Source organism: Lolium perenne, chromosome 7, assembly GCF_019359855.2.
Source record: "Lolium perenne isolate Kyuss_39 chromosome 7, Kyuss_2.0, whole genome shotgun sequence".
In the NCBI taxonomy this organism is placed as follows: Eukaryota; Viridiplantae; Streptophyta; class Magnoliopsida; order Poales; family Poaceae; genus Lolium; species Lolium perenne.
The window spans coordinates 21,537,044-21,609,132 of record NC_067250.2 but is presented as its reverse complement, the minus strand read 5'-3'; the positions used below and the strand labels follow the sequence as shown (position 1 = coordinate 21,609,132).

The 72,089-nt window shown below is 44.3% G+C and overlaps 4 protein-coding genes across 4 annotated transcripts; all 4 read left to right on the top strand.

Annotated features, from left to right (window-relative positions):
* Positions 1-22,109: 22,109 nt before the first annotated feature.
* LOC127313635 (non-specific lipid-transfer protein 1-like) lies at positions 22,110-22,791 on the top strand. Its single transcript, XM_051344117.2, has 2 exons — positions 22,110-22,563; positions 22,677-22,791. Exons 1-2 carry the CDS (start codon positions 22,190-22,192, stop codon positions 22,684-22,686), a joined length of 384 nt encoding a protein of 127 aa, XP_051200077.1. The 5' UTR covers positions 22,110-22,189; the 3' UTR covers positions 22,687-22,791.
* Positions 22,792-24,387: 1,596 nt separating this feature from the next.
* Positions 24,388-25,052, top strand: LOC127313636 (non-specific lipid-transfer protein A-like). Its single transcript, XM_051344118.2, has 2 exons — positions 24,388-24,812; positions 24,923-25,052. The coding sequence occupies exons 1-2, from the start codon at positions 24,445-24,447 to the stop codon at positions 24,930-24,932; spliced, it is 378 nt and encodes a 125-aa protein (XP_051200078.1). The 5' UTR covers positions 24,388-24,444; the 3' UTR covers positions 24,933-25,052.
* Positions 25,053-45,171: 20,119 nt separating this feature from the next.
* Positions 45,172-52,996, top strand: LOC127318133 (long chain acyl-CoA synthetase 4). Its single transcript, XM_051348756.2, has 18 exons — positions 45,172-45,358; positions 45,481-45,634; positions 46,822-46,878; positions 47,035-47,083; positions 47,212-47,288; positions 48,751-48,790; positions 48,880-48,974; positions 49,500-49,667; positions 49,756-49,866; positions 49,946-50,033; positions 50,484-50,550; positions 50,765-50,840; positions 50,933-51,050; positions 51,172-51,417; positions 51,529-51,668; positions 52,250-52,432; positions 52,529-52,648; positions 52,777-52,996. The coding sequence occupies exons 1-18, from the start codon at positions 45,231-45,233 to the stop codon at positions 52,810-52,812; spliced, it is 1,953 nt and encodes a 650-aa protein (XP_051204716.1). The 5' UTR covers positions 45,172-45,230; the 3' UTR covers positions 52,813-52,996.
* A 115-nt stretch (positions 52,997-53,111) lies between these two features.
* On the top strand, positions 53,112-58,787 carry LOC127318134 (uncharacterized). The gene is made up of 3 exons (XM_051348757.2): positions 53,112-54,800; positions 57,711-57,836; positions 57,954-58,787. The coding sequence occupies exons 1-3, from the start codon at positions 54,472-54,474 to the stop codon at positions 58,603-58,605; spliced, it is 1,107 nt and encodes a 368-aa protein (XP_051204717.1). The 5' UTR covers positions 53,112-54,471; the 3' UTR covers positions 58,606-58,787.
* Positions 58,788-72,089: the final 13,302 nt, after the last annotated feature.

The following is a 72,089-nucleotide window of genomic DNA, read 5'->3' as shown; positions in this document are numbered from 1 at the left end:
TCAAATGAAAACAATGAGTTGTTAAAATTGTGGCCTTACTCCATGTACGATGGATAAGTTATTATAAATCTTAATGGTGAAACACACATACATAACACTGACGCTAAAATGCCATAAAGCAAATGATTTGAATTCCACTTGTTTGTGGAACCGCCATTTAGGTCATGTTAGAAAGGAACGCATGAAGAAACTCCATGCAAATGGATTTTTGGAGTCATTTGATTTTTGAATCGTTTGGCACTTGCAAATCTTTTCTAAAAGAGAATGACTGAAATACCGTTCATAGGCCAAGAGTTGAACGGGCAACTAACTTAGTGGAAACATTCATGATGATGTCACTGGGCATAGTTGTGTGCGGGAGATTCTTCTACTTCATGAAAACTTCCAACAAATAATTGAGTATATATATGTGGATATATTTATTCGATAAGGAAGAAGTTTGAAACATTTGAATAGATTCAAATAAATTTCAGCATGAAGTAGAAATCATCGTAGTAGAAAAGTCAAATATCTATGATTGGATCATGGTGGAAATATTTGAATTACGAGTTTTAGCGAACATCTAAGAGAGATATGAAATTGTTCTACAACTCACGTTTCTTGGAGTATCATAGTGATGATGAAGTATCCGAGAGACGTATCCAAACCTTGTTGGATTAATGATGAGATAAAATTATATGACGCCATTATATTTTTGTGGATTATGCTTTAGAGACTACCGCTTTTACACTGAATAGAGCATCATCATAATCCGTTGAAATGACACCATACGAGTTATGGCATGGGTATAGAACCTAATAGTCCTTTCTTAAAATTTTGGTATGCGTAGCATAAGTAAATGAGTTTACAACCAAAATCGGATGAATGTCTTTGTTGGTTATCCCAGAGAATTAATTGGGAATTCTTTCCACTATGGAGTCAAAGACAAAACTGTTTCTCGATGTTTCTTACTTATTTCCAAGAAATTGTTTTCAGCGAAGTATTTGAGTGGGAGGACAGTGGAACTCGATAAGGTTGATGAACCTGAGCATAATGATCAGAGTAGCACAGCGTCGGAAATGGTTCCGGAAGCAGCTACGACGCTCATAGTTCACATGTCTACAAAGTGTTATAGCCATGAAGATCGAAGTACCTATTGAACCTTGTAGGTATGGTTTACTTTGTGATCAAATAAATGATTTGTGGACAAAGGATTGATTTTGAACAATGATAAACCAACTACATACAAAGAAGTATGATGGGCCCTGGCTCCGTTAAAATGGCTAAGAGCCATAAAATCCAAGATAGTATCTAAAATCAAGCTAGGAGCTTTGTAAATACTTTTTGAAAGTAAATGGATCTATAAAATTAATAGACTTGGATATAATATCCTTGAAGAAGCTCGACTTGTCAAAAGATTGTTTATGACAAAGTTCAAAGAGTTGACTGTGAAGATTAGATCTTCGGCAGCAATGCTTATAGTCTATGCGGATTGTTCTAGTAATCGCTACATATTTCTTTTATGAGATATGCTAGTAGGATGGCAAAATACATTACTTAACAGAAGTGTGTATTAAAGGTGTATACAAGATACAACTGAGAGTTTTGCTAGTCCGTAGAATACTAAAAAGGTATACAAACTTCACTGGATGAAGTGAGTATCACGGAGTTGGAATCTTCACCGGATGAAATAATCAAAGAGTTATGATTTCATCAGAAAACGATGAAGAAACTTGCATTTGCAAGAAATTAAGTGGGAGCGCTGAGACATGTTTATAATACTTTATGTAGATGATATATCGTTGATTATAAATAATGTAATCATGTACTTGATGTGATTAAAAGGTTTCATTGAGAATTAACTTCAATGAAAGGATATGGACTGAAACATATTTAGCGTCAAAATCTATGAAGATAGATTGAAACGCATAATAAGTTTAAGTCAAAGTACATAGAATGAATATTGAAATAGTTCAATATAAAAACGTTAAGAAGGTGTTCTTTTCATCTAGAGGTTTAAACAAAACTTGAGTGTATTTGACACTCAATGAGTAAAAACACATGAGTGATTTTAGATCACGGATAATATGTACGCAATCAGATGTCCTATGCTCTAAGATGTTATGAGCATATATCAGAATGATTCATAAGATGATCATTGGACAACAGTAAGAATATCCCTGAGTGCTTTAGAAGAACCAAGGATATTAGTTTTTTATGGGGAAATGACAAACAAATCGCTGTAAGGTGTTGCACCGATATTAGTTTGGTCACATATAAAAACGAATTTCAAATCTCAATTAGGCTAAGTGTTCATTAGAAGGTAGCACAATGCTAGATTTAGATGAGTTCTAAATATTGTGACGGATTCTACAAACAAAGGCAGAGTATGTCATTGTTTTGACAATGACTGAGGATGTTAAGTCGAGAAGTTCTTTGAGAACTTGGTGTAGTTCCGATAGTGTCAGAACTTTGAAGCTATATTGTGTGTAACAATATTAGTGACATATTTCAGACCGCGGAATTAAGGTTCCACCAGAAGACTGAACATATATGATTAATGCAGACTCATTTGGAAAATGAGTAATGCGTTGAGACACAAATGAATTGCAAAATACATACGTTTCTGAGCATGTCAGATCCGTTGACTGAAACCTCTCCCGTGAGCAAAACATGATTAGCAACAGAAGGCCAAGGTGCTATATCTTTACAAATGTAAACTAGATTATTGACTCTAGTGCAAGTGGGAGACTGTTGGAGATATGCCCGAGAGGCAATAATAAAATAGTTATTGTTATATCTTAGTGTTCATGATATATGTTTACATCACATGCTATAATTGTATTAACTGAAACATTGATACATGTGTGTTATGTAAACAACAAGAAGTCCCTAGTAAGCCTCTTGTATAACTAGCTTGTTGATTAATAGATGATCATGGTTTCGTGATCATGAACATTGGATGTTATTGATAACAAGGTTATGTCATTGTGTGAATGATATAATGGACACACACCCATATGAGCGTAGCATAAGATCAAGTCATTAAGTTCAATTTGCTATAAAGCTTTCGATACATAGTTACCTAGTCCTTCGACCATGAGATCATATAAATCACTTACACCGGAAGGATGCTTTTATTACATCAAACGCCACTGCGTAAATGGGTGGTTATAAAGATGGGATTAGGTATTCGGAAAGTGTGAGTTGAGGCATATGGATCAACAGTGGGATTTGTCCATCCCGATGACGGATAGATATACTCTGGGCCCTCTCGGTGGAATGTCATCTGATTAGCTTGCAAGCATGTGACTGGTTCACAAGAGATGACATACCACTGTACGAGTAAAGAGTACTTGTCGGTAACGAGGTTGAACAAGGTATGAAGATACCGATGATCGAACCTCGGACAAGTAAGGTATCGCGTGACAAAGGGAATCGGTATCGTATGTAAATGGTTCAATCGATCACTAAGTTATCGTTGAATATGTGGGAGCCATTATGGATCTCCAGATCCCGCTATTGGTTATTGATCGGAGAAGAGTCTCGATCATGTCTGCATAGTTCACGAACCGTAGGGTGACACACTTAAGGTTTGATGTCCTTTAAGTAGATATGGAATATGGAATAGAGTTCGAATGTTTGTTCGGAGTCTCGGATGGGATCCAGGACATCATGAGGAGGTCCGGAATGGTCCGGAGAATAAGATTCATATATAGGAAGTCATTTTCCAAGTTTGAAAATGATCCGGTGTATTTATGGAAGGTTCTAGAAGGTTCTAGAATATTCCGGAAGAAATCACCATGGAAGGTGGAGTCCCCCTGGCCGGCCAGCCAAAGGGAGGAGGAGTCCCAGGTGGACTCCACCATAAGTGGCCACACCACAAGGAAAGGGGAGGAGTCCCACCTTGACTAGGTTTGACCATATGGCAAGTTTTGGAGTTGGACTCTTATTCGAATCTTTGGGCAAACCTTGGGGGTTCCACCTATATAAAGAGAGGGAGAGGGGAGGGGGCAGCCACCTCTATGGCCGCACCACCTAGGGCACCCAAGGCCGGCGCCCCAGCTGCCCCCTCTCTCCAAACCCTAGCCGCCCCCCTCCTCATACTACTCCCGTAGCGCTTAGGCGAAGCCCTGCCGGAGATCTCCACCACCACCGCCACCACGCCGTCGTGCTGTCGGGATTCCGAGGAGGATCTACTACTTCCGCTGCCCGCTGGAACGGGGAGAAGGACGTCTTCATCAACATCGAACGTGTGACCGAGTACGGAGGTGCTGCCCGATTGTGGCACCGTCAAGATCTTCTACACGCTTTTGCAAGCGGCAAGTGATCGACTACATCAACAACGAGATCTAATCTCGTAGGCTTTGGAAATCTTCGAGGGTTAGTCTCATCTTCATCTCGTTGCTACCATCTACTAGATTGGATCTTGGCTTGTTATTCGTTCTTGCGGTAGGAAATTTTTTGTTTTCTATGCTACGAATCCCATCAGGTCTACCACCTAATGACGAGATAGAACTCCGCTTGGAGATGTCGCGTGATGACAGGCCATTCAACACGCTGAAGGGCTGCCGTCCATTCCCCCCTAGGCCTACAACCTGATCCTACGACGGGAACTCTTTTGCTTAAGCTTGAACGATATGTCCATGAACTTCCGTAATGTAATAATTGCTATATATTCTGGCCCGATCGACTTGTCGCTTTTATTTAGTTTGTATGGATGTGCATGTGAACCTGTGTCTATAGTTTCATTTACTTTGCTATATATTTCAAGATTATGGCGTGTGTACCTTAATTATTATTTGCATTTACTCGACCCTTACTTGCCTCGTATTTGGAGTTCGCCGATGATTAGAATGTTCGGTTACTCGTACACTCGGGGGTGGAGCCAGTGAGCCTTGGTGTGATGGCCACAAATATCAATCTATTGTGCATCCTACCTAGCCTCACTGACTCCATCCCTGGATGTTAATATTTGTTTCGACCAACAAAGTATGAGGTACTTGCTATTTACTTCGTACTACTTGTCTTTTATTTGAGTTGGTACTTCTTAATTACATTGGCCGATGATTAGAATGTTCGGTCACTGCACTCTGGGGTGGGGTGAGTGAACCTAGTGTGATGGCACAAATATCAATCTGGTGTGCATCCTACTTGGCTTCGCTTACCCCATCCCTGAATGTTAATATCTGTTTCGACCGACAAAGTATGAGGCACATGCTATTTAGTTCATACTACTTGTCTCTTTTTTGAGTTGGCACTTGTTAATTGCATTGGTACTGACGTTTTATTTGTCTTGTGCATGGAGATGCCGACGACATATGTCGTGTACAAGGGGAGGGTTCCTGGAGTCTACGACGATTGGGAGGACTGTCGGAGACAGGTGCACCGCTTTAGCGGCAACAACTACAAGGGATACCCCACTAGGGTGGAGGCGGAAGGAAGATACGCGCGTTATCTAGCGGGAGAGATGAGGGACATGAGGAGGAACCGGATGAAGACCATGGCCTTCGTGATGATGCTCATCGTGACCATGGTCATGTTCTATGTGATTGTAGTTTAGGTTAGTAGCTACATTGTGAGGTGTATGACGACACTTGTGACGACTATGTACCGAGACTTGTAACTTTGTGAAACTTCGTCGTTCGGTGTTGCATATATATGCACATGTGTTGTATGAATCAACATTTCGAAACGAGACTTGCATATTTGTGTATTGATACCGAAATGAGACTTGGCTCTCTATGTGCTTCTCATATTGCATGTACTGATGTATAAATATGAACTGCTTTGTAAATATATACTGCTGTATAAATATGCAAATATGCATTGTAATACGCTGGAAAAAAGCTATAAACATTGTATTTTCGAATAGTACTGCCGGCGCACCTCCATGCCCTACTGCCGGCGCACATGGCACGCGCCAGTGCTGGCAGCCCTACTGCCGGCGCAGCGGCACGTGCGCCAGTGGAACTAGGCCTTTGCCAGTGAAGCAGGGTGGGTGCGCCGGCAGTAGCTGACCTACCGCCAGCGCACACGACGGTGCGCCGGCAGTAGCCAGTTATCACCAGCCCGTTCGCACCGGCGGGCTCTTGTGCGCCGGCAGTAGCCAGTTTAGGTGCGCCGGCAATAGGCCATTTCCGAGTAGTGAGGGCACAAATTAGAGCACTTGTTAAATGCCTCAATAGCTTGGTACCGGTTGGGGCACTTGTCAAACTGCCTCAAAAGGTAGCCACCTATAGAAGCACTTCTCTAAACTGCCCCAAAATGTAACCATCTATAGGGGCACTTCTCCAAACTGCTCCAATAGTTGTAGACTTATTGTGGCACTTCTCCAAACTGCCCCAATAGTTAGGACATTAGAGGCATTTTGGCCAAAGTGCCTCTAAAGAGGGGTATTTAGGGGCACTTTAAAAAGTGCCCCAGGGCAAAATGCTCCTAAATCCCTACCGTGTAGTAGTGTGCGCAACGGGCCACCGGCCTCGGCCTCGATGGTATCTGCGCGGGAGAACACGAACGACGCCGTCGTGGCCATGTCGTCCCTCCGCCGCGAGGAACCCGCCCAGCACATGCCCACCACCGCTCGCAGGCCTTGCTGCAGCCTCGCCGCGCGTTTCCTGGCCGACTCGGTCAACGCCCCAGACCATACCGGATATTCGCCCGCGGACGAGCTAGGTTCAGGGACCGATGCAAGTGGCTAACGGCGTTTGCCACGTTGGCACTGACACTGGGACCGCATGGCTTAACTTGCTGTCGCCTGAAGTTTTGCGTGATTTGTTGCTGGCTGCCCCAGAAATGGTACTGACATGAAAAAATTAGCAAAAGCGGTACTGACCTGTCGACTTCGCCTCAAATGTGGTAGATCCTTGTAATTTACTCGTATTGAGATCAATTATCTAGTGGGGTTGAAGTTGAAGTCTACTGCACTTTTTAGGATGATTACATATTGTAACTTGTAAGGATGGCTGACTATGCAACTGTTGTAGCCTGAATCTTCATATACTTGCAGTAACCTTGAGCAACCTTTATTCTAAAACTACCTTGACAAATCCTATGAATAAATGCTTCTTTGTAGAATGGTAGGTGTTCAAGGGCATATGGTATCATGCCATGTTTACAACGTTTTAAAGAAAGCAAAAAAAAAAAAAAAAAAAAACAAGGTGACCATGCTTTACTTTGAGTGATCGGACCAACACGCAGCCCAGTTTCGCATGTCTCTGTTTACCCCTATCCCTGATACAGTGATCCTTGCAACCTGAGCACGTACTTCATGTTTGTTAAACTGTGTCAAATTCGAATAAAGCGCTCTGTTACACTATGACGCAGCTTGTCTGGTTATCTCATTTAGCTTAGTTATATTTATGATACCCCCTCCGTCTAAAAATAGGTTTCAACTTTATCTAGATACGGATGTATCTTTAACTAAAATGCATCTAGATACATCCGTATCTAGACAAAAGGGAAACCCCTACTTTTGGAAGGAGGGAATACTAATAGTTCGAAAGTTTCAGACAAGATGTTATCAGTCCAATATTTTCACTGTTTTCATAACCGTAAGAATGTGAAATGGGGAGAATCTAGTTGAATGGTTAGGAGGAAAGTGGCATCCTAGCCAATTAGGGATCAAACCATTGGTTTGACAGCTTTGGTGTCTTGGTCAGTCGACTTAGTCTCTCGAAGGTGTTTATAGGAATAAGGTTTGTGTATGTATATTCATTAGAGGAGTGTATGTATGTATCTGTGAGCATATACGTGTGTATTGTGTTTCTATAAAAACATATGAAATGGGCCCTATGCGGGCTAACTCGAGCTGAGAGGATGAAGAAGCGAAAGGTTAGTGACAAAGGCCACTTCAAGGTCGCCAACAAGATGAAAAGATTCAACATGGTCCATTGTTGGACAATGGTCAAAGATTATCCCATGTGGCACGAGCTATATGCTTCCTACGACGCAAACGCAAATCCTGGGAACTTCGATGTCATCGATGTCGATGGTGCCAACCCAAGTGAGGCAAGTGCATGAAAGGGGCCGAGGGAACAGACAAGCTCTAAGGCGGAGGCCAAGCACAATGCCTCCTTGCAAGCGGTCATGTATATAGACGATCAAGACACTCCTAACCGACAAGGAGGTGTCAAGTGAGAGGAGGGGCAAGAGGAAGCGCCGGGAAAAAGAGGAGCCCATGAAGAACTACGTCGACATACAACACAAGAAGCTCGCCCTTAAAGAGATCAACGTCCACAACATGCGCAAAGAATTGGAGCTCGCCCTACTCACCGAGGAGGCCAAGCTCATGGCGATCCCCGTGACCGATGACATGGATCCTACTCAACATATATGCATGTTTGGAGAAGAAGAATATGATCTTTGATCGAGATGTGTGATTCACTCGATCACACATTAATTTGTGTTTAAATTCTTTTGGATTATGAGAAGAAGAACATGCAAGGCCTGTTTTAAGCAAATCCATGCAGCATGGTAGGGCAGCGGTTCAGCGGCCTCGGGTGCCATGCATGCGACGCTCGAAGGGCAACCGATGGGCCGTTTCCACCTCCTGTTGCTGGGCGCACTCTGATAGCCGGTAATCCATCGTCCACCTCTCCAAACACTTGCTTGCATGCATCGCTGCCATAGGTTGATCATTGCCGAATGGGACAACGACAGGCGTTGGTGGCGCAGTGCAACTTGATTTTTTTTTTTTGAGAACACAGTACAACGCAGACGCTCACAAACACGCACGTACAAACACCCCTATGAACGCACGCACGCACACCCTACCCCTATGAGCACCTCCGAGGGACTGAGCCGGCATATCTTGAGGTTGACGAAGTCACCACTGGCGCCTCGCTGTTGACGGGCACGTCACCTACCACTGAAAGCATAGCGCCGGTTAAATCCTGGAATAAATCCAGGTAAATGTAAACACCCATGCCAAATCTAGAACTTAAACCTAGATGGGCTGGTTCCACCACAAGAGACCTAACCACAAGAGTCAAGCTCTGTTTGCAGTGCAACTTGATTGGCTTCTAGGGGGTTAGACGGGCACCAGAGACGCGCGCAGGCACACGTGCGCCGGCGGGATTTAATCAAGAACCAACAAGCTCGTTCACCTTGAAGAACAACCTTCGCTGGCCGCGGACATTGGGCGACAACCATGTCTATGCATTCATGTGATGCCGACTCGATCAATTATTCAAGGACACGATATTCATTGCCGTGACATATGAAATTCATCGAAATTCTAGAGTGCGATGGATTTTTTCTGGACACGCACAGACATGACGGCGAATCAAGATTCAATCCCTGTGAAAATATGTCAGTTGCCCACACCCGCTTCCAGCAACCGTGATACTGGAGCTAATAATGTGCGTTGGTATCGCCACGGTAGAACCATACTACGTGGAGCTGATAACGTGCGATCGCCGCCATTACTGCAACCTGGTACTCCGCGTAGCTACTCTTTCAACCACCAATAGCTACCTTCACCTTCCTGATGACCTTTGGATCTCCATGGTAGTCTCCTCGTCGTTGCTCCAGCTGCGGCAAAAAAAACACAAACTGATTTATGAGTTCTCTCGTTAAACATAATTAGTTTCTATATCGATAGATAATAAGATGATGTCACAATTTTAGTATTCTACTACTTTGGAAAACTTCTTCTCAATTAAAAAACAATTCGCACTAGTGGAAAACAGGGCTTTCGTGCAAGACTTTTGTCGCGGCCGCGTCTGGAGCCGCGACAAATGGCTTGGTCACGTCGCCCTGAAACCTTTTGGATCGCTCCGGGCTTTTTGTCGCGGCCTTTTATCGCGGGCCGTACCACGACCCGCGACAAAAGAGGTACCAGCAGGCGGCACAAAAGGTCCAGGCTTATATATACACACAGCCAGCCACCCCCCCCCACCTCCCTACATTTTTTTCCTTGGTGGTGAAAGGTGGAGGTTTATGCTAGCTCTTTTTTTTTCATGTGCACAAGAGGTGTTTGATGAAATGTTTGTGAGGATGCCACTTGATTTTATTTGATAAGATTTCTCCTCTTTTTGATCCTAAAAGGTTAGCAACTATTTTCTCGTATACATAGTCCGTACAATACTAATTTTAGCATGGTGATTGCATCTGATACATAATTGTACTTATGATGCAGATGAGTCATCCATGGATGTACGGTAACCGATGTGATCCCGCTTTCAGAGAGGGTGTGAAATCTTTCCTGCTTGTGGCCGAGGCCAACAAGTCGAAGCAAGGTTTTATGTGCTGTCCATGTTTGAAATGTAAGAATGAGAAGGATTACTCTTGCTCAAGAGACATTAAGAGCCACCTGCTTCGGTTCAGATTCATGTCCAGCTATAATGTTTGGACCAAGTACGGAGAAGAAGGGGTTATGATGGAAGACGGCGATGAAGAAGAAGATAATGATGACCAGTACCGATCTATGTTCTCTGAATACGATGATACCGCAATGGAAGACAATGAAGAAGAAGGAGGTGAAGAACGGGCACCAGATGATCGTGTTGATGATGATCTTCGTCGGGCCATTTCTGATGCAAGGAGAGGCCGTGGCACAAATAAGGAGAGGTTGCAGTTCGATAAGATGTTAGAGGACCACCACAAATTGTTGTACCCAGGTTGTGAAGATGGGCAGAGAAAGCTGGGTAGCGTATTGGAATTGCTGAAATGGAAGGCAGAGGCCGGTGTGACTGACTCGGGATTTGAAAAATTGCTGATAATATTAAAGAAGCTGCTTCCAAGAAAGAATGAATTGCCCGCCAGTACGTATGAAGCAAATAAGCTTCTTTGCCCTCTAGGATTAGATGTACAGAAGATACATGCATGCATTAATGACTGTATCCTCTACCGCGGTGAGAAGTACGAGAATTTGAATAAATGCCCGATATGTGGTGCATTGCGGTATAAGATCAGAAGAGATGACCCTGTTGATGTTGAGGGCGAGCCACCCAGGAAGAGGGTTCCTGCGAAGGTGATGTGGTATGCTCCCATAATACCACGGTTGAAACGTTTGTTCAGAAACAAAGAACATGCCAAGTTGTTGCGATGGCACATGGAAGAACGTAAGAAAGACGCGATGTTGAGGCACCCCGCTGATGGTCGACAGTGGAGAAACATCGGGAGAGAGTTCCCGGATTTTGCAGGTGAGGCAAGGAACTTATGGTTTGGTCTAAGTACAGATGGCATGAATCCTTTTGGGGAGCAGAGCTGCAGCCACAGCACCTGGCCCGTAACTCTATGTATTTACAACCTTCCTCCTTGGTTGTGCATGAAGCGGAAGTTCATTATGATGTCAGTGCTTATCCAAGGCCCAAAGCAGCCCGACAACGACATTGATGTGTACCTAAGGCCATTAGTTGATGAACTTTTGGAGTTGTGGGCCGAACCAGGTGTACGTGTGTGGGATGAGCACACCGAGCAAGAATTTGACCTACGAGCGTTGCTATTCGTAACCATCAATGATTGACCTGCTCTTAGTAACATTTCAGGACAGACGAACAAGGGATACAATGCATGCACACACTGTTTAGATGAGACTGAAAGTAAATATTTGGGAAAAAGTAGGAAAAATGTGTACCCGTACAATCGCCGTTTTCTTCCGCGCAGGCATGCCTTAAGGAAAAAAGGCAAGCATTTCAATGGCGAGGCAGAACACCGTCCGAAGCCTGTCCCCCGTAGTGGTGCTGATGTATTTGACATGGTCAAGGATTTAAATGTTATCTTTGGAAAGGGTCCAGGCAGTCGACCTGTTCCGAAAGACGCTGACGGACACGCGCCCATGTGGAAGAAGAAATCTATTTCTTGGGAGCTAGAATATTGGGAAGTCCTGGAAGTCCGCTCTGCAATCGACGTGATGCACCTGACCAAGAATCTTTGTGTGAATATTCTAGGTTTCTTAGGCGTGTATGAGAAGATAAAAGATACAACAGAAGCACGGGAGGACCAGGAACGTCATAAAGGACGAGACGGCAATCATCCAGGGGAGTTTGAAGGGCCTGCCAGCTACGCTCTTACCAAACAAGAAAAGGAAATCTTTTTTGAAGCCCTATTCAGTATCAAGGTTCCGTCTGGTTTCTCGTCGAATATAAAGGGAATAGTAAATATGAAGGATAAAAAATTCCAGAACCTAAAGTCCCATGACTGTCACGTGCTTATGACACAATTGCTTCCGGTTGCATTGAGGGGACTTCTACCAGAAAATGTTCGACTAGCCATTGTGAAGATATGTGCATTCCTCAACGCAATTTCTCAGAAGGTAATGGATCCAGAAACTTTGTCAGGGCTACAGGTTGATGTGGTCGAATGTCTTATCAGCTTCGAGTTGTTGTTCCCACCATCCTTATTCAATATTATGACGCACCTCCTCGTTCACCTAGTTGAAGAGATTAGAATTCTCGGTCCTGTATTTCTACACAATATGTTCCCCTTCGAGAGGTTCATGGGAGTCTTAAAGAAATATGTTCATAACCGCGCTAGGCCAGAAGGAAGTATCTCAAAGGGCTACGGAACAGAGGAGGTCATTGAATTTTGTGTTGACTTTCTTCCTGACCTTAAGCCGATTGGTGTTCCTGAATCTCGGTATGAGGAGAGGCTGACTGGAAAAGGCACACTAGGAAGGAAAGCAACGGTGTGCAGGGACAAGATTTCTTTCAATCAAACACACTACACAGTTTTATACAATTCCAGGTTGGTGGCTCCGTACATCGAGATACAAAAGAATGTTGTACGAGAAATAAACCCGGGCCAGCCCGAGTCCTTGATTACACGTCAACACATGAATACCTTCGGCAATTGGTTGCAAAGACATCTCATGAGTGACACCATTTTCATAGAGCAGCTGTACTTGTTGGCCAGGTTACCATCTTCAAACATATGTACATTCCAAGGGTACGAGATAAATGAGAATACATTTTACACGATCACCCAAGATAAAAAGAGCACAAACCAAAACAGTGGTGTCCGCTTCGATGCAAAAGACGAGAATGGGCAGACCACCACATATTATGGGTACATAGAGGAGATATGGGAACTAGACTATGGACCTACTTTTAAGGTCCCTTTGTTTCGGTGCAAATGGGTGAAGCTCAGTGATGTACAGGTAGACGATAAGTACGGTATGACAACAGTGGATCTCAACAATCTTGCGTACATGGACGAGCCATTCGTCCTAGCCAACGAGGTGGCTCAAGTTTTCTACGTGAAGGACATGTCTAGCAAACCGAGAAAAAGAAATCAACAAAAGAATACATCAACCGAGGAGCCAAAGCGCCACATAGTTGTTTCGGGGAAAAGAAACATCGTGGGAGTGGATGACAAGACAGACATGTCAGAAGATTATAATAAGTTTAAAGAAATTCCGCCCTTCACGGTGAAAATTGATCCAAGCATCTTGCTAAATGATGAAGATTCTCCATGGCTACGGCGCAGAAGAAAACCCAAGACAATCTCTACATTTATGTAATAATGTATTCTTAATAGTTCCCAAGACAATCTCTACATTTATGTAATAATGAGAACCCTCCTCTTGTACCCTGAGCTACTGGTTTTTGTGTAATCATGTAACTGTATGTAAGATATTAGAGTAGATGGAGTCTTTGTGTAATCGTGCGCTACATGCTTTATCTCATCGAGCAGTGCGTCCACCCACGCGTCCTTATCCTGCCGACAGCTTTAGTCCCGGTTGCACCCACCAGCCGGGACTAAAGCTTACCCAGACGTTCTTATCCCACCGACAGTTTTGTTAGATGACACAAAAACCACCTTTAGTCCCGGTTGCACCCACCAGCCGGGACTAAAGCTTACCCAGACGTCATTATCCCACCGACAGTTTTGTTAGATGACACAAAAACCACATTTAGTCCCGGTTGCACCCACCAGCCAGGACTAAAGGTTAGATGACCAGCTCTGGATTCCTCTTCTTCCCGCCATTTCTTCCCGCCTCTGTCTTCCCGCCTCCTGTCTTCCCGCCCACATTTTTCCCCGCCATTTCTCACTATATATTAGTAGCCCGGCTTGGCCAGCATTATCACATTTCTACAATCTCTCATCACTCTCTCATGGCTTCCACCGTACCCACTCTAACCTACCAGCAGGTGGAGGAGCTTTACGCCTCGAACTACCCTTGCCCACCTGGCTACCGCGTCCCCGACGGCTGGAGCCTAAGCGCCGGAGGCGTGCCGGTCCCTCCCGTCCCTCAGGGTACTGCGCGCCGGGCGGCCATCACGAACCACTACTACCTCGACCTCACGCCGGAGCAGCAGATGAATCCCCGTTGGCATCCCGACAACCAGCAGACTTGGGACGCCTTCTTCATCAATCGGCGTGAGAGGGCTCTCGCCAGGTATGAGGAGGACGGTCTGCCACCTGGGAACTTCCACGAGGCCGGCCGTCGGTGGTAGGTAGAAAAGAAACAGAAAAGGGGCCTGATCCGCGGCCTTTTCATCCAACGGATCCAGGCCGTTGGATTCAAACGGCCGGAGCTGTTGGATGCACAGGCCACGGATCAGCCCCAACCCCTTTTGTCGTGGGTGGTAGGGTACCTTTTGTCGCGGGTCGTGCCACCACCCGCGACAAAAGGGGCTGGCCTATAAAAGCCGCCGCGCGCCGCGGGTTGAGCCACGACCCGCAACGACCCGGAGGCAAACCCTAGCAGACGCCGCCAGGCTGCCGGATTTTGCCGCCGCCGACGCCCTCAGCCGCGCGCGCGCTCCTCCGCCTCGGGCCATCGCCGCCGCCTTCTCTGCGCGCCTCGGGCCGCCGCTGCGCGGATCCTCTGCCTCGGGCTCCGGCGCCGTTGCCGCCACCCGCCTCTCCTCTGCTGCGGGCTCGCGCCGCCGCGCCTCGGGCTGCCGCCTCGGCCGCCGTGCACAGCTGCAGGTAGAGCCCGCAGGCACCGGCGCCGGCTTGGGCCGCCGCCCCTGCTAGCTCCTTGCTTTTTTTTAGTTTTTTTTGTATAGTTAATTAGTATATTAATTTAGTTATTAGTTAATTAGTTAGTAGTTAACTAGTTAATTGGTTAGTAGTTAGTTAATTAGTTTTAGTTTTAGGTTTAGTTTTAGTTTTAGTTTTAGGTTTAATTTTAGTTTTAGGTTTAATTTTGTTTTAAGATATGTAGTTTCCGATTGAATTTTCGATTCCGGTAAGATAGATACCCGACGCCGACACCCTCTCCCTCTCGCAAACACCCGATGCCGACACCCTCTCCCTCTCGCAAACAACCGACGCCGATACCCTCTCCCTCTCGCAAACAACCGATGCCGATACCCTCTCCCTCTCGCAAACACCCGACGCCGACACCCTCTCCCTCTCGCAAACAACCGACGCCGACGCCCTCTCCCTCTCGCAAACACCCGACGCCGACGCCCTCTCCCTCTCGCGAACACCCGACGCCGACGCCCTCTCCCTCTCGCAAACACCCGACGCCGACGCCCTCTCCCTCTCGCAAACACCCGACGCCGATGCCCTCTCCCTCTCGCAAACACCCAACGCCGACGCCCTCTCCCTCTCGCGAACACCCTCTTCCTCACGTGAGCACGCATTGCCGAGATCATCTACCTCACGCTGCGCGAACTAGGCCCCGCGGCATCGCTGTGAACCCCTCGGAGACGATTTAGTTTTGGTTAGTGTTTGCTTAGGGTTATGGTTTGGTTAGGGTTAGGGTTTGGTTAGTGTTTGGTTAGGGTTAGAACATGTACTTATCGATTTAATATTTTGCAGAAATAATGGATCCCTTATTCCATCGAGACTTCGAACAGGAAGACATAGTCGAGGACATAATCCGCGAAGCCGATCTAGAAGGCGACCGAGAAGCCGACGGCTCCGGTGATGGACAAGACGAATTCTTCGTTGATGGAGAAGACCACGGCTCCGGTGATGGAGAAGCCGACGGCTCCGGTGATGGCGAGGTATATGATCACTAGATCTATTAATGGAATTCTATATGTACATGTATATAAATTAATTAATTTTTATTCTCTTAGGCCTCCCAAAATAAGTTGGACAAACGAGGCCCGGCAAAGAAGTTGGGCAAAGATGACCACTGGACAATTACATGTATATCACCTAAAGGCCAACCGCTGGAACCCGCACAAGCCGCAACGACATTTAAAAATCAGTGCGGAGTTATGGTTAGGGATCGCATCCCGATCACTATTAGAGAATGGAACAAGAGCAAGAAGGTGCCCGAAATTGAGGTTGCCGATAGGTACAAAGACAAGCTTTTTGACGACCTCATGGCACATTTCACCTTGCCAGAATTGGGATCGCAGACTGAGATGGACAAGCAGAGGCAGCTAGTGAAGAAGTGGGCTCTTTAGAAGATGGGGGAACTTTTCCAGGCGTGGAAGAACCGGTTATGGGCAAATTATAAGGAGGACAACAAGCCTCCAAAATTCGAAGGCTATCTATCGAAGCAGGAGCATAACTGGGATGCATTTGTGAAGTACAAGAGCTCAGAGGATGTTGTTGCATTGTCAAAAGAGAAACAAGAAGAATGCAAGCGAAAAGACATATCACCATCATACGGGGCGAGGGGGCTACCAAGTAGCCATGCCTAAGTGTGATGAACAAGAGGCTGAGATGCAACGGAATGGGATCATTCCAGAACCCATCCGAGAAAACTGGGATTTGAGGGCTCGAAATTGGTTCCTTGCGCATGGCTGTGAGTATGACATGCGGACAGGGAACCTTGTTCAAAGTGACAGCAAGGTTAAGATACCCAGGGAAAAATGGCTTCAAGTGACGGCAGATATTAATTCGGGAAAATTGAAGTTTGTTCCCAATAGAGAGAAAGACTTGCTGACGCTTGTCCTCGGTAATCCTGAAAAGGGAGGACGAACAAGAGGCTTCGGCCCTAGTTATCCGTGGTCGCTTGGGTTTCCGGACGATGCGGAGACTTATAGAAGCTGAGCGAGAGCAAAACAACGCCAGCTGGAGGTGCAGAATGACCGGATGATCGAGTTCCAACGCCGACTTGACCAGCAGCAGCGGGAGATTCAGCAGCAGCAGCGGGAGATTGACGAACTTAAAGGACGGCGCGAGCCAGATAATACCGCCGGCATATCTCAGCGGCGAAGCAGCAGTGTGGCTGACTCGGAGGCCCCACCTGAATGTACACGGATGATAGATTGCGGTCCTGGCTACCCCATGGATGGAATCAAGGAGCAAACACCCTGTGATCTCCATGAGGTGTTCAGGAACATATCTCTTAAGGTGGCGGTCGGCTATGTTTTACCTGCATTAGGACCTGAAGGTGAGCCGGCACTATGGCGTTGCAATGAGATTCCAGTTGGCTATGCTCGTGTCGGGGTGGATTCAATTGTACCGACGTTTGAGTCATTGCAGCTTGAAATCCAGGGAGGTGAAGGTCAGGTTACACTCGAAGACGTACTGGGTGACCTCATTCTTTGGGAGAAGAAAAACATCAGGCTTCCAGGCTGGGTACCCCCTACTAGTCATCGCAGGTCAGCATCACCTCCTCCAAGTGATCGCAGGTCACCATCACCTCCTCCGAGTGGTCACATGCCACCATCACCCCATGAGTATGACCACCACATCCCTAGTTCATCTTCATCTCCTGCGCCGCCGCCTGCGCCCACTAAGACTCGGCATGCACCCAAGCGGAAGAGTTTCAAGAGTCCTGTCCGCCGACTGTCGCCCCTCCCAAGAGTACCAAAGGTTCCCCCCCCCCCCCCCGTCCTTACGATCTTACTGAAGAGGAAACTGATGCTATTGTAAACAAACACAATCATGAGCATTTTCATAAGGAGAAACCCAAGCCCCTAGCACCATATACAGAGAAGCAATTAGCATATGCTCTTGATTTTCTGAACACACCATCGCAATATGACTTACACGAGAAGAAGGGTGACTATACACGCACACTTGCGAAGGTAATTGAGCAGAGCAAAGAGAAGGATAGTGCTAGCACGAGCAAATCATCAACTAGAAGTGTAGCCGGGAAGCAATCGAGTGCACCCCTCAAGGCCAAGCAAGCGACGACAACAAGCACGAAAAGAAAGAAAGTTCCCCAGCTCGGAGAACAGACCAAACAATCGATCCCACCCCTCAAAGTGTTAGATGTTCCCTCGGTGTACCAGGGACATGGTGGTATCGATATGGAAGAAACCCTGAAGCTAGCGGCTCAAATGGGCTGTACTGTGGAGGAATTGCTGGGTTCCCAAGATGGTGCACTACCCATTGCTGATATAGCCCCTAAATTTGTCTACGGGGCCGACTTGGTCAGCAGAGAGCAGCTGCGTCAACTGCCAACGCATATGCGGAATTTGCATCAGTGGTACCTTGATGTGTGCAAGGAGAACACGACATTCATCGTGGCGAATATCCCAGATGCATATTACTTCCGAAGGGAGGTTCTCCATATTGAGATTTCCGAACTCTGGCAGTTATTCAATTTAGACTCCCTCGACAAATCTCTCATGAGCTGCTATTGCTTGTAAGTTGTTAACTACATATAAGTTCCTGTTCATTCAGTTGTTCCTGTTCATTGCATATACTCACTATATCTTATGTACTCTCTTATGCAGACTGAAGATCGATGAATACAGAATAAAGAATATAACCAATATTGGGTTTGTTGACCCAGATAAAGTACATCATGACACGGTAAGGGATAAAGACGAAGAAACGGGGGGAAACCTACTAAGGTTTATAACGGAGCAACATTTCTGTGATTCAATACTGTTTCCTTACAACTACAGGTGAGAGTCTTACTGATCTGTTGTACACATTCAATTTTTCTTGCTCGATGTTAAGTGTAATTCATGACGTATATATATATATATATATATATATATATATATATATATATATATATATATATATAAACATGTGCAGTTTTCACTGGATTCTGCTAGACATTCAAGTTGATAAGGGAATAGTTGAAGTAAGGGACCCATTGAGTAGAGGCCTGGAAGGGTTCCTTGACTTGCAGAAGTTGCTCCAGAGGTAATTTCAATCATTAATTATCGCGCTATATCTTTCGTGAGATATCAATTAATTATACACTCATTCAATCATTCTTTTGCCTAGCAGGGTTTGAAGAGTTTTCAAGAAGCGCAATAAGGGTAACTTCGCAGAGAAGCTAACATTTACTCCTGTACCGTGCGACCAGCAGCCACAGGGGACGAATCTATGTGAATACTACGTTTGCGAGTACATTCGCATGTTAACCACTGAGAAGAACGATAATAAATTCAACGTAAGCAATAACATTCACAACTTTAATTTATTATCGTCAATATTTCGTTATCAAGATTGATATAGTCATATTCATCTCATTTTCCTATATAGGTCGAGTTCATGCGGGAGAAGCTCGAACCACGCGAACACCTACTAGGAATTGCGGAGGAAGTGGCGAGACTTCTGATGAGAGAAATTATAGACGACAAAGGCAGGTTTAGTCCAAATAGCAAATGGTCATGATCCCCATGTAATAGTTTGAATAGACGACGGGCTCTAGTCCCGGTAGTCGTGAACTCCATGTATATGTAAGGAGTCTACGAATAGACTTTTGCTTCGAATATTTGTTTGCACGATCTATATATAATGCATGAATGTGTACAGCTTCTGCAGTAGCGCTCAAATATATGAAAATTTTATTTTGAAATGAAAAAATGAAATAAAAGGGGGCGGTGGCGGGAGGGGGGTGGCTGCACCCCTCAAACCCTAAAGGAGGAGCGTCCTGCGCGCGCCACGTAGAGGGCCTTTTGTCGCGGGCTGTATTACCACCCACGACAAAAGGGGGTGTCCCCTGCGCGCCCCGTGGCTGCCACGTGGTGGACCTTATGTCGCGGGTGGTAAGCGACCCGCGACAAAAGGTAGGGCCTTTTATCGCGCCCCCGTTATCGCGGCTGGCCACCCGCGACAAAAGGGTCTTACGGCCCGCGACATTAGGCCTGTTTTCCACTAGTGTCGGGAAAATAAATATACTTGGAGCTTAAAAAGTGTCTTGCAAGCTAGCACTACACGTGGTTAAAAAAAAGGGACGTATGCCTCTCAAAACAATTTTGCAAGTTGCACCCCACCAATCGATCCGCAGATTCGGTATTGTGCAAGCTGCGAGGAAACTCCATTGGCAATATCTTGAGGAGTGGTGGAAACAAATAAAGCACTTGCAGAAACCACATGTAAACAAATGCTCAAGTATATGTTCATGTTGATGTTGAATCTTCTTAGAGTAGACTTGTAAATACCAGATAACCGAAGCTTTTGGGGATATTGAATTGATAGTTGAGCATCACCAGTGCCCGGGGACATTGCAAACTCAGGTATAATAACATTAGAGAGGAAACGCTGCAGCAGCTTGCCGGCTTCCCTTGTTCTCTTGCGCACAACGTCGGCGTCCCACTACAGCAGCTTCATGCGTGCCCTGCTGCGGTGCTGCTTTCGCACGCGTGCGCTCCCCCGTTGCTAGCTGCATGCTGTGAAGCTATCTGATATGAACGTTTCCAAAGAACTCCACGGGCATGAAAATCTTTGCGCGGCCGCGGCAGTTGACAGCAGCCCTCAACGCGTACGCGGGCAGGCACTTAAACGCGCCGACATGATACTCACTTTTCTTTGCCGGCACCAAACGAAAGAAACCGATATCGACAACCACACAATCTTGTCCGTTCGGGAATAGACGAGGTCGACCAGAGAGAGCTCGCACGACAATTAAGGAAACCTAACCGAGGATGATTTGCGCACGTATCGATCGGCAACAGAATTTGCGCGATTGTAGTAGTTAGGGCGACGTACGGTTGTACGGACCCACGAACTTGGGCAAGCTCGTTGACGATCGGTGCCATGCATGCGAAGTAGGTCATCATGGGGAGCCGGAGAACGAAAGCGGCGGTTTCGCCGGTCACATCGCGCCACCGGAGGCGGAGCAACATGGATCACCTCGAGCCGGCTCTCTGCCTAGCTGACTTCTGCCAGCGAGGAAGACACGGCCGTATAGGGATAGGAGCAAGAGGGACCGGGCGGCCGCAGCTTAGCGACGACTTTGGGCCTCTGGTTCTTTGGCAACCCTAGGTGTTCCGAACACAGCGATTCTACCGGCTACGGTAGGTACCGGAGTGGTGACATCATGCTGACGTCATCCACATGCTGATCTTTTTCCCAAAAATTTGTGAAATATGTTTGAAATTTATGAAACATGTTTGAAACTTGTGAAAAATTATTTAGTGTTTAAAGTGTGTTTCACAAAGTTTCACATATGTTTCTCACGTGTTTCTGAAACTTGTGAAACATTTTCTACTGTTTGAATTTGTTTCAATTATGTTTCAGTTTTGCTAAAAAGAGACAAGTAGTCTCACCAATCTCAAATCATAATATATGGTGGATGGTACTCCGACACATACCGTTGCCTGTAAAAATGAGTTTTCGTAGGTGTTCCTCCTTGATCGCCTCATCTCGGTTCAGGAGGACGTACGCGTTGAGCGGAGAGGTCTGTTTGGAGTGTAGGGCTTGGGCTTGGTTCTTTATATATACACGGGACTCATCGTATCAGATTGGAACGTATCCGGTCATGTCACGATTCCATCGCGAAAGCTCGGAAACGTTGCGATGAGGCGATGCACGACGGAAACAACAGACGGACGAAACGAACCAAACCAAGGAAGCGTTAGCTCCTTTATTATTAGGTATAGAAGATTTACTGATTCTGGGCTATTCGCCCATAAGCCCACGGTCCTGCAAGAATCAAGTCCACGGAAAAAAAGGAAAAATGCCATGTTTTCATTAAAAGGAATGAAATCAGGAAAGGAAGCATCCCATTTATAAACGCATACTACGTAAAAAGGTATTGTTGTTTTTTCATTAAAAGGAATGAAATCAGTACACGAAGCATCCCATTTAAAAACGCATAGTTCTACGTAAAAAATGAATTGTTGTGTTTTCATTAAAAGGAATGAAATCAGTAAACGAAGCAGAAAAGTATGTCATTATCTCTACTTCCTGAAACAACAAAGCAGGAACTTACGCCATTAATCTCTTCCTTCCCAATTGCCGTTAGCATCTCTTTAATTAGGTGACAATCAACCAGACAATGCAGGAATCTTCTGTTTCCATCGCGCGCCTCGCAGCTCCTCTACAAAAACCGAGCACGCCTCGATCCAAGGCAATACCGCAATAGCAAGTCGCATCCTCCTTCTCTTGTCCATCAATCCGGTGTGCGTAGGTACAGCGCAACCACCACAACACCATGACGCCGACCCGCCACTCGCCGTCCATCGCCGTCGTGTTCCTCGTCGTCGTATCCGTCCTGGTCGCCGGCGCCGCCGCCGATGCATCGGCCGACAAGAGCGACTGCAGCATCGCCCAGACCGCGTTCAGCGAGTGCACTGGCTATATCATGGGCGTGGACGAAGAGATCACTCCACGGTGCTGCAGGGGTCTCGACGCCGTCAAGGACTTGGCGTCGACCAAGGACCAGCGCCGGGCCCTCTGCTCTTGTATCCTGTCGGAGATGCTCGCCGCCGGCAAGATCAAGTCCGGACGCGTCGCCGCCCTCCCCGCAGCGTGCGGCATCCGCGGCATCGCCTTCCTCCCGACCAACCTCGGCTTTGACTGCTCCCGGTACGTCAACGTACAACATGCACCACTCGGTTTAGTTTGTTCGTGCTTCAGTTTGTTCTTAAGTTTTTATATCATCCGTAAAACTTTAATACAACTGCTTAACTTCTTTGCAGGATTTCTTGAGCTGATTACCGAACCAGTTTGCGGCCTGATGAAGATCAGGAATAAAAGACTTATGTAGTTTGCATTTATTTTAATTTTCTCCCCCTCTGTAGCCTAAAAGTTGGCTGAACGATTCGACAATTAATTTTGGAATAGAAAGTTACCGCAAAGCTATCGAATTATGCTGCCATTGGTTTCTTTCCCTCTTATTGTTAAGAAGTCCCTTTCCCTGTTCGCTCGTGATTGAAGCTTGACTTGGCAGTTTTGCTTTCGTTGAATATATCACTAATGGCCCGAAGTCCAGGTGCATTAAGGATTCTTTTGGTTCAAATGATTTCTAGAACGCAATAATAGAAAAAATGCAGTAGTAGGATATCTTGTCATGTTGAATCCTACAGGATTTGAAAAAACCAAGGAATGTATGTTTACATGTTATTTGGTTGTGTTTTAGGGAAAATGTAAGAATTTTCCTAAAAAGTTGTGTGTACCAAACATGTCACAGAAACAAAGAAAAATTTCCATTAGGATGGACCAAATGAAAATATTCTTATATAAAACTGCATACAAAGTAAACCATATGGAACACTCCTAAGATGGAGTAAACAATTTAACTGCCCAACTATATCATTCGTCCCTTTCCGCTGCAAACTTCCTATCGGCTGGATGGTTCCGAGCTGCAAGCATGCTCTCTCGACTACAGCCTCCCTCCCTACTACGTGACTCTCAGCTGTAAGTATCCTCTCGATTGCATCTCCATCTCTCGAGTGAAACCTCTCTCTCAGATCAATTGTAGGGTTTTGCAAACAAGTTCACCCAAAAAGGCCAAAAGCGAACTGTTGTTTCTTGTTTGGGAGATGTAAGCTACATAAGATTCATTGACGAGCCAAAGCAGAACATTGTTATATCGGAAGGAGCAATGAAACGGTATCCGTGGTAAAGTCATGTCTAGCGGCCCGACGTAAACAGATCAATTACATTTGTTTTGGTGTGTGCGAACAAGAGGATAGCTAGGACTAGGATCTAGCTAATCGGCTCGACGCAAATAGACCAATGTGCCCGCGGCGACCTGATTTTTTGCATGAATTTGGGTTGCAAATGCATCAGATGAGGACTTGCAACAAGCAGCGCGTGTCCTCCCTCCGCAGCCTCGGGCCTGCTTGATAGTGCCCGCTTCGTCTTTCTACGCTGGCTTAATGGGGCTGCATGCATTCATCGACCTCGGCGACAAGTAATAGGTGGCAACGACGCAAACTCTAGTTAGTTAGGGTATATTTATTTTAGTTTTCTTTTTTCGCTCTATGTAAATTACTTTTTATTACTAGTATTTATCAAAACCTAAAATGTGTTGGGCTGTTGGGCCGCCCCGACCCAAATGGACAAGTCTGGTCATATGCCCAATTTCATGTCTATGGCACGGTTCAAACAAATTTAAAATTTAAAACGAATACCTTTTATGACCGAAATTGATCTGGCGCTAGCTCGAGATGCCCTAAAGAGTGCATGGTTCGCGCTCTAAAAACAAAAGGAAATTACCGGGCCATTAATCCTGCATGCGTTGCTATGTAACGTTGTGTCAATTCAATAGTAACCTCAGCTCAAAAAAAATAAAAAATCAATAGTAACCTGTGCCGTTCGTTGAGCTGAGAACAAGAAAGAAACGTTTCCATCCCCGCCAAACATTCCCTATAAATCCTGGACGCTAGTTGACGCATGCCTCGTCGATCGGCACGCACTCGCGTATATCGCCATCCATCAATCCGGTGCAACGCAACCACCACCATGACGCCTACCTGCTACCTCCCGGCGCTGGCCGCCGTTGCCGCTCTCCTCTTCCTCGCCGGCAGGTGGCAGGAAGCCGAGGCGGGGCCGGAGAACAACGACTGTGCCGTCGCCCAGACGGCGTTCGGGGACTGCATCGCCTACGTCTCCGGCTTCGAGGACAAGTTCTCGCCCCGCTGCTGCAGGGGGCTCGCCGACATCAAGGACATGGCGCCCACGGCTGACCGGCGGCGGGCTCTCTGCGCGTGCATCCACTCTGAGATGGTCGCCGTTGGCAAGGTGATCCCCGACCGCGTCAACAGCCTCCCCGCCAAGTGCGGCGTCCGTATCACCTTCCTTCCGAGCAGCTACTACTTCAAGTGCTCGCGGTATGTACCTACCAACATACACTAGCTGTTCACGTTTGATGCTCAAGTTCAATTGTGTTCTTAATTAGTTTTGGAGAAGTAGTTCGTAAAAATACCTAGTTTTTCTGCAGGATTCCATAAGCTGACTGCTCATTAACAAATCAGTCTACGACGCCTAACAAAGAGCATCGAATAAGAAGACGCGCAGACTGGGGGAATTCTTTTTCTTCTTTCTTTTTTCTGATCTTTTCTTCAACCCCCTTTCACTTGTTATCCGAGAAGTAAGCGATGCAATAATCTTGTGAAGACTTTTTGACTAAAGACTCAGCATGTGTTTCCTCTGAAACATTTATTTAGAACTAATTTGCTTCCTCTCGAATATTTTTTAGAAGAAGGAAAAGTTGTGAGTGAGCACCATATGACTCCTCCACCCTCACTAAATTTTGATTTTTGTTTTGGCAATAAATCACCACACAAGAATGTACAAAAGGGTGAGTGTATTATAAGATTATATTATGTCACACTGAAATATTCAGAGAAAAACTTATAGTACGTGGTCTACAAACAAATAACTAGTACTAGCAGATATATGTGAAAAAATCCATCAAATTTGTTTTTTTTTCTCTCAAATAGCTCAACTTTTTAACCTCAAACTTCACATATCAATGTAAATTTGGTATTGCAATGTGTTGATATTTTTTTTCCAAATTTTGGGCACACCAAAAAATGTCTAAAATGAGTGAAGGTGTAGGGGTGCCCTACTTAATTAGAAAAACCCACCTCTCTAGAAGAAATTAATTATACTTCCTCTCAAACACATTCCACGATATTGTTTAGAAATACAGTGTCCAAGGTGACCCTCGATGATGCACGTCCCATGGGTGTAGGCCCCACCAACACCATATCCTTGCATCCCTTTATTTTCCCTTTCTTCATCTTGTACCGGTTCCGAGAGAGAAGAAGAGAGATGATCAGACCACGACAGTCGTCTTCTTTGTTGACCACCTCACCAGAGTCGAGAGCGTAGAACAAGCCGCCAACGAGCAGTAGACTTAGGGGAGGGTACATCATATGCCAACACCGAGAAGAACGACGTGGTGTCGGAGCTTAGAGGGACGGCCATTGCCGCTACCAACCAATGAATGTCTGATCGTCGATTTTCAACCTAAACTTGAAGGCAGTGTTTGGATGTTTGTATTGAGGCTTGGCATTGGATATTGGGGCATTCATAGCCCGAATACCTCAATTTGAGCCGTTTGGGTGTACTAGACATTGAAGCTATGTATTCGGGCTTAATATTCGCCGGCCCGGTTAGTGTGGAGAGAGTTTCATCCCGAAAGTCCAGCCCCAGAGCTAGACATCGCTTGGCATTGAGAACTCACACACACGAGTCTTCCCCAACCCGACGCCCCCGACCTAGCACCGGCCACCCTGGCAGATCGAGCGGCGCCCGCAGGTAGATCCCGCAGTCCGCCCTTCCCTCGGTGTCACCTAGCGACCACCGGCATTCCCCGCCGTTTCCCTCAACCTCGGCCTCCCTTTTCCCTGCCGAATCGTGTGTCCCTCACGACTTCTCTCTGCAGGTCAGTGAGCACCACTGAGCAGGACGGGACGCACAGGTAAAGCTGGTCCCTTCCCGCCCGTCTGGCTGCCAAGTCCGGCCTTTGAGTCCTCCCTCTTGATCTTAGTTCCCCCATTTCTCTGTCAATTTGCTCATTTTTAAATCTTTTTGATGCAGCACTCACGGGCTGGAGGCCGGGAGTAGGAAGAAGAAGAAGACTAGATTATGCGAGGCACTTGTTATTATGTTGTTGCTATCATATTTTGAAGAATACTATTGCTCCTAGGAACTTATATTCACTCCATTTTTCATGTTTGTTTAAAGTTATATGATGTTACAATTTTATACATTTTTTTCTTTTTATTAATTGTTACGCCATATAATCATATAAATATATTCGAAACTTACACAAGAAACCATTTGCAAACATGTATCATGATCATACTCTCATACGAATGCAATACATCACTTTGACCATCCAAACAGGTTTTGTCATTGATGTCTACGCACGCTTCTATTCCTGTAGACAGTGTTGGGCCTCAAAGAGCAGAGGTTTGTAGAACAGCAGCAAGTTTCCCTTAAGTGAATCACCCAAGGTTTATCGAACTCAGGGAGGTAGAGGTCAAAGATATCCCTCTCAAGCAACCCTGCAATTAAGATACAAGCAGTCTCTTGTGTCCCCAACACACCTAATACACTTGTCAGATGTATAGGTGCACTAGTTCGGCGAAGAGATAGTGAAATACAAGTAATATGGATGATTGTAAGTAGTAATTGCAATCTGAAATAAAAATGGCAGCAAGCGAACATGTAGCAGAACTTGTTGGAAACGGTGTTTCAATGCTTAGAAATAAGGCTTAGGGATCATACTTTCACTAGTGGACACTCTCAACAATGATCACATAAATAAATAACTTCTCTTCACTTGTGCTACTCTGAATTACTCTCCTATTGGAATCACTAATCATGTAGTGGCTACAAAAGCTCCGCTCAAAGTTCATCAAGTACTTGACAAACACCACTCATAGGGATATCCTCATCAAATCATAATCCAAGACAATACCGTTGCAATTTAGACCGAGTACTAACATAGCATACACACTGTCAACAATAGCTATGAAAGGGGGAATAGATCACTTCAATACTATCATAGTAATAGTTAACTTCATAATCCACAAGAGATTACAATCATAACCTACGCCAAGTACTACATGATGCACACACTGTCAACTTTACATCATGGAGGAGGAATAGACTACTTTAATAACATCACTAGAGTAGCACATAGATTAATAGTGATACAAAGCTCATGATCACATAAAGATCACACCATGGGAGAGAGAGATGAACCACATAGCTATCGGTAGAGCCCTCAGCCTCGGGGGAGAACTACTCCCTCCTCATCATGGGAGACAGCAACGGCGATGAAGATGGCGATGGAGTCGATGGAGATGGATTCCGGGGGCACTTCCCCGTCCTGGCGGCGTGCCGGAACAGAGACTTCTGTCCCCCGAACATGGCTTCGCGATGGCGGCGGCTACGGAACTCTTCGTGGAATATCGTCGATTCTGGTAGGGTTTTCGCGACGGACAGAATATATAGGCGAAAGGGCGGAGTCGGAGGAGCCAGGGGGTGGCCTCCCCACCTGGTGGCGCGGCCAGGGAGGGGCCCGCGCCCAGGTATGGTGTGGGGCCCCCTTGGCCCCCCTCCGGCCCTTCTATGGCTCTCCGGGTCCGTCTCGGCAAAATATTGACTTCCGTCTTCGTGGGGTCCAATTCCGAGAATATTTCCTGTGTAGAATTTCTGAAACCAAAAACAGCAGAAAACAGGAACTGGCACTTCGGCATCTTGTTAATAGGTTAGTTCCGGAAAATGCATAAAAACGATATAAAGTGTATATAAAACATGTGAGTATTGTCATAAAACTAGCATGGAACATAAGAAATTATAGATACGTTTGAGACGTATCAAGCATCCCCAAGCTTAGTTCCTACTCGCCCTCGAGTAGGTAAACGATAAAAAGAATAATTTCTGAAGTGACATGCTACCAACATAATCTTGATCAATACCATTGTAAAGCATATGAGATGAATGAAGTGATTCAAAGCAATGGTAAAGATAATGACTAAACAACTGAATCATATAGCAAAGACTTTTCATGAATAGTACTTTCAAGACAAGCATCAATAAGTCTTGCATAAGAGTTAACTCATAAAGCAATAGATTCTTAATAGAAGGTTTTGAAACAACACAAAGGAAGATATAAGTTTCAGCAGTTGCTTTCAACTTTAACATGTATATCTCATGGATAATTGTCAGCACAAAGTAATATGATGAGTGCAATAAGCAAGCATGTAAGAATCAATGCACACAGTTGACACAAGTGTTTGCTTCTAAGATAGAAAGAAGTAGGTAAACTGACTCAACATAAAGTAAAAGAAAGGCCCTTCGCAGAGGGAAGCAGGGATTACTCATGTGCTAGAGCTTTTTATTTTGAAAACATGGAAACAATTTTGTCAACGGTAGTAATAATTCATATGTGTTATGCATAAAACCTCCTATAAGTTGCAAGCCTCATGCATCGAATACTAATAGTGCCCGCTCCTTGTCCTAATTAGCTCGGATTTCCATGGATTATCATTGCATTACATATGTTTCAACCAAGTGTCACAAAGGGGTACCTCTATGTCACCTGTACAAAGGTCCAAGGAGATAGATCGCATTTGATTTCTCGTTTTTGATAAATCTCAACTTGAGGACATCCATACCGGGACAACATAGAAAACAGATAATGGACTCCTCTTTAATGCTTAAGCATTCAACAACAGATAATATTCTCATAAGAGATTGAGGATTAGTGTCCAAGCTGAAACTTCCACCATGATACATGGCTTTGGTTAGCGGCCCAATGTTCTTCTCTAGCAATATGCATACTCAAACCATTCAACTCATGGCAAATCACCCTTACTTCAGACAAGACGAACATGCATAGCAACTCACATGATATTCAACAAAAGAACAGTTGATGGCGTCCCCAGAAACATGGTTACCGCTCAACAAGCAACTTATAAGAAATAAGATACATAAGCGACATATTCTTTACCACAATAGTTTTTAAGCTACTTTCCCATTAGCTATGTATTGCAAAGACAAGGAATGAAATTTTTAAAGGTAGCACGCAAACAATTTACTTTGGAATGGCAGAAAAATACCACATAGTAGGTAGTTATGGTGGACACAAATGGCATAAGTTTTGGCTCAAGGTTTTGGATGCACGAGAAGCATTCCCTCTCAGTACAAGGCTTGGCTAGCAAGGTTGTTTGAAGCAAACACAAGTATGAACCGGTACAGCAAAACTTACATAAGAACATATTGCAAGCATAATCCTTTTGATTTTCTTCCATTCCATAAAATAAAATGTCAGATACCAGAAAATATCTAGACTTTAGAGAGACCAATCATGCAAACCAAATTTCAACAAGCTCTACAGTAATTCTCCACTAATAGGTTCAAACTACATGATGCAAGAGCTTAAACATGATCTATTTGAGAGCTCAAAACAATTGCCAAGTATCAAATTATTCAAGACAATATACCAATTACCACATGAAGCATTTTCTGTTCCCAACTAAATAGCAATAAATGAAGCGGCTTTCAACTTTCGCCATGAACATTAAAAGTAAAACTAAGAACACAAGTGTTCATATGAAAAAGCGGAGCGTGTCTCTCTCCCACATAAGCATGAATTTATTCAGAGAATGAAAATAACAAAACGAAAATAAAAGCACACAGACGCTCCAAGTAAAGCACATAAGATGTGACCGAATAAAAATATAGTTTCACTAGAGGTGGACTGATAAGTTGTTGATGAAGAAGGGGATGCCTTGGGCATCCCCAAGCTTAGACGCTTGAGTCTTCTTGAAATATGCAGGGATGAACCACGGGGGCATCCCCAAGCTTAGACTTTTCACTCTTCTTGATCATATTATATCATCCTCCTCTCTTGACCCTTGAAAACTTCCTTCACACCAAACTCAAAACAATCTCATTAGAGGGTTAGTGCATAATCAAAAATTCACATGTTCAGAGAGGACACAATCATTCCCAACACTTCTGGACATTACCCAAAGCTACTGAAAGTTAATGGAGCAAACAAATCCACTCAACACAGTAAAAGAGGCAATGTGAAATAAAATGTCCGTAAAGACGACTTTTTTCGAGGCACTTAACATGCTCAGATGAAGAAACTCAAATTGAATGAAAGTTGCGTACATATCTGAGGATTACTCACGAATTTTTTCAGAATTTTGAGATTCTCCTACAGAGAGAACAGCTCAAATTCGTGACAGCTAAAAATCTGTTTCTGCGCAGAAATCCAAATCTAGTATCAACCTTCTATCAAAGACTTTACTTGGCACAACAATGCAATAAACATGATAAGGAGAGGTTGCTACAGTAGTAACAACTTCCAAGACACAACAAAACAGTAGCAAAATAAAAACATGGGTTATCTCCCAAGAAGTGCTTTCTTTATAGCCATTAAGATGGGCTCAGTAATTTTAATGATGCTCTCGCAAGAAATAAGAGTTGAAGCAAAAGAGAGCATCAAAAGCAAATAAGAAACACTTTTAAGTCTAACCCACTTCCTGTGAAAAGGAATCTTGTAAATAAACAAGTCATGTAAGCATAATGCAATAAGCATAGGAAAACAAGACAAGCGCAACTTCAAGATTTTCAGCAAAAAGAGAGGTGTTTTAGTAACATGAAAATCCCTACAACCATATTGTCCTCTCTCATAAAGATTTTCAGTAGCATCATGAACAAACTCAACAATATAACTATCACATGAAACATTCTTATCATGAGCTGCATGCATAAAATTATTACTCTCCACATAAGCATAGTCATTACTATTAATTGTAGTGGAAGCAAATTCAATAAAATAGCTATCATTATTATTCTCATCACCATAATCATCATATATAGGAGGCATATTGTAATCATAATTAATTTTCTCCTCAATGGTAGGTGGACTGAAAATATGATAGTCATCATTGTAATCATCATATATAGGAGGTAAAGTATCATCAAAGTAAATTTTCTCCTCCATGCTTGGGGGACTAAAAATATCATGCTCATCAAAACCAGCTTCCCCAAGCTTAGAATTTTCCATAGCATTAGCAACAATGGTGTTCAAAGCATTCATACTAATAACATTGCCATTAGCATGCATATAAAGTTCCATAGGTTTTTTTTATTTTCTCTTCAAACACCTCGTGTCCTAATTCAATATAAATTTCATAAAGATCTCTAATTTTTTTGTTGTTTTCCATTAAGCCTAACTAGTGAAATAAAAACAAGAAACAAAAAGATGCAATTGCAGGATCTAAAGGAAATAGCTTCGAGCACTCACACACCGGCAACAGTGCTAGGAAATAGCTTAGTAGTCGGAGGATGTGAATACTTTTTACCTTACCTCCCCGGCAACGGCGCCAGAAAATAGCTTTGCTGGCGTGCAGTTGATGTGGGAGTTAGAAATCTCTGTGGTGTAATTTTCCTGTTCGATCCTCGGCAACGGCGCCAGAAAATAGCTTGACGTCTACGCACGCTTCTATTCCTGTAGACAGTGTTGGGCCTCCAAGAGCAGAGGTTTGTAGAACAGCAGCAAGTTTCCCTTAAGTGAATCACCCAAGGTTTATCGAACTCAGGGAGGTAGAGGTCAAAGATATCCCTCTCAAGCAACCCTGCAATTAAGATACAAGAAGTCTCTTGTGTCCCCAACACACCTAATACACTTGTCAGATGTATAGGTGCACTAGTTCGGCGAAGAGATAGTGAAATACAAGTAATATGGATGATTGTAAGTAGTAATTGCAATCTGAAATAAAAATGGCAGCAAGCGAACATGTAGCAGAACTTGTTGGAAACGGTGTTTCAATGCTTAGAAATAAGGCTTAGGGATCATACTTTCACTAGTGGACACTCTCAACAATGATCACATAAATAAATAACTTCTCTTCACTTGTGCTACTCTGAATTACTCTCCTATTGGAATCACTAATCATGTAGTGGCTACAAAAGCTCCGCTCAAAGTTCATCAAGTACTTGACAAACACCACTCATAGGGATATCCTCATCAAATCATAATCCAAGACAATACCGTTGCAATTTAGACCGAGTACTAACATAGCATACACACTGTCAACAATAGCTATAAAAGGGGGAATAGATCACTTCAATACTATCATAGTAATAGTTAACTTCATAATCCACAAGAGATTACAATCATAAGTTCATAACCTACGCCAAGTACTACATGATGCACACACTGTCAACTTTACATCATGGAGGAGGAATAGACTACTTTAATAACATCACTAGAGTAGCACATAGATTAATAGTGATACAAAGCTCATGATCACATAAAGATCACACCATGGGAGAGAGAGATGAACCACATAGCTACCGGTAGAGCCCTCAGCCTCGGGGGAGAACTACTCCCTCCTCATCATGGGAGACAGCAACGGCGATGAAGATGGCGATGGAGTCGATGGAGATGGATTACGGGGGCACTTCCCCGTCCCGGCGGCGTGTCGGAACAGAGACTTCTGTCCCCCGAACTTGGCTTCACGATGGCGGCGGCTACGGAACTCTTCGTGGAATATCGTCGATTCTGGTAGGGTTTTCGCGACGGACAGAATATATAGGCGAATGGGCGGAGTCGGAGGAGCCAGGGGGTGGCCTCCCCACCTGGTGGCGCGGCCAGGGAGGGGCCCGCGCCCAGGTATGGTGTGGGGCCCCCTTGGCCCCCCTCCGGCCCTTCTCTGGCTCTCCGGGTCCGTCTCGGCAAAATATTGACTTCCGTCTTCGTGGGGTCCAATTCCGAGAATATTTCCTGTGTAGAATTTCTGAAACCAAAAACAGCAGAAAATAGGAACTGGCACTTCGGCATCTTGTTAATAGGTTAGTTCCGAAAAATGCATAAAAACGATATAAAGTGTATATAAAACATGTGAGTATTGTCATAAAACTAGCATGGAACATAAGAAATTATAGATACGTTTGAGACGTATCAGGCATTCAAATAGGTATCAATTCTAGGTACCAAATATCTAAACATCTAAATAGAAATATTGGTTTTGATCTCAATGTGAATATCCCAGAACATTGGTATTACACCGAATGCAATGCCAAGCCTCCCAATACAAACATCCAAACAGAGCCGAAATGATTTCCAAGTCGTCATCTCTAGACGGATCTAGTGAGAGGTGCAGCAAACAATGCTTTACCTAAATCCACCATGGTGTCCTTTCGGAGGAAGCCATACAATACCCATGGTACGCCACCATCGGAACACCAAACAAACATGCACCAATACCGCCAAGATCAACAAATATGACCAAATTAATTGTTCTCGACCTCATGAGACAAGCATCTACTCCATGATCCATTGATCCGGATTCACTTGCTGGCATGCCATTAACACCTACATGAGTGACATGAGTAATACTCATCGCACCTTAGCCACCATGAAAATACACCCACACGGGAAACAACCTACCACCTCCATTGCGGTACATCTCGTTGTAGCCAGAGGCGGATGACGGCCTAGATGATGGGATGTATCCCATATGGAACCACCGATCACAGTGCAAAAAGAACAACAAATCAAACAAACTTAAGCGAAAAGTACATTAGTTCGAAGAAACTGACACAAAAAATAAAATCTATGCTTAATGAAAAAAGTATACACCAGAGACCTTTGAGCGTTAGGTTATTGTGCTCAAGCCAATTTTCCCGCCGTGATGTGGGAAAATCCGAGGCGCAAGATCACACAAGGACATGCAATCACAACAAGACACCAAGGTTCGGCAAACTGCCTACCCCCTAGAGCATGACTACAGGTTCTCCACTAGATGATGCCATTGGATAATATTTTGACCACCGCACCATGGCTGGTCCAGCCACCTCTGCTATGCACGCAACACTACAGGAATGGGGCGTTGCGCCGACGGCCTTCGCATACGCCGACGGCCAAAAGTTGGGGCCGTTAGCGTATGAGCCTCCAGGCCAGCCCGCCAAAAGGGCTATCGGTGTAGTGATGCCCTCAACGTAGGAAACGGTACGCCGACGGCTGCCCTTGGCACATCGCGGGCCGTCGGGGAGGCCTGTGCATGCGGCCCACCAAATTTAGGCCGTTACGGCGCTGTCACGGCATCAAGGCTATGCCGACGGTCACCCTCGGCATAGCCTTCTCCTCTTTTAAAAAAATAAAAATAATAATTGCATCCTCCGTAGAGATTATTATTACTTAACCATTGATGTTTATTTAAATAATTATTTAAAATTCAAAATAATAAAGAGTTGTGACATCACGATCTAAGGGTTAATATGATTGATATGGTAGTATTATCAGCAATGATTTGTGAAGAAGATGAAAGCTCAACCGGAAGGAACCAAGATGTTAAACGTGCTAGGGGTGGAGGATGGGTGACCCGGGTGGGACTAAAAAAATGTGAAAAAAAAATTAATTTTTTTTGAAGTTAACGGACGGGACGGCATGGCCTGCGCCGACGGCCACCGTCGGCGTATCACAGCTACGCCGAGGGCCGCATCTAAGCCAAGGGCACACGTGCCTCTGCCGAGGCGGACCTTCCCCGAGGAGCTACGTCGACGGTGGCCCTCGGCGTAGACTACGCCGACGACCTTTTAAGGCTATGCCGAGGGCTCGGGGCCGTCGGCGTAGCGCGCCATTCCTGTAGGGCAAACTATCTCATTGTGATCTTTTGCCTAGCATACCAATTTCTGTCTAGTCTTTTTGGCTACCCGTTGTGTCTTTACATATTATTAGGCTCATGTTATCATGTTTGATTCGAAAACCTAAGCCTAATTACAAGTCCCACTAGCACAACTCATAGACTGATACGTCTCCAACGTATCTATAATTTCTTATGTTCCATGCTAGTTTTATGACAATACCTACATGTTTTATTCATACTTTATATCATTTTGATGCATTTTCCGGCACTAACCTATTAACAAGATGCCGAAGCGCCAGTTCCTGTTTTCTGCTGTTTTTGGTTTCAGAAATCCTACACAGGAAATATTCTCGGAATTGGACGAAACAAAAGCCCACGGTCTTATTTTCCACGGAGTCTTCCAGAACACCGAAGAGGAGACAAAGAGGGGCCACGAGGCGGCCACACCATAGGGGGGCGCGGCCCCACCCCTGGCCACGCCGCCATATGGGGTGGGCCCCTCGGGACTCCACCGACATCGCCCCTTCGCCTATATATTCCTACAAGATCGGTCTTCCGCCACGAAAAGTTACGTAGCCGCCGCCATCGCGAAGCCAAGTTCGGGGGACAGAAGTCTCTGTTTCGGCACGCCGCCGGGACGGGGAAGTGCCCCCGGAATCCATCTTCATCGACTCCATCGCCATCTTCATCGCCGTTGCTGTCTCCCATGATGAGGAGGGAGTAGTTCTCCCCCGAGGCTGAGGGCTCTACCGGTAGCTATGTGGTTAATCTTGATGGGATTCGTAGCATAGAAAACAAAAAATTTCCTATCGCAAGAACGAACAACAAGCCAAGATCCAATCAAGAAGATGGTAGCAACGAGAAGATCATGAGACTAACCCTCGAAGATTCCAAAGCCTACGAGATTAGATCTCGTTGTTGGTGTAGTCGATCACTTGCCGCTTGCAAAAGCGCGTAGAAGATCTTGACGGTGCCACGAACGGGCAGCACCTCCGTACTCGGTCACACGTTCGGTGTTGATGACGACGTCCTCCTCCCCGTTCCAGCGGGCAGCGGAAGTAGTAGATCCTCCTCGGAATCCCGGCAGCACGACGGCGTGGTGGCGGTGGCGGTGGATATCTCCGGCAGGGCTTCACCGTAAGCACTACGGGAGAGAGGCGGAGGAGGGAGGTGTGCTAGGGTTTGGAGAGAGGGGGTGGCTAGGGCGCCGGCCAGGGGTGCCCTAGGTGGTGCGGCCAAGGCTTGGCTGCCCCCCTCTCTCTCTCCCTCATTATATAGGTGGATCCCCAAGGGTTAGGTCAAAATCTTCGAATAAGACCCCAACTCCAAAACCTTCCATATGGCCAAACCTAGGGGGAGTGGGACTCCCCCCTTTCCTTTGGTGGGGTTGGCCGGCCACCATGGGAGGAGTCCACTTGGGACTCCTCCTCCTCCCTTAGGCTGGCCGGCCAAGGTGGGTGGAGTCCCTCTGGGACTCCACCTTCCATGGTGATTTCTTCCGGACTCTTCTAGAACCTTCTAGAACCTTCCAGAAAAATACCGGATCATTTTCAAACCTAGAAAATGACTTCCTATATATGAATCTTATTCTCCGGACCATTCCGGACCTCCTCGTGATGTCCTGGATCCCATCCGAGACTCCGAACAAACATTCGAACTCCATTCCATATTCCATATCTACTTAAACGACATCAAACCTTAAGTGTGTCACCCTACGGTTCGTGAACTATGTAGACATGGTCGAGACTCTTCTCCGACCAATAACCAATAGCGGGATCTGGAGATCCATAATGGCTCCCACACATTCAACGATAACTTAGTGATCGATTGAACCATTAACATACGATACCGATTCCTTTTGTCACGCGATATTTTACTTGTCCGAGGTTCGATCATCGGTATCTACATACCTTGTTCAACCTCGTCTCCGACAAGTACTCTTTACTCGTACCGTGGCATGTCATCTCTTATGAACCATTCATATGCTTGCAAGCTAATCAGACGACATTCCACCGAGAGGGCCCAGAGTATATCTATCCGTCATCGGGATGGACAATATCCCACTCTTGATCCATATGCCTCAACTCATACTTTCCGAATACCTAATCCCACCTTTATAACCACCCATTTACGCAGTGGCGTTTGGTGTAATCAAAGTACCCTTCCGGTATAAGTGATTTACATGATCTCATGGTCGAAGGACTAGGTAACTATGTATCGGAAGCAAATAGCAAATTGAACTTAATGACGTGATCTTATGCTACGCTTAATTGGGTGTGTGTCCATTATATCATTCATCCAATGACACAACCTTGTTATTAATAACATCCAATGTTCATGATCACGAAACCATGATCATCTATTAATCAACAAGCTAGTTATACAAGAGGCAGGGGTGTTTGTTTGGGCTTTTTCTAGCTTTACACGAAAATAAGCCAGCCTAGCGAGCCAAACGGCACGGCTTCGCTTTGGGCTTCGCCGAAGCCACCAGGCAGAATAGGCAGATAGGAAAAAGCACCTCTGGAGGTGCTTCCCGCGGCTTTCTCTTTAGCGACCGAATCGTTTTCGCGTTGGGGCATTTCGTTTGAGATAATTTACGAGTAGACTGCCACCCTGGGTCGCCCGTTCTACTCCCTGCCCCGAAACGTTATTTATCCAGTTATCCTCTCTCTATCCCGTGAAGCGCCACCGGCACCTACGACCGCCACTCCGCTATTACCGGACCCGCCGCCGTCCGAATCTCCATTCTGCGCTCGATTCCCGCCGTAGGTGACCCAATCCCGCCGTCTGCGCCTGGCTCCTGCAACCCGTCCGCCACCAGGCTGTTCCAGCTCCACCCCGATCGAGTCGCTCCCAAGCTCTGCTCTGGTACAGATCCGTTGCCTAGCCGAGCGGCAATCCACCTGATCTGTGCGCCGCCCCGTTTCCACCATGGACTAGCTCCCTGACGAGATCTTGATTTACATTGGCTAGTCTCTGACCTGCAAAGCAAACGAATCTCCTAGTTTGATGATGTTTTCGTGGATGGGGTCTGCAGCGTTTCGGCCGCTTCTGATTATACCGATGGAGACTGTAGTAGGCAACGAGCTTTGCAATTGATAGTAGGTGAGAGGTGGAAAAAAAATTCACCCATATTTATTGTAGAAACAATCATCTGCTATGGGAGATAACAACCGTTATTTATTGTGGATCCAATTAATCTCTAGGAAATGTATACTTTAATCAATTTGATCAGGAAAAAGCTATATTCGATCAATTATACACTTAAGTTAGAAATTATATATGTTCTCGAAATTCCAAGGTATTTCAGACAATTTCTCATCATGCGGCTAAACAGCCAGCAAGTTAGCCAAACAGTGAAACTCGGAACAGCAGCTTTTCCTACACAGCAGCTTTCGCTGCACAGCAGCTTTCCCTGCACAGTCAGCCAGCCACAGCCCAAACAAAGAGGCCCTTACTAGGGACTCCTTGTTGTTTACACAACACACATGTATCAATGTTTCCGGTTGATACAATTATAGCATGGAGTGTAAACATTTATCATAAACACAAAGATATATTATAATAACCATTTTATTATTGCCTCTTGGGCATATCTCCAACAAATCTCTCTCTCCCATGGTGTGATCTTTATGTGATCATGAGCTTTGTATCACTATTAATCTATGTGCTACTCTAGTGATGTTATTAAAGTAGTCTATTCCTCCTCCATGATGTAAAGTTGACAGTGTGTGCATCATGTAGTACTTGGCGTAGGTTATGATTGTAATCTCTTGTAGATTATGAATTTAACTATTACTATGATAGTATTGATGTGATCTATTCCCCCTTTCATAGCTATTGGTGACAGTGTGTATGCTATGTTAGTACTCGGTCTAAATTGCAACGGTCTATTATGCACTCTAGAGGTTACTTTAATATGAACTCCGGATTCACTCTCCACGGTGTGATGGTGACAGTGTGCGCATCGTGTGTGATTCCTTGATGAAGTTGTGGAGCTTGTTTACTCCGGCTTGAGGTGTGCTTTGTAGCCTACACAATGAATGGTGTTTGTTATCCAACAAGAGAGTGTTTAAGAGTATCATTTATTTATTCAGTTATGTGATCATTGTTGAGAGTGTCCACTAGTGAAAGTATGATCCCTAGGCCTTATTTCTAAGCATTGAAACACCGTTTCCAACAAGTTCTGCTACATGTTCGCTTGCTGCCATTTTTATTTCAGATTGCAATTACTACTTATAATCATCCATATTACTTGTATTTCACTATCTCTTCGCCGAACTAGTGCACCTATACATCTGACAAGTGTATTAGGTGTGTTGGGGACACAAGAGACTTCTTGTATCTTAATTGCAGGGTTGCTTGAGAGGGATATCTTTGACCTCTACCTCCATGAGTTCGATAAACCTTGGGTGATTCACTTAAGGGAAACTTGCTGCTGTTCTACAAACCTCTGCTCTTGGAGGCCCAACACTGTCTACAGAAATAGAAGCGTGCGTAGACATCAAGCTATTTTCTGGCGCCGTTGCCGGGGAGGTAAGGTAAAAGGTATTCACATCCTCCGACTACTAAGCTATTTCCTAGCACTGTTGCCGGTGTGTGAGTGCTCGAAGCTATTTCCTTTAGATCCTGCAATTATATCTTTTTGTTTCTTGTTTTTATTTCACTAGTTAGGCTTAATGGAAAACAACAAAAAATTAGAGATCTTTATGAAATTTATATTGAATTAGGACATGAGGTGTTTGAAGAGAAAATTAAAAAACCTATGGAAATTTATATGCATGCTAATGGCAATGTTATTAGTATGAATGCTTTGAACACCATTGTTGCTAATGCTATGGAAAATTCTAAGCTTGGGGAAGCTGGTTTTGATGAGCATGATATTTTTAGTCCCCCAAGCATGGAGGAGAAAATTTACTTTGATGATACTTTACCTCCTATATATGATGATTACAATGATGACTATCATATTTTCAGTCCACCTACCATTGAGGAGAAAAATTAATTATGATTACAATATGCCTCCTATATATGATGATTATGGTGATGAGAATAATAATGATAGCTATTTTATTGAATTTGCTCCCACTACAATTAATAGTAATGACTATGCTTATGTGGAGAGTAATAATTTTATGCATGTAGCTCATGATAAAAATGTTTCATGTGATAGTTATATTGTTGAGTTTGTTCATGATGCTACTGAAAATCTTTATGAGAGAGGACAATATGGTTGTAGGGATTTTCATGTTACTAAAATACCTCTCTTTTTGCTGAAAATCTTGAAGTTGCGCTTGTCTTGTTTTCCTATGCTTATTGCATTATGCTTACATAACTTGTTTATTTACAAGATTCCTTTTCATAGGAAGTGGGTTAGACTTAAAAACGTTTCTTATTTGCTTTTGATGCTCTCTTTTGCTTCAACTCTTATTTCTTGCGAGAGCATCATTAAAATTACTGAGCCCATCTTAATGGCTATAAAGAAAGCACTTCTTGGGAGATAACCCATATTTTTATTTTGCTACTGTTTTGTTGTGTCTTGGAAGTTGTTACTACTGTAGCAACCTCTCCTTATCATGTTTATTTCATTTTTGTGCCAAGTAAAGTATTTGATAGAGAGTTGATACTAGATTTGGATTTCTGCGCAGAAACAGATTTTTAGCTGTCACGAATTTGAGCTGTTCTCTCTGTAGGAGAATCTAAAAATTCTGAACAAATTCGTGAGTAATCCTCAGATATGTACGCAACTTTCATTCAATTTGAGCTTCTTCATCTGAGCATGTTAAGTGCCTCGAACAAATTCGTCTTTACGGACTGTTCTGTTTTGACAGATTCTGCCTTTTATTTCACATTGCCTCTTTTACTGTGTTGAGTGGATTTCTTTGCTCCATTAACTTTCAGTAGCCTTGGGTAATGTCCAGAAGTGTTGGGAATGATTGTGTCCTCTCTGAACATGTGAATTTTTGATTATGCACTAACCCTCTAATGAGATTGTTTTGAGTTTGGTGTGAAGGAAGTTTTCAAGGGTCAAGAGAGGAGGATGATATAATATGATCAAGAAGAGTGAAAAGTCTAAGCTTGGGGATGCCCCCGTGGTTCATCCCTGCATATTTCAAGAAGACTCAAGCATCTAAGCTTGGGGATGCCCAAGGCATCCCCTTCTTCATCAACCACTTATCAGGTCACTTCTAGTGAAACTATATTTTTATTCCGTCACATCTTATGTGCTTTACTTGGAGCGTCTGTGTGCTTTTATTTTCGTTTTGTTATTTTCATTCTCTGAATAAATTCATGCTTATGTGTGAGAGAGACACGCTCCGCTTTTTCATATGAACACTTGTGTTCTTAGTTTTACTTTTAATGTTCATGGCGAAAGTTGAAAGCCGCTTCATTTATTGCTATTTAGTTGGGAACAGAAAATGCTTCATGTGGTAATTGGTATATTGTCTTGAATAATTTGATACTTGGCAATTGTTTTGAGCTCTCAAGTAGATCATGTTTAAGCTCTTGCATCATGTAGTTTAAACCTATTAGTGGAGAACTACCGTAGAGCTTGTTGAAATTTGGTTTGCATGATTGGTCTCTCTAAAGTCTAGATATTTTCTGGTAAAAGTGTTTGAACAACAAGGAAGACAGTGTAGAGTCTTATAATGCTTGCAATATGTTCTTGTGTAAGTTTTGCTGTACCGGTTTATACTTGTGTTTGCTTCAAACAACCTTGCTAGCCAAAGCCTTGTACTGAGAGGGAATGCTTCTCGTGCATCAAAAACCTTGAGCCAAAACCTATGCTATTTGTGTCCACCATAACTACCTACTATGTGGTATTTTTCTGCCATTCCAAGTAAATACTTCATGTGCTACCTTTAAACAATTCAAAACTTTATTACTCCTTATTTGTGTCAATGTTTTATAGCTCATGAGGAAGTATGTGGTGTTTTATCTTTCAATCTTGTTGGGCAGACTTTCACCAATGGACTAGTGGCTTCATCCGCTTATCCAATAATTTTGCAAAAAGAGCTGGCAACGGGGTTCCCAGCCCCAATTAATTAACTTTCATTAATAATTCTCTTCACATGTTTTGCCCTGATTCATCAGTAAGCAACTTAATTTTGCAAATAGACACTCCTCCATGGTATGTGAAATGTTGGAAGGCACCCGAGGATTCGGTTAGCCATGGCTTGTGAAAGAAAAAGGTTGGGAGGAGTGTCATCCATAAATAAAACTAAAGTACATGTGTAAACAAAAGAGAAGAGGGATGATCTACCTTGCTGGTAGAGATAACGTCCTTCATGGGAGCCGCTCTTTGAAAGTCTGTTTGACAAGGGGGTTAGAGTGCCCACTACCATTCGTTGACAACAACAAACACCTCTCAAAACTTTACTTTTATGCTCTCTATATGATTTCAAAACTTGAAAAGCTCTAGCACATGATTTAATCCCTGCTTCCCTCTGCGAAGGGTCTTTCTTTTACTTTATGTTGAGTCAGTTTACCTACTTCTTTCCATCTTAAAAGCAAACACTTGTGTCAACTGTGTGCATTGATTCTTACATACTTGCTTATTTGCACTCATCATATTACTTTGTGTTGACAATTATCAATGAGATATACATGTTGAAGTTGAAAGCAACTGCTGAAACTTATATCTTCCTTTGTGTTGCTTCAAAACCTTCTATTAAGAATCTATTGCTTTATGAGTTAACTCTTATGCAAGACTTTTTGATGCTTGTCTTGAAAGTACTATTTATGAAAAGTTTTTGCTATATGATTCAGTTGTTTAGTCATTATATTTTTGTTAGCAAACTATAGACCATTGCTTTGAGTCACTTCATTCATCTCATATGCTTTACAATAGTATTGATCAAGATCATGTTGGTAGCATTTCACTTCAGAAATTATTCTTTTTATCGTTTACCTACTCGAGGGCGAGTAGGAACTAAGCTTGGGGATGCTTGATACGTCTCCAACGTATCTATAATTTCTTATGTTTCATGCTAGTTTTATGACAATACCTACATGTTTTATTCATACTTTATATCATTTTGATGCATTTTCCGGCACTAACCTATTAACAAGATGCCGAAGCGTCAGTTCCTGTTTTCTGCTGTTTTTGGTTTCAGAAATCCTACACAGGAAATATTCTCGGAATTGGACGAAACAAAAGCCCACGGTCTTATTTTCCACGGAGTCTTCCAGAACACCGAAGAGGAGACGAAGAGGGGCCACGAGGCGGCCACACCATAGGGGGGCGCGGCCCCACCCCTGTCCGCGCCGCCATATGGGGTGGGCCCCTCGGGACTCCACCGACATCGCCCCTTCGCCTATATATTCCTCCGTCTCCGAAAACCCTAACAAGATCGGTCTTCCGCCACGAAAAGTTACGTAGCCGCCGCCATCGCGAAGCCAAGTTCGGGGGACAGAAGTCTCTGTTCCGGCACGCCGCCGGGACGGGGAAGTGCCCCCGGAATCCATCTTCATCGACTCCATCGTCATCTTCATCGCCGTTGCTGTCTCCCATGATGAGGAGGGAGTAGTTCTCCCCCGAGGCTGAGGGCTCTACCGGTAGCTATGTGGTTAATCTCTCTCTCCCATGGTGTGATCTTTATGTGATCATGAGCTTTGTATCACTATTAATCTATGTGCTACTCTAGTGATGTTATTAAAGTAGTCTATTCCTCCTCCATGATGTAAAGTTGACAGTGTGTGCATCATGTAGTACTTGGCGTAGGTTATGATTGTAATCTCTTGTAGATTATGAAGTTAACTATTACTATGATAGTATTGATGTGATCTATTCCCCCTTTCATAGCTATTGGTGACAGTGTGTATGCTATGTTAGTACTCGGTCTAAATTGCAACGGTCTATTATGCACTCTAGAGGTTACTTTAATATGAACTCCGGATTCACTCTCCACGGTGTGATGGTGACAGTGTGCGCATCGTGTGTGATTCCTTTATGAAGTTGTGGAGCTTGTTTACTCCGGCTTGAGGTGTGCTTTGTAGCCCTACACAATGAATGGTGTTTGTTATCCAACAAGAGAGTGTTTAAGAGTAGCATTTATTTATTCAGTTATGTGATCATTGTTGAGAGTGTCCACTAGTGAAAGTATGATCCCTAGGCCTTATTTCTAAGCATTGAAACACCGTTTCCAACAAGTTCTGCTACATGTTCGCTTGCTGCCATTTTTATTTCAGATTGCAATTACTACTTATAATCATCCATATTACTTGTATTTCACTATCTCTTCGCCGAACTAGTGCACCTATACATCTGACAAGTGTATTAGGTGTGTTGGGGACACAAGAGATTTCTTGTATCTTAATTGCAGGGTTGCTTGAGAGGGATATCTTTGACCTCTACCTCACTGAGTTCGATAAACCTTGGGTGATTCACTTAAGGGAAACTTGCTGCTGTTCTACAAACCTCTGCTCTTGGAGGCCCAACACTGTCTACAGGAATAGAAGCGTGCGTAGACATCATAGACCTATCGGCACCTGTTTCAACATGGTACTTAACTGGAGGTTGGCTAAAGTGAGGATTTAGGTGGGAGTTTTGAGTTAGAAATCAGTATTTAAGGTTGTTGTAGGCTCCAAATAAATTCGAAATCATTTTGTACATCATATTCGTAAGTTCTGGAACTTTGTTTTATAGTATCGGTTTTCTAGAAGAACTAGTACATCAGGAAAGTATCCGAAGATATGTAGGGGTACGTTTAGGAGGATCAGGTCAAGTTTGGAGCTGGTGACGGCCCGTGTGCAGTGACGACCTTGATTAATAGTTGATGTAGTACAAAACACGAAGGTATCCGAGTATCGGCCAGCTAATCCTGCGCAGTTTTCTTATTCAGTTTGCCATGTACAAGACATTTTAGTCAAACGCTAGCAGCACTTCGGTGGGTTCGTAGGATTTTTTTTCTTCCATAATAAAATATACTCCGGGTTTCAAATTACTGTGTTGCGATGGGTCTCACGTCTTGCACTTGCAATTCTTTACACCAAATACGTTCTCCCTAACGACTAGGAGTAGTATATATATATATACACTGCACCTAATCTCTAAGCTAGCAACGACTCTTCTCTGATCTCTCAAACTATTCTCCTTCCTCGTCGTCGCCAGAGACAATGGAGTTCTTGGTGGAGTCAGGCGGCGCGGAGGCGAATGCCGGGCCGACGTACCGGAACGTGCTGGCCAAGGACGCCGGCCTCCTGCAGTCGGCGCCGGGACTCAACTCCTGCTGGGATGTCTTCCGGTGAGCAATCCCTCCTTCCCACCTCGCCGGACGGCACCTTCTAAATGGATTAGCTAATTTCTCGCCGTCTCTGATCCACCATATGGATGCGTCCGTCGGTTGCAATTGATCTTAATTTGCAGGGCTTCGGTGGAGAAGTACCCCAGCAACCCGATGCTCGGCCGTCGGCCAGTTGTTGATGGCAACGCCGGTGACTACGCCTGGATGACTTACCAGGAAGCGTACGACGTCGTGATGAAACTGGCGGCCTCCATGAGCAAATCGGGAGTCAAACAGGTATACATTGATGGCTTGATTATTGCATCGAAAGTATTGATAAATTTTGGATAGCTAGCTCACGCACATGCCTGAAAGATCAGCAGCCTGGAGAAAGAAACTCCCAAAACGCGTACTCGGATTCGTTGAAAATTAAATAATTAGCATATACAGTTAATTGCTTTACTATATACCACTATGACAGGTTTCTTATACGAACATAATCATGGATACGTGAGCACATCGCATATCTTGCTCATATTATTGGTTAGCTGTAGCCTGTAGCCTGCCAAGTGCCAACCCAGGCTGTGTGTTGAGGAGCTAGTTTTTCATTTCCACGAGACAAGGAGTTGGGCTAATTAAGTGGCACACCAATACTCTACGGGTCTGCCTAGCGCTCGTTCTGGTGATAATTAGCTTAATTCTCTCTTAAACGACGTCGCCCACATTTGAAGAAGAATTGAGTTGCAACCACAGTGCAACATGAAAAACCTCTGTTTAAAATTAATCAACGGCAACCGGTTGCATACTGATTGTTTTTATTCAATTGCAACCGGAGTGAGTTGATTGAGCTTGATCTAAGCTACTTCTCATTTGAACGTGAACTAATATAACTAATACCCTCATATATAATACATATATTTACTAGGTCACCATGAATTTAGCTTTGCAGCAATCTTCTTTCCATCATTTTTCTATTTGGGCTAGCGCGATTGAAGCGAGGTCTCATCTATTTCAATATACATCGTGAGGCCCACAACTGTTAGCACATTTGACTTTAGCAAAGGGTTAACGTACGGCGACTTAGGCTTACGTTTCAACCAAACACGGATAGAGTATTTTTTTACGTACCTCATGAATACGGTTTGCCTGGCTGTGAAGAAAGTCTACTCTTGAAGTTTTCTCCCTGTTGAAATAGTCTAGTCTTCAATGGATCGAACCTCCTGAAATCTGGACAGCTAATTCAAAATTAAGCTCCGGGAGTTGACCAGGCCGTGCCCTGTAGATGCGGCATCTTCCATCCTGATCGGTTTCATTAAATCATACGTATTTTTTAATTTAAAAATTACTTTGTGTCCAAGAAAAACATTGTTGCATTGGTTCAGTTGTACTCTTACCGTTTAATTAACTGAGATTTTGTTTTGGTGTACTGAAGTAGTCAGTATAACTAAAGTGGAAGTGGATCTAAAGCGAATTATCATTTTCAGGGCGAACGCGCTGGAATCTACGGTGCAAACAGTCCGGAATGGATCATAAGCATGGAGGTAATTATATTTTTTTTTAGGAAGAAGGAGGTAATTAATTAGTTCATCATTCCTCACACAGAGAGGTATCTCCAAGAGAACCGAAAGAAAGAGAGGACACCACACTATGTTTGTTAATGTGTGCTCTTGTTAATGAAATCTAACACTGGCTTCCAGGCTTGCAATGCCCTTGGAGTTTGTTGTGTGCCACTCTACGACACTCTAGGTACATGGGTCATGCTGCGCTCCTTAATAGAAACATGAATATATGCTAATCCCCGCCTGTACTTTCAATGTGCAAATTTCGTTGAAGATTTTGCTAATGACTGCCTTGTCCCTGTCATTTTTATCCAGGTGCTAATGCGGTGGAATTTATCACGTGCCACGCAGAAATCCAAATTGCTTTTGTGGAAGAGAGAAAGATTGGAGAGGTAATGAACTAATGGTGGCTTTACTCTGCTTAATATTTTTTTCTTTTTTTTTGTTGAATTTATCCAGGTACTCATGCTGTTTTCGTTTTGAAGTAAAAAAAAATTAAATTTTGACGCTCATTTGGGCTGAAAAAGAAGTGGTTATTTGGGCTAATCAATGAAGCACATGTCATCTGAGTTACAAGCGGCCTGTCTAATTTTAGCCCAATAAGATCGCGCGTTGAGGCCTCGGCCACGAAATTCCTATACACCGACCAGGTCGGCCGTTACGGCGCGCGGTATGGACCGGCCTGGTCGGCCCAGTTCGCAGTGTACTTCGTTTTCTGTTTCTTTTTTCGTTTTTTCTTTTCTTTTCTTTTTTCCTTTTCCTTTTCTGTTTCTTTTTTTCTCTTTTGTTTATTTTTATTTTTTCAGATTCGTAAATATTAAGATTTAAAAAAAAATTGTGAGATTTTGAAAAGTATTCATATTCAAAAAATTGTTCATATTTTCAAAAAATATATTTAAAAAATTGTTCAAATCTCAAAAAATGTTCAATCCCAAAAAATGTTCACAGTTTTAAAATGTTCACAGTTCAAAAATGTTCACAGTTAAAAAATGTTCAAATTTCAAAAATGTTCAATCTTAAAAAATGTTCAAATTTAAAAATGTTCAAACATAAAGATTGTTCAAATTTTGAAGAAAAAAATCGAAAAATGTTCAAAATATAAAACTGTTCAAAATATAAAAATGTTCATATTTTTAAAATATCTGGAAAAATAGTTTCATAAATAATGTTAGATTTTAAAAAAGAAAAATATTAGTAACAGAAAAGAAACAGAAAAAAAGGAAAAAAAAATCGTACCTGAGCTAATGGGCCGCGGCCCAGCCTACCCGACCTGGTCGCTGGGGTGTGCGGCACCCGGAACGAGCCGACCAGGTCGGCGTATAGCAACTCCCCTCGGCCATGACCGACGGCGAACACAGTGGCATTTCCCGGCGCACGCACGTCGCCTTGTCCTGGCCTCGCCGCCCGGCTTTCCCGGCGAGCTGCCGGCGGTCTCTCAGTCTCTGTGTGCAGTGGGTGGTACCTCTCTGCCGTAATTTGTGTGGCGGCGGTCCGTTCCGCGAGAAAGGCGACGGCGCAATGGCCTCTCGCTGCGGCGCTCCCCTCCCCCGCGATCAGAACTTGCCCGACGGGGGTGAACTCTACAGGTTGATTCATATGTTCGTTTTGGTGCGGATCTAAGTTTGCTCGCCAAAGCCAACCAATTGAGATGACCAGTGCCTGCCGAAGAATTTTCAACTTTTGTTTATCCGGATATTCCTAGAGTCCAATTATGCCAGACTTAACACATGATTTCAGGGAATTTGTTTGGAATAGAATATCTGCAGAGTGTTACTGCTGCCAAAAAAATTATGTACTAGCTTACTTTAAAAAAGTTCATGTTTTCCTATTTGCTAATGTTTTCATTTATGGCAGCTCTTGAAAACCTGTCATGCCACTTCAAAGTATTTGAAATGTAAGTTATTTCAATATGCAATAATATATCAATCGATTACATGATTTATCACTCTCGAATTTATATGGATTTTACTATCTCATCTGCAGCGATCGTCAGCTTTGGAGGAGTCACAAATGACCAAAAGGAGGAAGCTAAGAACCATGGGCTTTCCATTTTCTCATGGGAGGAATTCCTGATCATGGTTAGCTTTATTCTTTAGCCGAGCTTACTTTGTACATTACCTTAATTTCCTTCATTACAGAATAATCGAAGTATTCTCTTTTATCTTATTTGATATTCCACTCATTGTCATTAAATATGAATTGATTATATTCTCACAGTGCCATTGCAGCACATCTCAAAGTGGATATGGGACATGACATATGTCTTATTTTTAATCATGCATTTTTCTAGACCTCAGCTGCCTAATAGATCCTTAATTTTCCCTGCAAAGGACAGAAGTCTCCTTGTTAATACATCATGTTACATATGACATATTAGGCATCTTCATTATCCAGGAATGTTATAATAGCGATGTATGACCAAGGCGAGAAATTCTGTGAATGCTCTTAGTCCCTTTTATTGACTTAGTTCAAGACCATCTAGTTCGAAACACTGAACTTTCAAGTTCATTCCATTAATAACATATGGTCTTAGAGTTATATATGGCGGGCTATTAAACCATTGTACGTTTACAAATAAATTTGTATGTCTGACATGTCCACAGGGTGGTGATCATCATGTTGATCTTCCTGAAAAGAAGAAATCTGACATCTGCACAATAATGTACACAAGTGGAACAACAGGGGACCCTAAAGGTGTTATGATATCCAATGAAAGCCTTCTTGTTAACCTGGCTGGTGCTGATTCTGTAATGCAATCTATTGGTGAAGCTGTAAGTATAGAATCTTGAAATATTTGCTACCATATTCTTCAATGAATCATACAAGTCATGTTGGTTGCTCACCGATTTGTTGTTGCAGTTCGATCAAAATGATGTCTATATGTCATATCTTCCACTAGCTCATATCTTCGATAGAATGTTTGAGGAAGTATTCATTTCTCATGGATCAAAAATTGGATTCTGGCGCGGGGTATGATTTGTGAATATTCCTTCTCTACCCTCAACAAGTCAATGGGTTCATACTAAAGTTAGTTTGCGTACATTTGTAGGATGTTAAGTTGTTGGTTGACGACATTGGAGCATTAAAACCAACAATATTTTGTGCTGTTCCACGTGTACTCGACAGAATATATTCTGGTAAACTCCAGATTTTTAGTTGTTTACATAGTTTGATATTTATAACCAGTCAGTTATTTTGTCATTCAGCTGAAATATCTTTTGTTGCACGCATAGTCTGTCAAGAAAGTATAACTGAAGAAGTTTCTCTTATGTCTGGTATTCGTCTTTCAACGTTGCCAGCATGTTTAGATCACCATTTTATCTTGGTGTCATTGTCTGTAAAGACTAAATAAATGAATTCATAAAAGTTGTGTATGTGCTGAACTCTTACAGTGGAGCTAGTTGCCTAGTTGTTGATGCCATACTTTAAAATCAAATGGTTGACACAAATGTCTTTTCTAGAGTGAAAAAACATGTCTGAAAAGGAAACAGTCAGAAACTGAATTTGTTTGATTTACTAAATGGTTGGTTGTGCTTCTTATAATATGCTGTTGACCAATATGCGATCCAACTTATTCTTTTCTGTAGGTCTTACAACCAAGATTTCGTCTGGTGGAATACTGAAGAAAACCTTATTCAATCTTGCATACAAGCTGTAAGTTTACACGTTAAGACTGATAACTTTTTTTTCAGAAGAGTACTCATTTCGTTTGATATTTATGGCACATATTTTCTTCTGATGTTCTTCCTATGTCCTTTCGCGTTCTGTAAGGTCTCATTGTTTGCTCTTCTTATGCATTCAAGAATTTTTGTCATAATCATGGATCATGATAGAATTTCTCATTTGGTAATTATTATCAAATTCTCAGGAAACTAGACAGCATGAGGAAAGGAATTAAACATGAAAAGGCATCCCCATTCTTTGACAAATTAGTTTTCAGCAAGGTAGAATTTTACGTTCAAGAGCACTGTTATATTTCATTAGATAGAATTAAAATTTTAAGTGCAACATAGTGCTTAAACTGTTTATCTTATAGGTGAAAGAAAGACTGGGAGGAAAATTACGTATTATTATATCTGGTGGGGCTCCTCTTTCTGTAGCGGTGGAAGAATTTTTGAGGGTTGTAACATGTGCACATGTTACTCAAGGATACGGTATGCATCTTTGATGTTTAAGTTCCTTCGTCAAGTATAGGCAAGACCTTCAGATGATTTGCACGTATTATTGGCTGACAGAAACACTATTAAATAAAACTTTGCACAATCCTAATTTTAGGACTCACGGAAACTTGTGCCGGAACTTTTGTTGCACTACCAAATGATTTCTCCATGATCGGAACTGTTGGCCCACCACTTCAACATACAGAAGTTCGACTTGAGTCAGTTTCAGAGATGGGCTATGATGCTTTGGCAAGTATTCCTCGTGGGGAGGTATGCGTGAAGGGAAGTGTTCTATTTTCTGGATACTACAAAAGAGAGGACCTAACACAGGAAGTCATGATTGATGGATGGTTTCACACAGGTTAGCGATATCCCAACTTCAGTGGGAGGTGTTAGTTTAACAATCTTTGATAGCTGGATATCATAAGTTAGTATATTCTGGATGATGATTGTAAGTTCAATAATAATGCAGGGGATGTTGGTGAGTGGCAACCAAACGGATCCTTGAAAATCATTGACAGGAAGAAAAATATATTCAAGCTTTCACAGGGAGAATATGTTGCAGTGGAAAATCTAGAGAATATCTATGGTGTTCTTCCAGAAATTGATTCGGTAAATACCTAAATCAATTGTTCACATAGTGAGGAGTTGTCTCATTTCTGTCTTAACTATGTTCGGTCCTACTTTCCTGCCCATATACCTGGAAGTGTTGTGTACAGCATCTGAACATACGGAATTGAAATGTTTTTTTTAAGATAACTGGGTACTTAGTACAGTGGGATGACTGCTGATGCCTTAGTATGTTGCTGAAGTCGTCAGCATCCTTGGAAGCTAATTGAAGATATAATACTATTTCTTTTTTTTCAAGAATAATACTATTTCTTAGATTTGCTTAATTTCTTGAGCCCCATAACTTTTATCATAACACCATCGGAACAGTCGTTTGTAGGGGCATATAATTCAAAATGCATAAATTTAACTCGAAGACTCTGTGGTAAAGAAAATAGTTCCTTCTCAAAATTATGTTGTTTCGGTTGTCTCTTTTGTCATTGTGAGTGCAATCATTTGAGAAACTACACACTACACATGTGTCAAAAAAGTAGGGATACATGAAAAAAACATATTGGTGTTTTCTATATCCAATTCATCCGTCATTCGTCTCAATTTACGTTCCTTCTGGTGATCAATTTCAGATATGGGTATATGGGAACAGTTTCGAATCTTCTCTTATTGCTGTTATAAACCCCAACCAGCAAGTGCTTGAACAGTGGGCTGAACAAAATGGTATTTCTGGAAGTTTGGCTGAACTATGTGAAAACTCGGGAGCCAAAGAGCATTTTGTAGCTGAACTTTCAAAGATTGCAAAGGGAAAGAAGGTAAAGCGCCTGATATTACATATGCGCCACTCACTGTTTGTTCCACATTTCATTAGTGCTAGAATTTACATTTTCCCACTGTTTTTCCTTTGCCAGCTGAAAGGCTTTGAGTTCATAAGAGCCGTCCATCTTGACCCGTTACCATTTGATATGGAGCGGGACCTTATCACCCCAACATACAAGAAGAAACGCCCACAAATGCTCAAATACTACCAGGTTAGATCTCATATCAAACAATATCCTGAATTTTGGCTTATACTGCCCTCCCTTTTCCAAAGTTCTTGCAAGCTTTGTTTCATCTCTGTCATTTAGCTGATATGTTTCCTCGAACGTCCTATGTCTAGGGAGCCATCGACGCACTCTACAAAAGCATGAAATAAGAAAGCGACCATTTCGCAGAGCAGCCAATGGGTTTCTCTAATCCCCAGTGGTTTGATGGAATCACAATGTACATGTAAATTAATTAGCATAAGACTTGATGATGTTTCTCTGCTTTAGTTTTTCAATGCATACTCCACGTGAATTATTTATTTTCTTGAGAATCTATTCCATGTGAATCTTGTTCGGGGCTTTGCATTCTGATTATATGGCAAACTGTTCATTGTGTGGCTGTCTGCGGTCAGCACAGCAGCGTCAGCACATTCTTTTCCTGAATTTCGGCTTATACTGCCCTTCTTTCCCCAAAGTTATTGCAATTATGTCTAATCTCTGCCAGTTAGCTGATTTGTTTCCTCGAAGGTCCTATGTCCAGGGAGCCATCGATGCACTCTACAAAAGCACAAAGTAAGAGAGCGATGGTTCGATGGAATCGAAGTGTGCATCATGTACATTAATTAACATACGACTTGTTGATGGTCACTCTAGTTTTTCACACAACACATATTCCCTGTGAATTCTTATTGTTAAGAATCTATTCCATGTGAATCTTATTCTGGGCCTTGTATTCCTGATTGGTTGAAGGGCAAACTATTCCTTGTGCGGTTGTGCCTCTTGTTCCCGGTCAGCACAGCAGCGTCAGCACAGGTCCTGACACCTGCGTCACTTTCTCTCGTTGCTCTATACGCGGAGACAGGATTGAAGATTCTTGGTCAGTTCTTCGGAATCTTCTGTATTTGTTGACCTGCTGTATCCCACCAATATTGTTGTGCTCTACTGCTCTCCTCTATCCGTGTGATCGTCTGGACCAATGGAATTGGAGTGTTGAATCAATGGTCAGCAGTCAACACTGGCCCAGCTTTGAACATTCTGAACTCCACTGAAATTTCCAAAAAGCAGTCCACAAGGTTAGTGAATGCCAACACGAAAGAGAGAATTATATCCACTAAATGGCAGAGAACATTGTCCAGTCACGGTGAGGCTGTGCATACAGCTGCTGAAATTACATTGAATTATCTTTGAGCTTGAATTAGACCACCACACTTCATTTTACTATTCATTTGGGGAGGTTCGAACATAGGAGGCGAGATTGCAAAGTTGGGTCCGTTTAAGGCTCCAGGTGAATACTATGTCATTTTCGTCAAATTTCTCTGACTTTTCCTCAGCTATTTCTAAGCAAACTCCGAGTTACAAAAATATCTATTAACAGAATGTTCGCACCAAGTACAAGAGATCATCCAGGAATTTCTTCTCCACTAACAAAAATGCTAAACTTTCGAACCTTTTTTTCACTACTAGTGGCACCTTCTAGCAATTTCCGCCCAGCCAAAGCCTTCTCGACGTTCTCGTACGATGTCAAGTATGAGGACCAAAAGACTGGTCAAACCGGGGAGGCACCCAAAGAGCTTAAGGAATAAAAATGATGGAGTAAAATTAACTCGGTTTCCCTCGGTCAAACTCGAAGACCAGATGCGCATCAGCATATATACCCCAAAACCCATCTTAAATCCATCCAATGGTCACCACTTCATCGTCACATCTCTTTCGATCCACTGCACACGTACTCGTCGCTCGTCCCTACAGTTTGTTCGAACTTGCCGTCATCCTTCCATAAACCATTCCTCCCGTCAACCTGCCATTGCCACACACACAAGCTGCAAACCATGCAGGAGGTTGGAGGAGGGGACAGCATGCATCTGCTCCTGAGCATCCTTGCCGACGGCGAGGAGCAGGCAAGGCGCCTCCTGGGCGAGCTGCCGGCGACGGCCGGCAACCAGCTGCCTCCGGCGAAGGAATGCTGCAGGGACGTGGCGCGGCAGCTGCGGTGCACGTTTGGCAAGGCGATCGCCGTCGCCAAGGCCATCGAGGCATCTCATGGCGGCGCCTCGAGCACCGACTCGCCTCGGTCGGCCGAGGAGAACTCCGGCGCTGTCGTGGCTGCAAGCAGGGACGCGGCGCAAGCGCAAGAGAGCCAAGGCATTTGCAAGAGAAGGTGCGTATGTGTAGTATACGATGTTTCAAATGTTATTTAGACACATTGTGCACTTTTTCTACTTCCGGAAATGCTATCTTGCCTTAGCAGGTAGTACTAAAAATGCTGGTTCCTGATCTTTAACATGCTATCTTCTTGTTCAGTTTAGTAATCTTACTTTTTTCGAAATGGATGATGAGATCCCCCCTCCCCCCACCGCCTACATCGAATACATGCATCTGTTCTTTATTTAGATCTAACAATCTTATACCCGCTTCGTTTTAGAATCTGAAGTTCTATATATGTTTCTCCTAAGTCAATTTTCTAAGTTTGATCGAACTTATATAAAAATATTTCAATATCTACAACTTCAAATCTTAAACAGTACAAAAAAGAGGCGTATGATAATTTTTAAAAAAAAACTGGTGATGGTCATGTTAATGTATTTTTTACCATACTTGGCATAATCGAATCGAGAAACAATTCTTGCTTCCAAAAAAATCCTAGGTTAAGCTCACAGGATTCAGATTAAACAATTCCATGTATGCAAAAGAAAGCCGTATCTATGCTAATAAATTTCACTTTTGGTTTTATATTAGTTTTTTTTTAACATTGTCGGTGTTTACCTTTAAAATATGCAAAGAAAAGACACAAAAAATCTAATTATTATCAGTTTTAGTGTCATGCTAGTGGATTATTTTTTGCTTGAACCTCTCATGCCATGGTGTAGGTTGTAACAAGATGAATATGTTGGTTTTTCTTTAAAACTGACAATGTGTCAATAAGTCGGCGGAGGCAAAAGAGAAGTTAATTAAATGGTGCAAAAAAACTATATTTCTTGTCGAAAAACACACAAAAAGTTAACGGTTGGAAAGAATCATGGTAATGACCAATAGAGGTAACATATGTGTCCTGATGTTTTTGTTCCATTTTCTTATGTTGTATCTGAAAGAACATTATCACTTTTTTTATTTTCATTTTTAGGTTTATGTGGGTACAAAACGATGACATTTTTAATTGTACATATTGTAGGCTTGACTCTCATTTTTATTGACTGTAAGTACCTAGAGTCCCATTAAAGACATTCCATTATAAACTTCATAAATATTTACACATGAATCAACATTGAAAATTTCCAAGATCTGGATGTCTGTTGTGTTCCCGTGTGTTATTTACTTTTACTGTTTTCTTTCCATGTAGACAGAACTAAGGAGAAAAAATGTCACACAAGCAAATTGATATCGATACCGGCATCCAAACAATAGATAGCCAAAGCTAAGAAATGATTCTATACACAATTTAGTTACTATCACATAGTAAATACGTGTATGAAGCTAGTAGCATATACTTAAGGAAGAGTTGATATCGCTAATTTTCTGTGGGCGCATCCGCGCATGTCCTTAGTTCTCAACTGATGTCGAGGACCGTTTACCTAATATTGATACCCCGCATAAGATTTAATTTCTTAGGCTTCTTGCTAATGTGGATAAGTTGTGTAATTTAAATATACTTTTAAATAATTTATTAAAAAATCTCAATGATATTAATTGTATCAAAATTTCTGGTCTATTTGCTACACAATTCATACCTAACGTTTCAAATACATGCAAAGTTTTAAGTACATATGTTGTTTCATTTGTGCGAAACGAAAAAGAGAAACTGCTATAGATTGTGAGAAATGAACTAGCATAGATCTTTATTCAGACATCACATATGGGGTGTGCAGATATACACGTGCTTATCGAAGGGAACATAAGCTTTATCCAACTAAGCTACCATGGGGTCTGCAGATACACACGTTCTTAGAAAAAAAAAACCTCAATCTCCTATTTGAATTGTGTGTGAGTAATAATTTTTGCTTATTTGCATCTCGATGCAAAGTCTGGAGGCAATGAGTACTTCCATTTTCTAAAATAAAAATAGTGTGATTATAGTTTCATTCGTCGACAAAGCCGGTTGCCTTTGCCATGACAAATAACATTGCACCTGTCTTCCGTCCCATGAAAATTCAAATCATGCATTTCAGAAGTGGCTCCTGGGAATTTTTCTTTAAAATGAGGGAACTTTCTCACGTTATAACTTCTTACAGAAAAATATCATTATACATATTTACGTTGCATATAAAAAAATTCGGAACTAAATTCTACAGATTTTGAATAATGTTTGAAATACTTGCAAAGTTTCAAGTCTATATGTTGTTTCATCTGAAAGAAATGAAAAGAGAAACTGTTACAGATTGTGAACATTGGGTAGAACTGTCTTTGATGCAGGACATCACACATATAGGGGTTTGCAGCTACACACGTGCTTAGAAAATAATCCTCAATCTTCCTCTGATCCATAACAATTGTCATGGTTTTAGTTCAAACTTAAAGTAAAACCATGATATTTATTATGTGTCGGAGGGAGTATATGAAACGTGTGCGTGCATTAAATTTTGTTTATCTGCATCTCGATGCAAAGGCTAGAGGCAATGCATACTTACATTTTCTAAAAAAAAAGAACATAGTGAGATTATGGTTTCTTTGGTCGATAAAGTCAGTTGCCTTGGCAAGGACAAATAACATCACAGTTGTTGTCCATCCCATGACAATTCAAATGATTTCGGGAGTGGCTCTTGGGAGATTTTTTTTTTCAAATGGTGGAACTTTGACTTTCTACAAAAATATATTTCTGGACTTATTCTCTGATATGTCTGGAGAGGTACATAACCTTTTCCTAAAGAAAAGCTGAATTACCGCACGAATGGGCAGACTAGAAAGCGGCAGATCGAGTAATGTCAAAAGTGGTTCTTTGGTGTTTTGGTCAAAAAGAGAATGTACATCAATCATAATCGACGGATTCAGTACTTGAACATTATTAACATTTGCGTCAGTCAACGAGAAAATTCAGTATCTGATCTTTTTGTTCCGTGGTCCTGAAATCACACAGGAAGGGCCTCCCAAGATGGACCCAAAAATTCCGAATACCAGACGCAAATTTAGATTACACTCCAGATGACGGGCTCAGCTGGAGGAAGTACGGCCAGAAGGACATCCTCGGCGCCAGATTTCCAAGGTTACTCGGAATTTTCTGATCCATATTCAGACTTTGATGCTACATTTTTACTTCAGTATGTACTGTATAATTCATCAGACTCTAGTTTCTGAGGGATGCCGTCGTTGTGTTGTGCAGGGGCTACTACCGCTGCACGTACCGCAACTCGCAGGGCTGCCCCGCCACGAAGCACGTGCAGCGCTCCGACGCCGACCTCGCCGTGTTCGACGTCACGTACCAGGGCGAGCACACGTGCCACCAGAATCAGCGCAACGCCGACGCCGCGCCGCCTCCTCCCGCCGTGGCAGCCGCGAGCGACGGCGGCCACCACCCGCCATTGCAGGACCCGGACGTGCAGATGCTGGCGAGTTTCAACAACAGCCTCAAGGTGGAGACCGACGGGATGCCGCGGTCTTCATCGTCCTTCCACGGCCACGACGTCTCCGCTGCCGCCTTCTCCTTCCCCTACCCCACGTCAGCGGGCTTCACGCCGGTTGAGTGCACCGGCTACAAGCAGCTGCCGGCCGGAGGTGGCTGCTTCTCCGCGGCGCCGTTCTTCTCGCCGGCCGCCACGACGTCGGCCGAGTCGGGCTACTTCTCCGTTGCTGCGCACTTCCCTGCGGTGGGCACGCGCGGGCCGGAGTCGTCGGAGCTCGGGGAGGTCGTCTCCGCGGCAACGTCCTCAGCGGCGGTGGCCGCCCGGCTCGACAACTCGCTGTACGAGTACCAGCTGCACGACGACGATTTCAACTCGTTCTTGCCAAATGCTCGGTCACCCTTCTTCCCATGACCAGCACGGAGACGCGTGATGGTCGGATGGAATAATCAACTCAGGGTTACGTAGCAAAGAGATCAAACTAAACATGCTCTATGTTTCGTTTTGTTAAATCTCGGACGATTGATATTTTGTTAAGTCAAACATCTAAATGAAAATGCAACTATAGTTCAGAGAAATGTGCGAATCGCATTCAATTACACTTTTCTAAGATAAGTTGCACTTTTTGTGAAAACTGCAGCCGTGTGGTAGAAAAACGAAACTCATTCAATTGCACTTTTCTCGAAACTACAGCCGTATATTTTTCATTCACGGTAAATAAGATTTAAGAAAATCTAAATGGTCTAAAACTTAATAAACGTTTTTCTCTTAAAGGATAATCAGCGGTGGTTTTATGTGAAAAAAACGCATCGTACGTTAAAAATAACATATCAACGGTGTGTAAAAAAAATCCGTGATAACCGTATCCTGGCCTCGACGACCCATCGGTCATCATTGCTCAGGACGCTCCCGTCCTCTAACGCGAAGGTGCGCCACCGTCACCCACTCACCCAGGGTTGCACCCGCCTCTACATCCCTCGACTTCGCCAGCCGCCCCGCTGGACGTTGGGAGCACACTTTTGAAGCAGGAGGCCGGGAGCGGGAGCAGTTGCAGGCAGAGCAGACGATAGCGAGGAACCGAGCGATGGCAGAGGTTGGGGACACGTGCTCATGGTCGGAGCACAGGGGAACCGCTGGGTCGAGGAGCTGGGGCCAACGAAGGACACGAGTGGACGTTGCGAGCAAGCCTTCGAAGCAGGGTGCAAGAAGAGGGAGAAGCAAGAAGAAAATATTGATGTTTGTCACGAAAGTCCCTCATGACATAAAATTTTAAACATAAGGCTCGAAATGAGCACGGCTTTGAATTAACGAAGCCATCAACCGGCTAGGAGTTACACCAGAAGTTACAACACACACGCGCCAAACGCACAAAGAAACCCATACAGAAGACAACACAGATAACGTCGAGCCGAAGCGCCCGCTTGAACCATGAGGAGGGAGCCTTGTCTTCTGCGGCACCGGAGCAAACACGGCCATGTCCACACCAACACAACCTCCACCGCACCAGGACTGCAACCCACGGGGAACTCAACGATGGGCCGGCCACCTAGTAGAGCATGAGGAACCAAAGGAGGGGGGGTCTTGTGGCGACGCCTCCAAGAAGGTGAATGGCGCAAGAATGCGTCATCGTCGTCGGCAGAGACAAGGTCCTGCAAAGTTTTCACCCAGACCCGAGAGCCACCACCCCTGGAGCTCGGGCTAGGTCCAGACCCAAAACACAGCATCTTCCCCTGGCTTTGGGATAAGCACACCGGTAAGAGCTACGACCAGACGCCGTCCTAGTGAAGCCCCCCAAGGCGCTAGGAAGGACATCAGCTACCGTAGCAGACCGTGTAAAAGCAGCCAGGCCGATGCTGCGAGAGGAGCTGCGACACCAACGCGAGGTCACAGGGTGAACCACAAGACACTACTAGAGAAGCTTGCACAAAGCGAGGACCCTAAGAGGGCAGATAGGGGTGGAGGGACAGAATCCATCACTTCGAACAGGAGAGACAACATCGGGACGCCTTCAACAAGGGAGCGACACCCACAGGTGCCGTCGTCACCGGCACAGGTCAACACCATGTGCAGCTTTCGCTGAGGTCCAAACCCGATCGAAATTCCGGTCGCCATCGCGAGGGCGTAGAGTAGACATCGCAGTACTGCCGCACCCCCGACCACAGCCACACTATGAACTAGCCCCGACTAGGTTCATCCGCAGGGTGAAAGCACACGCTGGCTGGCAATGCCCGGCCAGACCTAGATCTAGATGTCAACGACATTAGAACGGCGGCAACTAGCGACCTCACCATCCCCAGGCCGCCAGCACTCTGCACTAGTACGACCAAACTGATCGGAGGGAAACCAGACTACCGCCGCGGGGAGCAGCAACAGTACTGGACACGCTCCCAACCCGGCAAGCATGCGCCGACCCAGGGACCCATCCCGGATAGCCAGCAAGGACCTCGCCCCCAAGCGACATCCAACCGTCGAAGAACCCCGAGAAGGCAGGACTCCGACGGCAGCGAACCAGGCGGCGCCGCGCAGGCGAACCACCACGCTGCAGACCCGGCCCAACCAGGCCCAGATCTGGGCCCACAAGCCCAGATCCGGTCGGAACCCTAGAGTTGAACCTACAGCAACCGGCGGCCAGATCCGTGCACGACGCGCCACCGCCACCAGCCCCAGCTGCCGGGCACAGCAGGAGCAGCGCCGGCCAAGCCGAAGCCACCACACCGCCCAGCCGAGAGACCCAGGCCCGCCCCAACGGGCCCGCCGAACGCGCAGGGGAGGGCGACCAGAGGAGCAGCGATGCCGCGTCCGCTGTCCGCCCGCCCGCCGCGGCTCGAGGTGATGCGGCCAGCGCCGCCACCGAAGCTCCTCACCGCCGCTAGGTCGGGATCCGCCCCGTCGGGCCTCCTAACGCGCGGAGAAGGGGAGAACCCGCCGCCACCGGCACCGCGCGGGCTTTGCCCGGCGGCACTCGCCGGCGGCGGCGGAGGGGGAGGGAGGGAGGTGGAGGACCGGCGTGGGGAGGGTGGGCGCCCCGGTCGCCTCGGGGTGGGCGACGGGAGCGGGGGCAGTAGCCAAAATCTAAAGCCAAAAGCCTCATGACATAAAATCGAACTACATTTCAATCAATTGATAGTGCTATGTGTGTATGCATCTAGCCGCCGCCTCCTCCTCTCTCCTAACCTAGCCGCCGCCTCCTTCTCTCCCGCCCCCCTCCCGGGCGGCGGCGGAGGATCTACCCGCCCCGCTCCGAGCAGCCGCCCCGGATCGCCGCACCTCAGCCGCCGCTGCTGCCGGCCTCGGCCCCGGCCCCGGCCACGGCGGCGGTGGCGGCGCCCCTTCCGTCGAACGACGAGGGGGAGGAGAGGGTTTCCACGGTGGCGTTCCATGGGAGGTGATGAAGCGCCGGTGGAGGAAGCCGGGCGGCACGGCTATTTGGCCGGGGCCTGATGCTCTTCGTTGGTAGCCATGGAGGATTCGGTGGAGCGGTGGCGGCCTCCGCCCCCGGACGGTTCAGCGGTGGATCTGCGTTGCCGTCTTCTTCCCTGGTGATCCGGCAGGAGGGACTGGCGGCGTGGGGGCTGCTGGTCTTGCTTTGTTTTTGGTGGCGGTCCTCGGGTTTCTCGCAAGCGAAGATGAAGATCTACCGGAGGTCGGTTTGCTTTGATCTGGCTGGAGAGATGAGTTCCGGAAAGCTCCGCTGGCGAATGGAACAGTGCATATTTTGCCTGCAGTTTGCTGGATCGGGTGGAATTCGGTCGCGCGCACCCATGTTTTTATTCCGACCGTTTGGTTCCGGAGGGAGCGCAGCGAAGCGCTATATTCTGTGTTGACATCTGGTGACTTTTTGGTCCATGGTGAAGTCAGAAGAAGGAATATCATGAAGGCCGGATTGGTGGATTGACTAAAAGAGGTTCGAGTCAACGTGATGCTGAGAGATCTGCTTGGCGTTCCGGGCTTGCAGCAGTGGTATGCATGTGGGGGCGGCGGCACAGGGGAAGTTCGGAGTCTTACCTCTCAGGGTGAAAACCCAAGGTCTGGCCTTAACTGGTTGTGCCTGACAATGTTCTTGTTGGAGGCATTGTTTTGAGAGTGGGGACTATCTTCAGGGAGAAATCCTAAGACCTTTGGTCGGGCGACGACGGTGCTGGTGCACTGTTTCCTTCTTGGAGGCGTCGCTTTTGGAGAGTATGTACTTCAGGTGTTGTCACGGTGGTGGTTGTATTGCTGTTGCTAGGTCTAGAAGGCTGTAGCGGGACTTTTATTTTTTTAGTTTTCTTTTTTCTCTTTTTTGGCTGTGTGCATCCATACTGCCATTAGGGTGGGGCGTTGTTGCAGAGGCTGGGTGTAATTGGTATCTTTTGATATTAATATATTCCCTTTATCGAAAAACATTTCAATCAATTTCTGAGTATTTTACTATTGTTCCTTAACAACTCACGGGAATTGAACCAGTATGTACTATCACAACATCGAATCCGGACGACTGATCGACGTGTTAGGCATCGGCTCCAGACTCAATCCGCTCCGTGCTTTGTGTGCCTGCAAGAGGAAGACACGGCGGAACACTTGCTCATCCAATGCTCTTTCGCGAGGGAGGTGTGGCTCAGAAGCGGTCAGAGTCTGGGGTTTAACTTCGTGGCGCCCCCGAATGATAGTAACTTGGAGGAATGGTGGATGACGGAACCCGCGAGGTTCAGAACAACTCACATGATCTGGTTTGACGGTTTTGTTTGCATGGTGGGCTACGTTTTATGGAAGCACATGAATGCCTGGTGTTTCAGCAACCCCCACAACCAGCACTCTGCAGATATCATGTCAATGCTCATCTCTGAGGAGTTCAACATGTTTAGCACGGTCTCAGGAAAGGAGCGAAGCGTGTACAACACTAGGGAGAGAGTAGCTTTTGTTCTTTTTGGAGTTCTCTGGTCCCTAATGTGCCCATTAGAGGCCACTCTAATTATACTCCCCTTCTATAAAATTACGGTACACGTTCGTGTACTCTCGAAAAAAGATTTTCGGTACTAGTGCAGGCTGACTAGACTTGCAACGATGGCGTATTAGAAAAAATCTCTGTTATTTGCAGATCCAGATTTAGGATTATATATGCCACATATTTGTTCGTGCATGTCCGTAGCGTGAAAGGGATTAAGGAATAAAAGGTTGGCAGGGACAGGAATCCTGATGCGTGGGTAATCATGCTCGTTCCCTCCACCCATGGGCACTAGCTTTGCTGCTGCTATCGGACAAGGTGACTAACCTGAATTCGGCAGCCTGCTTCCACAAACGCCGATTGCTCGTCTACGCCAAACCAGAAGCAGCTGAACCTGTCATTCTGTCGCCTAATACCCACAAGGGAAGATGTCGATCGCTGCTGGTCTTGGAAGGTGGCACGTTGGAGAGAGAAAAACTATTAGAGCATCTCCACTCAATATTAAAAAAAAACGAAATTCATACAAATTTACACTAGATTATACAAAAGTGAATCGAATTTAAACTAAAAACTAAAAAAAAACTAGCGGCGCCGCCGGAAGGCGCTCTAGTCGAGATTGTCCACGTCGTCGCTGCCTCCGTCCTCGTCGGAGAAGTCGAAGGACCAGTCATTGTCCTCCTCCTTTGGCGCCGGCGACTAAGAAGGACCGGCGAGGTCGACGAAGTTCTCGCCCTGGTCCATGGCGGACCACACCTCCGACTGCCGCCGATTGAGCATGATCTGCCGGTAGTCCTCCTCGATGGACCGACCGACGATGAGGTGCCTCCTCGATGGACCGAGGCAGCGAAGTCCTTCGGGTCGTCGCCCCCACAGAAGGCCGCTTACGCCTCCACCTCCATCTCCCACCATTTCTTCTTCGTCGGCGGAGACGGTGGTGAGCCAGCATCGTCCTCCTCCTTGGGTGGCGGCGTTGAAGCGACCGCGGCGTCCTCCAAGCCGGAGCAGAAGCGGTGCGCTGCGGGCCGTTATGGATGACGACGCCAACCGTATTAGGCGGATATGTGGCCAAGCGTGTGCGGCCACCGGCGCTCGACGATCCGGCGCGAGTGGCCCGATGCCATCCTTGCTGGGGGGGGGGGGGGGGGGGGCTCTGTAGAGGCGGCGCCTCCGGCGCCATGCTTTGCGACTGGGGGAAGTAGAGCGGCATGTGCATGGGGTCGACACCGCGGATGCGCGGGCGGTAGCCGTACTCCGCCAGCGTCGCGTTGACGTCGTGGCCTTGCCACCAGACTAGGCGGCCAATGCGGTTGAAGCGGCCGGCATTGCGGCCGGCCGAACGCACGAGCTCAATGTCGCGCTCGTCTTGGAAACGCCGCGGCCTCGCCGGGCTATTTTGCGCGTTGCCCAGCTGGCTTCGCTCGGCCGGCGTCATGTGCGCCCTCCGCTTGGCGATGAGGGCGCGCATCTCTGGTCTAGGCGGTAGCGGCAGTCGCACGACATAGCAGGCGTTGGAGAGGTGCCACTCGTGCGATGGCTTGAACTGCAGCGGCACTGGGATGCGCTGCCAGTAGAGGACGTCAGCCTCATCGAGGCTCAGCTGCAGCGGCCGGAGCCCGCTGCCGCCGACCTCGGCATTGTGCGCCGTCGCGAGGTGGTGGTGTAGTGGTGGGTGTGTCGTGCGACGTCTGAGAGATTCGTGACAACGGTTAGGGTTGGACGACGGGGGAGAAGAACATCGTGTTGGTGGAGTTTTAAGGGCGTCGTACGTGCATTGAAGGCGCGTGGGGGAGGTGGGTGGACGTTGCGTGGCCAGTCACCTCCTTGTTGCCACCACCGTCCTCATCGCCGTCTCGGTTTCCGAGTGATGCTATTGACTCCGACGTCCGTCCAACACGCGTCCTTTTAATGTGACCCGTCGCCTCCTTTCACCGCCAAGGCGGCCCTACCCACGAAAACAGTCGTGTCACTTCGTGTCGGCGTGCCCAATTCGCGCCCTTTTCCAAGGTTCCGGCACGGGGTTGTCGGCGCTTCTATTGGGCTCGAACCTGCGCCGGCGCTTTTTGGGACGCGCCGATAGCGTCGGTCCACCAAATAGCTACCGAGGCCGCTATCGGGGGCGCCGGTGGAGATGCTCTTACTAGTACACATCAGTGCTTGATAACCCACAAGTATAGGGGATCGCAACAGTCTTCGAGGGAAGTAAAACCAAAATTTATTGATTCGACACAAGGGGAGGTAAAGAATACTTATAAGCCTTAACAACTGAGTTGTCAATTCAGCTGCACCTGGAAAAGCACTAGTAACAGGGGTGATGTGAAAGCGGTAATATGAGAGCAGTAGTAATGTGATAACACAGCGACGGTAGCGATAATATGAGAGCAATGGCACCAGAAAATAGTTGATACTACTTCCAATGACATGTAGGAACGAGTATATGATAATGAGAGATGGACCGGGGTTCCCAGCTATCTACACTAGTGGTAACTCTCCAATAACAAGTGTTGGGTGAACAAATTACAGTTGGGCAATTGATAGGATTGAAATAGCATTAAGACAGAACATCAAGATTAGTAATCATGTAGGCATGTTTTCCATATATAGTCATACGTGCTCGCAATGAGAAACTTGCATAACATATTTTGTCCTACCAGCCGGTGGCAGTCGGGCCTCTAGGGAATTTACTGGAAATTAAGGTACTCCTTTTAATAGAGCACCGGAGCAAAGCATTAACAGTCCGTGAAAACATGTGATCCTCATACCTAAGCCTTCCCCTCCAGTTATCCCGATTCTTTGTCACTCACGGGGCCTCGGGTTCCAGACATAGACATGTGCAAACAACTTGTAGATACAATCTAAGCAATAAGTATAGAGCTTAAATCTAAGATCATGCCACTCGGGCCCTAGTGACAAGCATTAAACACAACAAGATTGCAACAACAATAACTTCACAAACTTATATAGATAGACTAATCATAATGTAACAATCCATCAGATCCCAACAAACACAACACCAATTACATCAGATGAATCTCAACCATGTAAGGCAGCTCATGAGATCATTGTATTGAAGTACATGGGGGAGAGAGTACCAACTAGCTACAACTAGAACCCGTAGTCCATGGGGGAACTACTCACGGAGCATGATGGAGGCGGTGGCGTCGGTGGAGATGGCTTCCGGGGGCACTTCCCCGTCCCGGCGGCGTGCCGGAACAGAGATTCTGTCCCCTGAATTGGAGTTTCGCGATGGCGGCGGCGCCCCTGGAGTCTTTCTGGAGTTTCGTCAATTCGTATCGAAGTTTTAGGTCAGGACGGCTTAAATAGGCGAAGAGTCGGAGTCGGAGGGGCCACGGGGCCTCCTCACACTAGGGGGGCGCGCCCACCCCCTAGGCCGCGCCGCCACCACGTGTGGGGCCCCCAAGGCTCCCCTCTGGTCCCACTCTGACTTTCTGGAAGGTTCCGGGAAAAATAAGATGTTGGGTCTTCGTTTCGTCGAATTCCGATTATATTGCCCGAACAGCCTTTCTGGAACCAAAAACAACAGAAAACAGCAACTGGCCCTTCGGCATCTCGTTAATAGGTTAGTTCCGGAAAATGCATAAAAACATTATAAAGTGCAAGCAAAACATGTAAGTATTGTCATAAAACAAGCATGGAACATCAGAAATTATAGGTACGTTGGAGACGTATCAGCATCCCCAAGCTTAGTTCCTGCTCGCCCTCGAGTAGGTAAACGATAAAAAGAGTAATTTCTGTAGTGATATGCTACTTACATAATCTTGATCATACTATTATAAAGCATATGAGATGAATTCAGTGACTCAAGGCAATGATCTATAGTTGCTAACAAATAGATAACATATAACAAAACTTTTCATAAATAGTACTTTCAAGACAAGCATCAAAAGTCTTGCTTAAGAGTTAACTCATAAAGCAATAAATTCAAAGTAAAGGCATTGAAGCAACACAAAGGAAGATTAAGTTTCAGCGGTTGCTTTCAACTTTCAACATGCATATCTCATGGATAATTGTCAATACAGAGTAATATGATGAATGCAAATAAGCAAGTATGTAAGAATCAATGCACAGTTGACACAAGTGTTTGCTTCTAAGATGGAAGGAAGTAGGTAAACTGACTCAACATAAAGTAAAAGAAAGGCCCTTCGCAGAGGGAAGCAGGGATAAAATCATGTGCTAGAGCTTTTTAAGTTTTGAAATCATATAGAGAGCATAAAAGAAACGTTTTGAGAGGTGTTTGTTGTTGTCAACGAATGGTAGCGGGTACTCTAACTACCTTATCAACCAGACTTTCAAGAGCGGCTCCCATGAAGGACGTTATCTCTACCAGCAAGGTAGATCATCCCTCTTCTCTTTTGTTTACACATGTATTTTAGTTTCATTATTTATGGATGACACTCCTCCCAACCTTTTGCTTACACAAGCCATGGCTAACTGAATCCTCGGGTGCCTTCCAACATTCACATACCATGAAGGAGTGTCTATTTGCAAAATTAAGTTGCTTACTGATGAATCAGAGCAAAACATGTGAAGAGAATTATTAATGAAGGTTGATTAATTGGGGGCTAGGAACCCCGCGCCAGCTCTTTTTGCAAAAATTATTGGATAAGCGGATGAAGCCACTAGTCCATTGGTGAAAGCTGTCCGAAGTAAATGACAAGATCGAAAGATAAAACACCACATACTTCCTCATGAGCTATAAAATATTGATACAAATAAGAGATAATAGCTTTTGAATTGTTTAAAGGTAGTACATGAAGTATTTGCTTGGAATGGCAGGAAATACCACATAGTAGGTAGATATGGTGGACACAAATGGCATAGGTTTTGGCTCAAGGTTTTGGATGCACGAGAAGCATTTCCTCTCAGTACAAGGCTTTGGCTAGAAAGGTTGTTTGAAGCAAACACAAGTATGAAACGGTACAGCAAAACTTACATAAGAACATATTGCAAGCATTATAAAACTCTACACTGTCTTCCTTGTTGCTCAAACACTTTTACCAGAAAATATCTAGACCTTAGAGAGACCAATCATGCAAACCAGTTTCAACAAGCTCTACGGTATTTCTCCACTAATAGGTTTAAACTACATGATGCAAGAGCTTAATCATGATCTACTTGAGAGCTCAAAACAATTGCCAAGTATCAAATTATTCTAGACAATATGAAGCATTTTCTGTTTCCATCCAAATAACAATAAGTGCAATAGCTTCCAACTTTTGTCATTGAACATTAAAAGTAAGAGCGAAGAACACGAGTGTTCATATGAAAAAGCGGAGCGTGTCTCTCTCCCATACAAGGATTGCTAGGATCCGAATTTATTCAAACATAAACAAAAATAAAAACACACAGACGCTCCAAGTAAAGCACATAAGATGTGACCGAATAAAAATATAGTTTCAATAGAAGAAACCTGATAAGTTGATGAAGAAGGGGATCTTGGGCATCCCCAAGCTTAGACGCTTGAGTCTTCTTGAAATATTCAGGGATGAACCACGGGGGCATCCCCAAGTTTAGACTTTTCACTCTTCCTGATCATATATCATCCTCCTCTCTTGACCCTTGAAAACTTCCTTCACACCAAACTTCTCATAAACTTCATTAGAGGGGTTAGTACTCAAAAAACTTTAATCCACTTTAGTCCTGTAGTGACACATTGCAAGAACTCAATAAAACATTAGCTACAGCTCTCCACGTCTAGAAAGCCTTACTTAAAGTCCACAAGAGACAATGCAAAAAACAGACACAGAATCTGTCAAAACAGAACAGCCAGTAAACACGAATTATTAAGAGGTACTTCCGTTGCTCAAATCAGAAAACTCAAAACTAATGAAAGTTGCGTACATATCTGAGGAACACGCATGTAAATTGGCAGTTTTTTCTGAGTTACCTACAGAGAGCCCTGCCCAAATTCGTGACAGATAGAAATATGTTTCTGCGCAGAAATCCAAATCTAGCATCAACCTTCTATTAGAGACTTCACTTGGCACAACATTGCAATAAAATAAAGATAAGGAGAGGTTGCTACAGTAGTAACAACTTCCAAGACACAACAAAACAGTAGCAAAATAAAGACATGGGTTATCTCCCAAGAAGTGCTTTCTTTATAGCCATTAAGATGGGCTCAGCAATTTTAATGATGCTCACATAAGGATGAGAGTTGAAGCAAAAGAGAGCATCAAAAAGCAAGTATGGAACAAATTTAAGTCTAACCCGCTTCCTATGCATAGGAATCTTGTACACAAATAAATTCATGAAGAACAAAGTGACAAGCATATCAAGATAAAACAAGAGCAACTTCAAAATTTTCAGCATATAGAGAGGTGTTCTAGTACCATGCAAATTTCTACAACCATATTTTCCTCTCTCATAATAATTTTCAGTAGCTTCATGGATAAGCTCAACAATATAACTATCACATGCAGCATACTTTTCATGATCCACAAACACATAATTTTTATCAAGTTCAAAAATAATAGGATCAAAACTTTCTAAACCACTTTTATCAATACTATAACAAGATGACTGATCAATCTCAAAAGATATGGGACTCATAGATAAAGTCAAGAACTCTCCAATCCCATTTTCATTAGTAGTACAATTAATATTATCAAGTAACATAGGACCATCATCTAGAGATTTATCATAAACATTTGCCAAGCAGAACTCTTTAGTACCATGCATTTCGATATCAGGCACAAACAAAGCATTATCATAAAATTTATCAAAGTAGCATGGATTATCATAGATAACAGTAGCATAATCATTCTCACAAGTTTTACTCATAGGTAATATTTCAAGAGAATCCACAAGATCATAACATTCATCCACCTTTGGTAAGCATGGAGGACAATCAAATAGTGTAAGAGATAAAGAGTTACTCTCATTAGAAGGTTAGCATGGGTAGCTAATCCATTCTTCCTCCTTTTGTTCATCCCTCTCCTCTTCTTTTTCATCCAATGAGCTTTCAGGTTCATCAATTTCCTCCTCTTTTTCATCCAATGAGCTTTCAGGTTCATCAACTTCTTCTTTCACGGGTTCCTGCAAATTGTGAGTGCATTCTTGTGCATTAATGAGTCTCTCTTTATAATCAATGATATAAGGATTATCACTGTAACTTTCTATGCAAAAATTAAGGATAGAAGAGACATAATCTTTAAGGTCCTTACAAACAACACAAGTTTCATAATTTTTAGCCATGAAGGATTCTATCTCAGAAGCTCCCATAAATAAGATAAATTGTTCTACTTCTTCGAACCCAAAATGAATATAGTTATTCCAATTATAGTTCTTAATTAAAACTTCCTCACTAAAGCCACATTGAAATTTAAGATGTTTAGTATCCTGTTTAGAGCAACAGTTTATATCATGGCGTTTAAGCAAGATTTTAGCAATTATATTCAATTTTTCTATCACATCACTCATAACTTTTCCCGTTCTTAATTCTCTATAATTATTATATAATTCTATAAGCTCCAAATAGGTTGTGGGTTCTTCCATAACAACAGTTTTTAATTTTTAGGTTTTTCAAATTTTTATGGATTTTTGGGTATATGAGAAAAGTAAAACAAAACAAAAACAAACTAGACAAAAGTAAACTAAGCAAAATAATACTAGAAAGAAATAAACTAAGCAAAAATAAACTAGATAAAAGTAAACTAAGCAAAACAAAATAAAATAAAAACAGAGAGAGAGAGGTAGAGTGTACTCCCCAGGTGAACTTATGAGTAGAGCTATGCCTCCCCGGCAACGGCGCCAGAAAATAGTCTTGATAACCCACAAGTATAGGGGATCGCAACAGTCTTCGAGGGAAGTAAAACCCAAATTTATTGATTCGACACAAGGGGAGGTAAAGAATACTTATAAGACTTAACAACCGAGTTGTCAATTCAGCTGCACCTGAAAAAGCACTAGTAACAGGGGTGATGTGAAAGCAGCAGTAATATGAGAGCAGTAGTAACAGTAACACATCAGCAGTAGCAGTAATATGAGAGCAATGACACCAGAAAATAGTTGATACTACTTCCAATGACATGTAGGAACGAGTATATGATAATGAGAGATGGACCGGGGTTCCCAGCTATCTACACTAGTGGTAACTCTCCAATAACAAGTGTTGGGTGAACAAATTACAGTTGGGCAATTGATAGGATTGAAATAGCATTAAGACAGAACATCAAGATTATTAATCATGTAGGCATGTTTTCCATATATAGTCATACGTGCTCGCAATGAGAAACTTGCATAACATCTTTTGTCCTACCAGCCGGTGGCAGCCGGGCCTCTAGGGAATCTACTGGAAATTAAGGTACTCCTTTTAATAGAGCACCGGAGCAAAGCATTAACACTCCATGAAAACATGTGATCCTCATACCTAAGCCTTCCCCTCCAGTTATCCCAGTTGATGTCACTCTGGGGCCTCGGGTTCCAGACATAGACATGTGCAAACAACTTGTAGATACAATCTAAGCAATAAGTATAGAGCTTAAATCTAAGATCATGCCACTCGGGCCCTAGTGACAAGCATTAAACACAACAAGATTGCAGTAACAATAACTTCACAAACTTATATAGATAGACTAATCATAATGTAACAATCCATCAGATCCCAACAAACACAACACCGATTACATCAGATGAATCTCAATCATGTAAGGCAGCTCATGAGATCATTGTATTGAAGTACATGGGGAGAGAGTACCAACTACCTACAGCTAGAACCCGTAGTCCATGGGGGAACTACTCACGGAGCATGATGGAGGCGGTGGCGTCGATGGAGATGGCTTCCGGGGGCACTTCCCCGTCCCAGCGGCGTGCCGGAACAGAGATTCTGTCCCCCGAATTAGAGTTTCGCGATGGCGGCGGCGCCCCTGGAGTCTTTCTGGAGTTTCGTCAATTCGTATCGAAGTTTTAGGTCAGGACGACTTAAATAGGCGAAGAATCGGAGTCGGAGGGGCCA

Bases quoted from the DNA above. Each gene is read 5' to 3' on its own strand.
- LOC127318133 (XM_051348756.2), top strand. From the start codon at position 45,231: ATGGAGTTCTTGGTGGAGTCAGGCGGCGCGGAGGCGAATGCCGGGCCG. The intron at 49,867-49,945 runs GTATGATTTGTG...GTACATTTGTAG, and splicing joins AAATTGGATTCTGGCGCGGG to GATGTTAAGTTGTTGGTTGA. The intron at 51,669-52,249 runs GTAAATACCTAA...GATCAATTTCAG, and splicing joins TTCTTCCAGAAATTGATTCG to ATATGGGTATATGGGAACAG.
- LOC127318134 (XM_051348757.2), top strand. From the start codon at position 54,472: ATGCAGGAGGTTGGAGGAGGGGACAGCATGCATCTGCTCCTGAGCATC. The intron at 54,801-57,710 runs GTGCGTATGTGT...GAAATCACACAG, and splicing joins CAAGGCATTTGCAAGAGAAG to GAAGGGCCTCCCAAGATGGA. The intron at 57,837-57,953 runs GTTACTCGGAAT...TGTGTTGTGCAG, and splicing joins CTCGGCGCCAGATTTCCAAG to GGGCTACTACCGCTGCACGT.
- LOC127313635 (XM_051344117.2), top strand. From the start codon at position 22,190: ATGACGCCGACCCGCCACTCGCCGTCCATCGCCGTCGTGTTCCTCGTC.
- LOC127313636 (XM_051344118.2), top strand. From the start codon at position 24,445: ATGACGCCTACCTGCTACCTCCCGGCGCTGGCCGCCGTTGCCGCTCTC.